The sequence below is a fragment of the Contarinia nasturtii genome, unplaced genomic scaffold, assembly GCF_009176525.2.
Source record: "Contarinia nasturtii isolate CC-2019 unplaced genomic scaffold, AAFC_CNas_1.1 Cnas_scaffold_187, whole genome shotgun sequence".
Lineage (NCBI taxonomy): Eukaryota > Metazoa > Arthropoda > Insecta > Diptera > Cecidomyiidae > Contarinia > Contarinia nasturtii.
The window spans coordinates 5,618,991-5,673,931 of NW_022197544.1; the positions used below are offsets into that span (position 1 = coordinate 5,618,991).

The 54,941-nt window shown below is 33.4% G+C and overlaps 2 protein-coding genes across 5 annotated transcripts; one reads left to right on the forward strand and one right to left on the reverse strand.

Moving 5' to 3' along the window:
• Positions 1–14,790: 14,790 nt before the first annotated feature.
• LOC116352589 (type II inositol 1,4,5-trisphosphate 5-phosphatase) lies at positions 14,791–20,317 on the reverse strand. Of its 2 annotated transcripts, XR_004202301.1 has the most exons (14): positions 19,392–20,317; positions 19,121–19,301; positions 18,700–19,021; positions 18,442–18,615; positions 18,191–18,353; positions 17,916–18,094; positions 17,646–17,855; positions 17,443–17,578; positions 17,288–17,377; positions 15,996–16,436; positions 15,725–15,926; positions 15,404–15,637; positions 15,049–15,329; positions 14,791–14,978 (listed from the first exon to the last, which is right to left on the reverse strand). XR_004202301.1 is itself a non-coding variant. In XM_031785308.1 (13 exons), exons 1-13 carry the CDS (start codon positions 19,473–19,475, stop codon positions 15,160–15,162), a joined length of 2,586 nt encoding a protein of 861 aa, XP_031641168.1. In that variant the 5' UTR covers positions 19,476–20,317; the 3' UTR covers positions 14,792–15,159. The 2 variants fall into 2 exon arrangements, 1 of the variants encoding a protein (XP_031641168.1); XM_031785308.1 differs by having other exon boundaries at positions 14,792–15,329.
• A 1,441-nt stretch (positions 20,318–21,758) lies between these two features.
• On the forward strand, positions 21,759–52,034 carry LOC116352039 (hybrid signal transduction histidine kinase E). 3 transcript variants are annotated; one of them, XM_031784247.1, is made up of 7 exons: positions 21,759–22,571; positions 22,771–23,324; positions 38,369–38,551; positions 45,183–45,493; positions 46,076–46,230; positions 46,768–47,101; positions 47,281–52,034. In XM_031784247.1, exons 3-7 carry the CDS (start codon positions 38,376–38,378, stop codon positions 48,285–48,287), a joined length of 1,983 nt encoding a protein of 660 aa, XP_031640107.1. In that variant the 5' UTR covers positions 21,759–22,571; positions 22,771–23,324; positions 38,369–38,375; the 3' UTR covers positions 48,288–52,034. The 3 variants fall into 3 exon arrangements, with proteins under 3 accessions (XP_031640107.1, XP_031640108.1, XP_031640109.1); XM_031784248.1 differs by having other exon boundaries at positions 21,759–22,111; XM_031784249.1 differs by having other exon boundaries at positions 21,759–21,947.
• Positions 52,035–54,941: the final 2,907 nt, after the last annotated feature.

Sequence of the window (54,941 nt, forward strand, 5' to 3'; positions counted from 1 at the left end):
TTAATATTTTTCAATATTGAAAACAATGAATTTCACAAAATTACAAAAAAAACTAATTTCCATTAAAAAACGTTTTAAAATTTATTTATTGTTACTTTTTTAAATTATTTTTCTGTACTTTTCAAACTTTTTAAGTAAATTTTTGTTATTGTAAATATGCGAGCGCCATCTGTTAGATGCAAAACAACACATTTGGGACAGATTAGTTCGATTTAATGCAATCAGGGAGCGCGTCAGTGTTTTCGGTAACAGATAGACCACCGCTATGGAATAAACTTTATCAAAGATTTACAACACCAATGCAATTGACCAATATTAAAAATCATATTGATTTCTCAATGGCAGAATGATTCGCCAGTCTTGCGATTGTGAGAGAATGTAAAAAAAATTGAAATTATAACAATTTTGAAGAATTCCTTTCAAATCATTATTTTTTTTCTTCGTTTGAAATATTTTTTTCAAAGTGCATTGACGCTGCACGCGCAAAATAGAGTCATTTGATATATGCTATCAGCAACGTGTCACTGATTCGTTAGAGATAATTTCCGATTCCCATATGAGTGATTGGTTTTTCCCTTCGATTCTTTTTTCAAAATTATATTAACAGGGCTATAAATATCAATAATATCATATCGTCGAAAGAAAAAAAAAACCGATCGAAAAAATATCGTTTCTGTAGTGCACGAGAATCCATTGCGATAAGAGAAATTATTGTGCAAACATTTTTACACCGACTTCATAAACTGTTGAACAATAAATGAATTATTACGAAATTTTTGATGCAAAAACGAGTACAAAATTTATTATTAAATGTAATGATTAAAGTGCGCTCAACACATCACCAAAATGATGTCAATGAAATGATATAATAAGCGTTTCTTTTTCTTCCATTAGTATTTCGTGCTTCTTTTCAAGATTGACAAAGGGACGCATCGTGAGTGTGTATTGATAGCGATTAGGCGTAAATATGTGCACATCATTGCAGGTCATCGTCAATTGTACTTTATATTGTAAACAAAACAAAATGAAAATAAAATCAATTACGTTATTGCATCGATAGATGGAAACGAAATCTGAACTTTTGTAATTCCTTATGCATTCCCTTCACTCATTCAATCTTCGAATTTCCTTGGAAATTTAATTGAGATTAAGTTTACGCGAGGGTTAAAATAAAATAATGCAACGGCATCTTGTTTCGTATCAAAAAACAACAACAAAATATGGACATTGAAACGGTGTTAATGCACATTTGGCAGTGAAACAGAATTGCGTCGACATTTTTGCCTTGTAACAGCGCATTCATCTCGCGTTTCGCATCTCATTGCGGATGTGCTGAATAAAAATCATCTATGCACCAAACACATTCAGTGTTCCATGCCAAACCATATACATGTACGTGAAACTAAAGCGAATTAATCTCAATAAAATTGAACTAATTGCAATGCAAGCTTTCAGTGGGCCAATTTGCATGTGAATGGTTACAAAATACAATAAATTTAATTATCGAATGAATGCACCCCCTTCATATATATGTATGTATAGCGTTCCCAATAGTTAGTGTTTTATCAGATTAAATACAACTTCACTTGGTCATATATACTCTATGTATGTCATACTTTCATATAGGTTTCATGATAATGTAATAGAGATAATAAAGCTTCTCTGAGCATGCCACTATTGCAAAACTTTCTTTTTCGCTAAAAATTACATATTTTCTAAAAAAGAAAAATAACAAAACGATCGAGAGATCGTAATGGTCTTGAGGCTGCGTGTTGGCGTATGCATCAAATGAAAAATACTTCGTTGCTATTTGTTTCCACTTCGTTTTCTTCACATATATTTGCAATCGAATCACAACTGTTCATTATGAATATATTGCATGCACAGCGGCACAACATTTGAACACACAGAAGAAAGGAATCCGTGTGACGCATATACTGTTCATTGTTGTGTTGTTGTTTCTTTTTTCTCAACAATCTACAATCCATACAATATCTATATAATATATATTTATAAATCGAGCCTGCCTGATTTGCTTGCCTGCCTGTGTTCGTTATACGTAGCTCGTTCCAATGTTCATTATAAACGCAATGAATACAATGCACATATGAAATGAGGAAAAGACGCGCTTATGGCAGCGGACATGGTTTCTCAGTACCGTATGCATACATATGTGAAAGACGTTGTGTGTTAATTTGTAAAGTATGACCATGAAAGCGGTCAAATACATAATATTTTTTGTTTCTTTTTCTCCTTCAATCGAATGCGATTCCTTTCTCACACATAAACTCTCTCTCTCTCCCCTCATCTCCTTCTACGTTTCTGTTTGAAAATTTTCGCTTTGTGCATGCAATCTATATACCGTGTAGAAAAAAAAATTAAAGCATTTCTGGTGTAAATAAGTGCGCCGCGTAAAATTTAAGGCGAAGAAAAGCCTTTTACATGTGACACAAAAACAAATTTAGCGATTAATTCTAGAAGCAATAGACTGTGTGAAAATTGATAGGATTTATGCAACGTATGACCAAATCGTATGGAAAAATTCGAAATTGTACATTTTTCGAGAACGAAAACAGAAAATATTATTTATTCCGAAGAATACGTTTGTTGGCTGTGTGCTGTGTGGTAGTCTTTTTTGTTGAGTCTATTTTCTGCTCATTGAAATAATTGCTCAACGCATTATGGTCACATGTTTCATTTGGCTTCCATCTAACAACCGATATCAACGTGACACGGTGTGTCATTGGTATGGAAATTCGCGATTCGATGATATTGGCATAACGAATAATTGCGATGACGTAAATGGTCTCGTGGCTTTAGCGAGAACGTGAGACTTGACGCTTGTTCAAGTAAGAGATTCATACGTGTCCAGAAACGGTATGAACTCATGAACTGAAATGAAGTCCTCCACAAACAGCCTGCGCCTTACATAAGAAAGAGAAGAAAAAATAATAATTTTGGTGATTACCTGATAACTGCATATAATTCCATTAAATTCCATGAAATGGGTGGGATTGCGTTTTGATTGGGGAGCAAAGACATGCGACAAAGGAAAAATAAGAGAAAAAAAAGTGAAAGAGATTGAAAAAGGGAAAGAGAACTGTCATGAGCAATTTTCCGCAATTTGACGCGCTGTACTTGTCGATGGGATTCCTTTGTTTTCAACTCGATTACACATCATGTTCAAGGACAAAATTGGCACAAGTTAATATGAGTTTAAATGCATGCAACGAATTGCACACTCGAAAAAAAAAGATTGAAGAACGCACATTTGAACAGCAACAGTACAGAAGTTGATTTTATGCATGCGTTCGCACAAAGAAATACATACCAGGCGTGATACGTATATGTATCACATAAACACACACAAACAGCTCGCGCAACGTAAATTGCGACGTACGCGCGGGCGCGCTCAATTTTGTGATAAAAACTGAATTTGAATGCCAATGCATATATGCGATATAACAGAGTCGGCAACCGAACGTGCCTACGACCGAACGAAATGCTCCATACGTATTCCCGTAAATAAGAAAGAAATGCGAAGACTCACACTGAACTTCAACAGCACACATATTATATGTCTGCCATGAGCGGTATTACGACACATAGTAAAATATAAAATGTGTCCTTGAACGCGAATGATGTACTTTTGGGTTGTTGATATTTTTTTGTAAGCGCTTTTTTTTTTGCGCCGGTTAAATTTGTTTCTGCTGTTTTTTTTTCTCGGATCGCTGTATGTTTGCTTTTGCTCGTTGCGTTTATTTTTTTTGTGTGTGTGTTTGTTGTATGCTTTTTGTTATTGTTATTTTCGATGTTTTTGTTGTTCATTTTATTCCATTAGAGTGTTGCATTCTGATTACTCGTTGGGCATTAAAAAAAGAACGTTTGCGATTGGAATTTTTTCTCATTCTCCGAATCTATAGATTATTGCTATGCATATATTAGTAACAAAAATTAAGCGGTAGAAGATCAATTGTCTGTCGGTCAGATATGCCGCAAGAGCTTATATTCACAATGAAAAAACTTTATATCGCATCCAGAAACTGTGCACATTGATTATGAATTGACTGATTTAGAGCACTAGCTGCTCGATAAAAAAAAAACTAGGTAACTTTATTTTACTTTCGATCAAAGAAAGCTAAGAAAACGAAATGTAGGTCTATGCGCGCATTAGATCAAAACACACACAAAAAATTTCTCTTCGAAAAACAACGCGCGGCATAAATTTCTGATTCGCAAGCCGAACAATTCTATTCGTTTCTATTTTGCAATTCATTTCGCTCAAGTATTCGCCATGAAATCCATTGTCAACAATCACATGAATTTTTTTTTCGCAGAAGACACAGCGACTATGCACAATAACAATAAGAATTAGTGTGAAAGAAGAAGTTGAAAATAAAAAAAACGTGAAATAATACAGCGAATAAAATTGGATTGTGTGAGTCGTTTTGGTTTTTGGCATATTGTGTTGGATTGTCGGACGAAATGAATAACATAAACTCTATACGGTGTAATATCGCTACGATGCAAAGCAACGGCATACAACAATATGCACCGATTAGAAGAAAGCCTTATGGAGAAAGAGGAAAGAAGTGATTGGAAAAAAGAAGAAGAAAAAAGAAATTGTGTAGAATGCCAAGAAGAAGAGAAGAAAAAAAATACCAAATCGGATCTCTCGATCTAGGTCGCGCGCCTCGATCATATATTTCGTACGTACGTTTGCGAGTGTGTCTGTTTCAATATTGAGTAATTTGTGTGTTTCATTTTTTTGCTATGCACGATGCTCTAACTGACTGTCTAAATAAGGTAACATTGTGTTATGTGTATGATATGCACATGGTAAGAGCGGCCATAAAAGTGGCTCGTTTTGGCCAATACACACAATGAAAGCATTTGCTGAGTAAAAGCAAGATAAAATTGCTTTTAAATTACGTATGCGAGCCAAGAGAGAGAAAATAGCACACATTCATCGACAGAGAACAGATTAGCCAACAACAACAATAACAACAACAACAACAACAACGATATTAACAGTAGTAGTAATAACAATAATAATACAAAACCGAGCAAACGAATGAAAGACAAGAAAATGGTGTTATGGAAATGGAAGAATAAGAAGACGAAGAGTCGGTTTGTGTGACGCTAACGATACTTAGAAATTACACACAATACATTATTTAGTGTTCCAATCATGCACTAGAAGACCGAATGAGCGCACTCGCGCGCTTGGTGAACGGTTATACAAAGCATACACAGAGATCGTACAATTTATTTTCTAAAATAGACACATTTAAATGAATCAGTTGCGGAGAAAGCGGTTTACTTAAAGAAACACTGATTGTGTGTAGAAAATGTTAAAAAGACACGAAAACCGACGCAAAGAAAAAGAAGAAGACAAAAACGACGACGACGATGACGACGATGTTAACGAAGAAAAACACAACCATATGTACATATAAAATGAAAGACGAGGAAAGCAATTGAGAGCAATTAGAATGGTAAAGCTATTTCACTTCGTAACACGTTCATTGCATATTGCATTCGTAATACGATGAATTGAGTGGTTTTGACCCAATAACACAAACTAGAAATTGCTTTTTATGTAGCTGTCTCTATCTATCTCCCTTCGGCTTACTGTCTTACAGTTTTCTCATATTTTTCATGTTTCGTGTACTACATCTAAGCACAATTAATATTGTTATGTTTTTTTTTCTCCATTCCAAATGCACCATCACTAACCGGATGTTCTGTGAAAGAAATGAAAATAAAGAAAAAATGATATAGCAAGAGAAAGAGAGAGCGAGGGATAGAGAGAGAATAGAAAAGAAAACACACTAAAATTGCATTCCCGCTTGCAATACTGATTGAGACAAACTGGTGAAAAACATTTTACTTGTGGTAGGCCATGTCGTTTAAACCATAATTTGATGCACCTTCAAGCACTTTTAAAGAGTAATCTCTTCAATGATGTATTACATTAATGCCACCGCTAAATTTAATTTTACTGAATGGAACAATTTTTCCATTCAATTTATGAATTAAAGCCACGATGGCTTTGCAATTGAAACCTTTCTTGAAGAAATTTCACAAATTCTTATAATCGGAAGATTCTCTTTTTCAATTATGTTTTTTTTTTTGAAATCTCATTGAAGAAGAAAAAAACGGTTGAAAATTTGAAAATACAATATACCATCGCATGTGCGGTCAATAAACCGTTTGCTCTGTGTTTGGTAACCATTTAAAATGGTTACATTTCATAAGATGTTGACACAATCTATGCCAAATATACAAACATTTATTTGCTTTGATTAGCTTGACACAAAAATTGATCGTGCCAAGTTGAATGGACCGGTGGATATATGGTATATGACATCAATACGTAATGGTTCAGTTAAGTTTGATTTTTAATAAAATTCTCTCGTGAATTGCCAATGTGCAATATTATCAGGATATACACATATACAAATAGCGTTTTGTTCTGATTATGGAGCAACTTTGTATCATTGCAAGAGTTATTATTTCCTCTTTTGTAACAATACTTTTGTTTTTCATTTGCAAACAATTCATGTTGATTCTTTTTTTTTTACGACGAAATTACCAAAATAAATGTCTACCACAAGATTTGTATAAATTTATTTTCACTCTAGTTTCAGAATGAACCGGTCACGTTGATAGGAATAAAAGAAAGATCGTTTTTATTATTTCTTCTGTTAAAATATATAATCATAGCCATAACAATATTACAATATTAACAAAACAGAAGTAGGCTGTTTAGCGAATTATATATTGTTGAAAAAAAAGTACACGAAAAATGAGAGAAAAGTCAATTCTCATTTCTTTGTATATGTGCTTTGGCTTCAGTGTATATGTGCATTGATGATCTTCTACTTGACTTCGATTATTTTCATTGTTTAAATTCCAACGAAAGAAAGAGAGAAATGAAAAAGAGAGCAGCGAACAGCTCACAGTTACCTCATGATCATGAATTTCTTCGGCATATTGTGCCACTGTTCTGCTGATGCCGATACCGTGCCATCCATGGCAATAGCAGCAGCAGCAGCAACAACAATACCATCGGTTTGGCCAAAATTATTGCCTGTCGGTGTGTGTGTGTGTTTGTGTGTGTGTATGTTTGCCAGCATTGTTTTATTCAGCAGCCACATTGTATAATCTTGAAATCAGTTGAGAAACTTTCTAAAGAATACATTTTACTCTATGAAACTAGCGTGCCATGTAAAATAAAATTTCGTTGAAAATAATATTTTTTCATTTCTTCAGTCTATTGTTATTTGTGTTACTTTATTGACAATCGCTGCCAATTAACGATCTTTTCGCTCAATGTGCGGTATTTCCATTCAATTTATGACCTAGAAGAGAAATTTTCCATTAGCCTATCACATTTATGTTACACATCACGTTCCGCACATGAGTATACTCTACTCATACGACAATGGCATTTAATATTTAATTTGAAGTGCTTTTTCTCTCTCTCTCTCTCTCTCTCTCTCTCTCTCTCTCTCTCTCTCTGTACTGATGAATATCCAAATAAAAATTGAATAAATACATTTATCGAGTAATAGCAAGATATTATGCGATCATTTAACCCTTCGCTCGGATTCCATATTCGCTTGTGTGTTGTTCTTTTTTCTTCGTTTTGTTCATAATCATCATCTTCATCGTTATTTTTTTGCGATCTGACGATCGAGGCGTGCGGCAAATACCCTTCTTTTTTGTTTATTTAACGTCCAAATACGAGAGAAAATCGCTCTTCATGTTTTGCACGAAGAACATATATGAGCTTTTCATTTTATATGGGTTACCGCAATTTTCGGACATATACACTTCATTTACCGTTTTCTTTCACTTGTGTGATTCTCTCCTTCTCTTTTGTTGCCGCTTTCGCTCTTGCTTTCTCCTTCTTTCAGCGCCATATATACCGTAAGATACTTAATGGTTACAAAATGTTTGACGCGCACCAGTTTACACAGATACAGTCTTTCTCTACCTCTCCCTCTCGTTCTCTTTTGGTTTGGTTGTGTATTTAGCATTGAATCAATGTCTGGAGCGTTGCACAGTCGCTTGACACACATTTTAATTTGAATAGATGTTAGAATGAAACGGCTTTTGATATTTTGAACTCAATACACAAAAGATCTAAAGAACAACGGTATACGTACGGGAAAAAATTCGACATTTTCCGAATCAATCATACTTTCTTTTATATAATTTGCATTTCGATAAAGAAGGTGCTGCTTTTTCTTAAAATTCTTTGTTTTGTTCGTTTTATGCTGTCGGAGTCTTTTTCAGCACTTTTACTGTTTTTTTTTACAAAAAAAAACTTTTCTTTCTTTTTAGGCACACACCGGTTTGGCTGTCATTCTGATTCTTAACGCATTTTTATTTTCCTTTGTTTCTCTTCATTTATCTTTTAAATTCGCTATGTTCGGTGAAATGAAATTGAGATCAGGGTTTTGGAGAGGAAACTGAACGGTTTACTACCGTATTCACTTTACATGTTGTTATCGTCATTTGAAATAATACCATTGATAATAATCATTATCGAAAAGCTTTGAATATTTAAAAAAAAATCTAAACCAAGCTAATTGCCGATTTTATGACAATGTCAAGCATATTGAATGCTGCCATTATTTCCATGTGCAAGCGAATGAATCATAAAAGCCATTTTGTATGTGAGTTGCAGTTGTGGTGCACAAATTTTGCAAAATAGTGATCAATACACAAAGCTTCTTCCCAAGACATGACTTTGTAATGCTCAATGTTACGGTGAAAAGAAAGGCAAATGCAATTTTATAATGAAAGAAAACCTCATTTTAGAAAGTTTTTTTCCGAAAAAAGATCCCGATTGCAAAGAAGAACAAAGCGAAAAAAAACAACAAGACAACAACAACAAAAAATGCACACAATTTTTCTTTCTATGTTCGTATTTGGTTGAGCCAAACGAATGCTTACGATCGTAAGATGAGAAAGCACACAGTACATTCGTCGAAGTAATAGAAAACACATGACAGCGATTGTGATTGTGTAGTGGAATCTTACGGCATAGCAAAACGTTATTTTCAACATTTTAATGTCTTGCGCTACTTTTGTTTTTGTTTTTTGTGTTGTTTTTTTTCGCTGTTCGTGGGCTTGGTGCTGACTCTGCCGTAATTTTTTGACTTTTTTCTCTGCATCTTGTGTGCGCGCGATTTTTCTCTTTGGGCATTAGCATTTCTCTTAAGATCGTTCCAAAGGCATAATCATATCGTACGAAAGCCAAACATAGAAAAGAAGTGTTTCTGATTTTCTCTCAACTTTGATAATACACAACGGTGTGTGTATGCAATCTTCATTATTTAATTTAGTACATTTTTTGTCGATGAACTACTTTTCAATGAAAACAACAGCCAAACCATAAAATCGCAATCGCAGCTTATTTCAGCGATAGCAATATAGCACTTTTCGCAGGCCGCTCGCTCGCTCATACACAAGCGGCACAAAGCTCTGAAATGAAAACGTTATTAGTAGGCATGTGGTGAGAGACTTTTCTCTCTCTCTCCCTCTATTTCTCTCACGTCTGTGTACATGCTATGTATCGTTGGCATCTGAACGAGTGAACGAATCGTGTGGATATTTATTTATTTACAGACATACACATAACACGCTGCGCTATAAACTAAACAATAAACGCTCCATAACATTGACATTGTACTTGATGTTCCAAGTTGAATGCTATTTTTATATGCAAGCGTTGGATATGCTTGCGCTTTTTTGTTCGCGTCTCTCTGTTTCAATGCTTTTCCCTCATTCTGCGGTGGGCATGTATGATTTTTTTCTCTTCTCTTCGCTGTTTTTTTCTTCTTCTTCTTCTTCTTCTTCTTCTTCTTCTTATTTCAGTTTGCTCTTTTTTCTTTGATGTTGGTTTTATTTTTGTTTCCTTTCACGTATTTCTTTTTCACTTCAATGGCACTATGCACTGTGCTGCACCAAAATATAACGTGTAATACGTTTAAATTTAGACAGCCGTAAATTATGAGCATAATGGATACGGAATGGCATCAATGCTGAATAAGTGCAACACATGTGATGCATACGACATGAAATCCAGAAGAAAAACTTTCATCGATTGCACGCCACATGCCGTTACGCGGCGGCTTTATGTTTTTAGCCTAAATTGAATATTAGAGAATGTGCATGGCTTAAAATAGCCGAGTTTTGTTCAACACATACAACAAAAACAAAAACTTGTACGGAATAACATTTTCAAATGCATAAAAATAAAAGAAAAGTAACACAGTAAGCAATCGCAGATTTTCACCGAAAGGAGAAACGAATTTAAAGAAGATGAAGAAAACAATCTGAAACAAAGTCATAGCATAAATTTCGAGCGATTGCTTTGAGATAACCGTTTTGTTGAAATTGCACAATACGATCACAGAAGAAAGGTCAAGTTGATCAAATACCGCACGTTCGAAGTCGTAACAAATTTTTTTAGAAATGATTTAAAAGCCGTCACCATGCATTTGAAAGATGTCGAGAGAAGAAGAAGAAGAAGAAAAAAAACAGACAGTTTGACTAAACGATAAACAAATGTGTCAGTATCTTTTGCTATCTTGCTATGGTCCAAACACCGCACACTCAATACAAAAATGAGCCCAAACATAAAATGAAAAAGAAGAAGAAGAAGAAAAAAGAATGAATAAAGTACCTACGCTGCAAAAGAAAGGAAACAAAGCAATTGTGGCAAAGAGAAAGGCCACAAATGTTGTATACACAATTTACTTCGGTGCAAATTTTACCCATATATTAAAAAATATCGTTGGCAACAGCAACAATATCACCGACGCTTTAAAGCTGAAGAAAGGAAAGGCGTGTACAAGAACAGAATCTAGGTTATGAGCCACACGTTGAACTAAATTCACACAAACATAGCATAAGCCAAAGCTTTCTGCACATTCTTTTTTTTTTCTCTTCATTATTTGATTTTGACGTGTATGAAATAAAAAAAAATCTCGCAGTTCACGCATTTGAACATGTCAACATATATTTCGAAAACAGTTTCTCTCTCCCTCTCTCTCATTTTATTACATCTTGTTTGAGGTTCTTACGATGAAAAAAGTTACATGTGTGTGTGTGTGTGTGTGTTTTTCATACAGAAACCGCCAAAGATTTTTTTTTCTTCTTTATTTCACTGAGAAGAAAAAGAAAACACTCAGAGGCGAAAACAATGTGGTGCTGAGTGTACTGAAATAAAAAAAACAACATTTTTGTCATACTTTCAAAAAAAAAGATCTAATTTGACCCATTTTCATTTTTACATCTAAAACGACCAATCGAATACCGGTTTATTTTGTGTTTCTTTTTCATTCCGAAAGAACTATTCTGATAACACTTTGAATGATTATACATACCAGTTAATTTGTGGCCAAATTCCAAAATACCGTAAACGAACGCGCAACACTCATTCAGACATTACGCGATCATTAAAATGAACAGAAATAGCAATGGCACACACACGCAGACACGGACGGAAAGAGGTGAGAAACAAATGTAAAAGAGGAAGAACCGTTTTCAGCACCATACAGCGATTGTTGAATTTCCTCCCATTATTAATATTTTTGGCTGTGCTAATTGAATAAGAAAGTTCATCATCATATTATAAAATCATGGCGAGCATTTATCGCACTAGAAATGACCCAATTCACAGTCACATTTGTAACTATAGTGTATACTTATTATTTCGATGAAATGTATTTGATAATTTCTTTTTACGTAAAAAAAAATCCATACACCGAGATTTCTCCAATTCAACATTTGTAATCAGAAATGGTGCTACCATTAATGTTGATTTGACCAAATGATCAAATGATTAAGAGGAGAAATAGTAACAACATCTTCATTGATCGTCGTTTGATGTTAATGTTGATAACTGTTTCATGGATACGTTATTGCCGTCGTGCACGTAATATGTGTGCCTGTGTCATACTTTGTAAAGAGCCGGAGACTTGATATTCACGCATTGATCGCTTCAATAATCTTCGATGATGGTGTATATTACTTATGAATGTGCGCTTATTTATTATTATATGGCATAGAAATATCTGTACCGTAAACACACATAAAATTCTCTTGTGTCTCGTGTGTATCGTGTGTTTGAATACAATTTACGAAACTAGTTTACATATACTTTCAGTATCTATTCCAACATGAATGATCTTGTCAAATTATTGCATCCGTTGATTATTTATTCCGATTTATTCTATATTTATTAACAATATAAACAATTTATAGCAGCGCGCACATTGAATCACATAATCAGGTCATGCTATGTTGGACATATTTTTTGGCTTGTAAAGAAAGAAGAATGAATAAACCAAATATACACATCAGACACTACAAACACCACCACCAACAACAATAACAATCAACAAAATCATCTAGAAAAGTCCCGTTAAGCCGTTAATTTAAACATCACCGTTTCTTTTAAAAACATTATACACCAAAAACAAAACAAAAAAAAATCTAGAATGTTTGTGTTGGCGATGATTTGTGCTCATGTGATCGTTTGAAGCTAAATTTGGAATGAAAATTTAAATCAGCTGATTGCCTCAAATAAATCGTAAGCATTATTCATTTCAAGCGTGCGATTTCTTCATTTGGTCACTGAAGAAAGAAGAAAGAAGAAATTAGAACACCAACGCAATTACATCATGTATATGAATATATGGAAGTTATAAAAATCATTTTCACCGAAATGTTGAATTCCAGCAATTCATCATTGCGTCGAAATTTCATTGTCGTTACAGAATCAGTTCTTTCTTCTTCTTTTTTTGTTCGCCATTCTTGAGGTATAAAATCGAAAAGGGCACACATAATTTCCTTAAATAACCATCACGTCAGCTTTCGCTCGATTTTCTCATTGTAATTTCTTTCTATTTATTTTCGTTTCTTTTTTCTGCGTTGCTTCGTTTTTACCTGTAATTTGTGTGTACTCTGTACTACAAACAATACAGTAATAATGTTAAACTGGTCAAGATATAACCTACTTATTTTTTTTTTTAAATAAAGAAGAACGCGTTTACAGCACAAGTAGCGCATAAAGATTATGTTACACACGCATTCGCAATTTTAACATTTACAAGTTTCCAATTAAATGATGCAACAATCTGTGGATTTTTATTCCATCTATTCTCTCTTTCCTTCTCTCTCTCTCTTTTCTTCATTTTATGCAAAACGGAGAAATTTCACAAAGGGACCGAACACACGAAACGAAAACAGAAGAAAAAGAAGCAAAAATAAAATGGAGAAGATGATGACGACGGTGACGATGAAAAAAAAAAAGTAAAATACCATTTCACCAAAATCGTCAACGGAAAATGTGTGTCAATCGAGAATAAATTTGAATGAGTTGAACAATGAGAGAAATGTCGGTGTGACACCATCGTTATTTTAGGTACCTCAACAAATAATCAAGAAGTATGTTAAGGCATATTATATATGCTTTATATAATAAAAAAAACGCACAACATTCAACAACAATCATTTTGTAATGTTTTTCGGTTATGGTTATGTTTATTAATCATAAATATTTATCAAGTCCATGAGCATTAGTACATTATTATGTGTGCACAACATTTGCTTGTACTTTATTATGTACAGAGGCGATAATTTAAAAAGTATTTAATGCCAATTACACTAAAAATGTTCTCAAATAAAATGCAAGAACCACAAATCCAAATATAGTTGTTCCCATTACTTCATGTGGGAGCAATGGGAAGCCTGATTTACACATGAGTTCTTTTTTCAACGTTTATTAAACTTAAATGGACCGTTTGTCACCCGTCGCGATCTTTTTCTGTTGACGGCCGAATTATTGACTTTGTTGTGTTTTGCATACGCAACATTGGACCCCCAAATATAGTCCAATTTTGATGAAATTGGAACGACTTCGAACTTTTTTTATAGTTAATTGAAGAACAGTGATTTCGACAGAACAAAATATTGATCAACATTTATCAAATTATGTGACATAAACATGAAGGCGCTCTTCTTGTCAATCAATCGAATTAAATACAAATAGTCACATTTTTGACTCACCTCAAATTGAAAGCAAGATTGAATTCCATGAGCTATGTGCTTTCGAAGTTTGAATATACTATTACCATGGTGCACCACGTCGGTGAAGTTGAAAATATCGAATATCAATTAGTTATGTATACATAAGTAATATTTACTCATTTTAGTAAATTGATCACTTGATCTCATCATCTCGTTCCGTTTTCCGATTTTGGGATATATTTCTATATTATATAATTTGAAATACCGCCGAAAAATAAGTAGTCCATTTTTCATAAGCATTCTTCGTTAAAATCATGAACAATTTCGGTTAAAGAAAAAAAAACAAAAGCTATAAGTAAAAACTTATGCTTTGTTCGATACAAAAGAGACAAGCTTGTGTCGCCATCTATTATAATTATGTTGCAGTAGCTTTTTAGTAACTATTAAAAAACGAATATTTTTTAAAAGCATCCAGACTTTCAATGAAAAGCGAATATTACCTATCAGAGAGCAAATCATTCCTTAATACACTTGCTTTGATTATGTTCAGATTAGAGGGATATACGAAAAAAGATGATTTGGTAATCGGTTGACATTTTTATTAAATAAAATTCAATGTTTAAACGTTATCAATTTTAAGAAGTGAATTTTTATTGTTTTTCTTTTCGATAATTCTGTTTGTTTATCTTTCGTTTGAATCAAATTGATTAGTTTATAATTTTCGAAATACTAAATATGAAGAAGTTTCCAAATCGAGTCCAAGTACAAGACAATATTTTCACATTGAGTAGAATAATATTGGAATTTTACAAAAGGTATTTCAAATTTTTATTGAATTTTTTTTTAGTGCCGTTAGTAATGATACCAGAAAGTGGGTATTTTTTTCGACAGACAATTCGCCAATGAAGCAAATAACAATGGATCTAATGAAGGGAACATTAATTGGGTGGTAAAATTGGATTTTGTTTTTCAATTTTAACTAGATTTATTTACATCTATTTACAAGGTTGAGGTGACTATCGTGGGTTTGACTTCTTAATCATTTTCTCTTTGAACTGGATTGTTTTATAGGTGATGGCAGATTCTATGAATAGTTATTTAGATTTATATTGGCGCTGTTAATACATCACGGGCAAAATCTTTAATATCATTGCATAAAAATTTGTGCATAAAAGCCGTTCGTCGTTCGTCGCGATCTTTTTCGGTTAACGAACGAAATATTGATTTGGATGAATTCCCATGGCCATCCAACATAACGCGACCAAATATTGTGGCTAAAAATGAAATCAATCAAATCCAAATATTATTGAAATGTTTTTGGTTAAAATGTAATCTCAATCAAATGTACCAAGTTTTATAGATTCAAGACGATTTTGTGGGGTGAACTTCAGCAATTCATTCAAGAACATACAAATGTATAAGAATGTATTTTTCTTGGGTCCGGATAATACTTTGATTATTTCACAACATTTATCAAATGATTCGGCATACAGACACTCTTCTTCCATGGGGCTGGCCAATGGTTCAGGTGGAGATTCAAGTAACATTAGTAGAGCTTCGGCGGCGGTGTATGGATTCCCGGCTATATTTTAACACATACAAAAAAAAAATAAACACATTACATTTAAATGGGCATTAATTGAGTAATAGTATAATTATAAATACGTACGAAAATCAGTTGGTGACCAAAGATTTAACCAATCTCGAATATCATTAATCAGTGGATTTGTGGCATACTTTCGTTCGACGGTGAAAAGATTTGGCGTTCTCAATCCATTTCGATTTAAATAATCGACCAATTGGTAAATTTCCCGTGGAATATTCAATACTTTGTACACAGACGATGAATAACTACTGTTTAGATCGCTTTCCTATTTCAAAATCAAATGACATTGTGAAATCAACAAATTTTTACATCATAAATTTCAATCAATACATACAATTTTGAGTAAATCCTTGAGATCTAGCTCATATACTGGTTGCGGTAATCGTGCCAATGTTTCAACGGAAAATCCAAAGCAACTGGGCCGATATTCACCCAATACTGTTATGAATATATCACGTCCGTTTTCGACATGCAACACCAATATGTCCAACGGAACCTTGGTATTGCTGGTCTTTTGTTTTCGATGCATTCGCCACGCATGATGCACATCGATAAAGATCTTGAAACGAATACTCAAACTGTCACCAGTGATGAGTTCACCATGAGTCGGTTCCACATGTAACCATGGCTCACAAATCTTTTTACCGTTTTCCTCTTTGCCGCGAAATTCAAATCGAACTGGTAAATGACAGTTATTGGCAACAGTTATATCACGCGTATATGATTCATTGAACTGCATAATATCGAAATCAATGTCGGTTTTTTCCACAGTAATCTAAATGTAAAAAACAAAAAAATGTAAAATCAATAATGGATTTCATGAGTAACGTTTGAATATATTGAGATGTTAAGTTCGAAAAAGTTGGTCATCGGTGTCGGTAATGCAGATGCAAAATTCACACTACTTTGGAGGCGATTATCGGAATAGTCGATTTTTAAAATGATGTTATTTTATATGAGGGAAATATGTTAGATACTTTTGAGTAACAAAAAGTGCAACGTAGCAATTTTATTGAGTTCATTTTTTTACAATGATTTTGTTTAAACACATTGGCATCGAGTAACGAGTAACAAAATCGAATTTACATAATATATGTACATAGTATATATGGCACAGTAAATGGTAAATGGAAATCATGCATCAAAGTGATACGAAATATTTAGCATAGTATCAAAAATGTCTTAAATGTTAAGACTTAAAACTATACAATAGCCAAATTAAATGTAATAATTTCTATGAGTTCATTTAAAGTGCGGCGGCTACATCCAATCCAAAATCAAGATTATGCGAATTCAAAGCCTCGATACTACATTCCGACTATAGTCATAGTTTGTATATGAAGATGTGCATTTTTTATTTGAACAAAAAAGTCATGAAATGAAACGAAAATAGGAAATAAAGTCGTACTAACTATGAAATGAGCGAGTCATTGCAGAAGATTTTTTTTAAATCAATCAAACTACTGAAATTTGTTATTAATCTTCAAGACAAAGAGTGTTAAAAAAAATCTACATAGAATTTGAAAGACAAACTACACAAATTTAATCGTTTCGTGTTGTTATTTACGCATGCTAATGAAATAAGTGTTGTTAATTTGTTTTTGATATTAATATAATTTCACCAACCTGTGGCTGATTATCATTTTCATATTTATCCATTCCCCTAAGAACATCTTCGTGAACCCGTTTGTACTTTTGTTCGTCTTTAGTTTTTATCTGGAAATCCAAGAAATGCAGATTGAAAATTGTGTTAAAAAAAAATACAAAAATTCCAAAATTACCCCCGTTGAGAAAATTGCGTAAACGGGCTTGTGATCACTCAAACGTAATGACATCACGCTATTATACTCCAATTGACTAATACGTTCTCCCTTCCATAAGACACGATCACACCATGCAGGCGGTCGATTTTTCTCACTATAAACGCAAAATCGGACGATAAGATTGGATTTGTCATCGAAATAATAAATAGTCAAATTCTCACCTACTATCCCATTCATCTGTCCCCGGATCATATTTATAGGTTGGCCGAAAATTGATGGCACCTTCGGTATAATTCAAAAACACACGGCGACGTTGCATTTCCTGATACAACTGATCATGTTTAATAATCTCTGAAAAATTGACATCGAACACCGAACGTGGTGGATTATCGACGAGCCGATAATTTAAATCACCAATCCAAAATATATGGCTGAAAAACAAAACCGTTGGCTCATATTGGAAAAAGAATGCAAATTCAAATGAAACTTACTTGTGTTCATCGATCGACCTGCGTGATATACCATATTCAAATTGCATGCGACGAATGATTTCATCATGATCTTCTTTTCTTCGTTCAATTTCACTTGAATGTGCGGCCAAATGGGAATTTACAAAACAAATGGATGCTTCATTTATTTGCATACTCACACCAACTCCACCTTTATTTCCCTACAATTTCGTTGTACATGAACAATTTTCCGATAAATGAGTCACAATTGCATTTGGGTCGATTAATGTGAAATGAAACAGAAAAACAAATTGTACCATAAAATTCAGTGCACCCGTTCCGACTGCTTGCGTTGAATACCGCAACACATTTTTACGTAATTCTTGACGAACGATAACCGTTAACATCATGCCCACCAAGCGTACCGACACCAGCTCTTCATAGATTGCATTTGGATTCAAACTCGACATAATTCTTCGTCTATCCAAACAAACGATTGTATTTTGCACAATATTGATAATAATGTTGTCATTGTTAGATAATAACATTTATTCCATCAGCTACTTACATCCAAATGGGATCCGGTCGATTTTCACTGAATGTAATTGCTTTTGGTGATAGGTCTAGTTCTTGAAATGCAACCGCATAAATATCGGGTGGATTTTCAGTTGCAGAGAGCCAAGGTTTTAATTCAATATCACCGCATGGTCGCCCGTTCACATTCCATGTGGCCGTATAAATGCTGTAACACATAAACAGATATCGAACACATCAATGAATGATAACAATCAATTTCGAATTTGTACACCAAACGTTATGATCATACGTGAAATCTTTATGAACAATATATTCGAATTCGCGTCGTTCGAGTTCCTCTCGAAATTTCGATTCTCGTCGTTGCAACGTAATCGTACCATCGGCGATGTTGCGATCAATGGCCGATTGATCTTCGCGTCGATATTTTTGTGTCCATTTGAAATGTTCCGGATCGTTCATCTTTGGTATGCTAGCTGAAATTGCTTTGCAATCCTCATGAAAACTGCTAAAACTTTTTGCATGCGCCGATTTGAATGGATAGTAGTAATAAACGGATTGGCCTTGTGACGAGTGTATTTTGAATTGATACTCAGTGATGTTACTCGATGAGCCTAAAAATACAACAACAAGAAACGATTATCTTATCGAACACTCTACAACCAAAACACATAGAGAGAGAGAGAAAGGGTTATAATAAATGTATAACTAACTTGTATCCAACATAAACTGTTCGTTTAGCGGGTAAACACATTCAATTGTTAGATCGGAAAAGAGTTCTGGTGGCCATTTAGATGACGCAAATGCAAAAATTGCCGATGTATCACCGTGGGCAACGAGAGCGAGTAAACGATTTTTGTATTCTCCTCCTATTATTTGATAAGTTTCACATATCTGGAATTGAATTAAAAATGCTCAAAAACTGTTCAAGAAAAATGCACAAAGATACACACGCGCACACCCGAACACAATCCATTTACTTACCGATATAACATTCTCATCATGCCGTAATTTGTCTTTAACAATGTTCAATACTAAATTTTCCGTAATTAAATTATCGAAATTCATGTTCAAGCGCAATTGCTAATAATCTAAAACTGACAAATTAAGCGTATGTTGTTTGTTGTATGTTGGCGAATCACGTTGTATTAATAATTCTCAATTGTAAATGAGTAAAGAGTTGAACTGATGCCGATTTGTGGGTACATACGTTTTGAAAAACAAAAAAAAAAACAAAAAACCGATTTCACCTATCTTGCATTCCAAGATATACGTCAATACTAAACGAACAGAACTTCTAATTAATTAATTGTTCTGATCGGTGGATAGGTAAGTTTGAAAAATGTGTACAATCATTGGAAACAAACAACCGAACAAAAAATTGCCGAAACTCATGCATACGCACACACAAAATATACAATTAAAAACACAAAATTTCCATTTCAATTTTAAAATAATATAATAAATTTTCTTTTTGTTTTTGATCCGCCTATTTCATTCACAATCGATTTTATCGGTAGTTTTGTATGGCATAGTACCCACTTGAAAACTTCAATGTTTTGTTTAACTTTGACAATTGATTTGCGCGGAAAAATCAGTTTTAATTACAATCAAATAACATTCGCATCAATGAATATGTGTACTACTTTTTGATTGCTATCGATTAAGCTCATATTTCTATGCATTTGGTTTTTTCATCTTTCAATTAAATTTTGTTATTCAGTCCGTTTTCGGGTTGTTTTCAGGGTTTGGTGTGTAATCAGAAGCAAATTCGGCCAAGAGAAATGTGTGACGACCGAACTGATACTGTTTTAATACACACACAATGTGAATGACGAACGGCGAAATTCTTTGAACAAGGGAAGAAACAGAAGAAAAAAACGATGAAAAATTCACGTCTGTCACAAGAAACAATTCAATGTCACTGTATGCACTTTGTTTGTACAACTTTTACACACGATAATGTACGATTTTTTTATGGTCTGTCATGTGAGTGTGTGCCACGGAAATGTCAATGAATATCGTTGAAACTGTCATTGCTGTCAATCTTACATTACATTCTAGCCCAGTTCAAATGGCACACACACACACATAGCGAAGCACATACATTATCTCAATGCCATTTTTCCACATTTTGGCTATCGCATAACAGAAATATGATATGTAGATATTGATTTGATGAATATTTTATGTAACAGAAGGACAAAAAAAACACGATTGTACTCACTCAATGGAATGGCATAATGAATTGCATATGGAGCATATTGTTGATAAAAGTTTTCCAACGAGATGGCGTTGGTTTGTTTGTTCTTTTTAAGCTCTTCTACAAATATTATGCATATTTTCAAAACTATTTGAATTTCAATTTGATTTAAATTAATTTTTTAAACGATTTTCAAGTTAAAATACACATATTTATGTGCGAAAAAATGTTCAAATCAGTAGATTTCTATGCTCGATACTCAACGTACTTAACGACATTATGCCATAACACAATCAGAACAGAATGTTTTTCTAAACTCAATTCGTTTTGAAAAATGTCGATGGTTTCGCTTTTTTGAAAATTGTTATCAATTATTCAGCAAAAAAATTATATGGACGCATTATTTTTTCGTGGAAATGTTCATGAATAAAAAAGATGCAATCAAATTTAAGAGTTGCGGATGCATTCAAGTGTACAATTTTAAGTAGTGTTTAGGTATTCTTAAGAAGTATTCGCTTGCTTTTTTTCTCTCTCTATCTCTTTCGCTTTCGATGCCATGCACAGTGCACGGTGCACGGTGATAGTTGTGTATGGTACTCGATGTGGATATAAATATATTTTCGGTCACAAACAATGAAAATTCAATATGGACGACATCGCTTGGAATTACAAATGGAGGATTTTACAGCAAACTCAACACAAATACAAATGAAAAAAAGAGAGAGAGAGAGAGAGAAGGAACCGATACCAAAGCACATATATTCTATGTTGGCAGCCGCTATCGTTTGAACTGCGCCTGTGTACATGAGTGCTTTTACTGGACCCATTTGTATGTAGTGTTGGTGTTAGCATCCATACCAAAATGGAAGAAATCTTTAGCATTTGATGCGATCCGTTTGCTCACCATGTTCATCGAAAACGATTGCTTTTCTTTCGAAAAATTTCCAAATTCTCAAAATATTTTCTCTCTAAAAAGTCAAGACATTGACGCATTGCAGAGGTAGAAGACTGTAATCAAGTTTTTGTTGCATAAATTCAATGGCAAACCGTAGTGCGTTCGGTGCGCTAAAGATTTTTCTTTGCATTTTTGTATTCTTTTCAGTTCACTCTCATACTTTCGTCTCGAACTGAGTTAGTTGCGAGCAATTCATTGTATCGATCGTATCGCGCGTCGCTTTTTTCTAATACAACAACAATATATAAGAACAGCCATCAGCCACAAGAAAAAAAATCATTTCTTTTCCTTCCATTATTATTATTTTTTCGTTGTTATTTTTCGTTTTCACAATTTAACGTAATTCAGAGTTAAAAACGTCGTGTTACCTATCGCAAAAATTGTATGTACGAACAAAACCAAAATCCCGACAAATCACAAAAATCGAAACAAAACGAAAATAAAATAAACAAAGCAAAATGTTAAAGTAAAAGTACTATATATGAATCGTGAAAGCGACAGAAAGAGAAAAAAAAAGAGTGTCGACTGTGAATTCGGTATTACTGAGTGAGAACAATATTATTATTTTTTTGTTCGAGTTTGTGATGTGATAGCAGTAGTAATAGTTGTAGAAATAGTAAAAAAAGGAGGAATCAAAGACTTTTGCAGTGAGACACAAATAGAAAATATTTCGGTCTAGTCGACGCGAGAAAATAGACAAAACGCAAACAAATCCGACCGAAAATTTCGCTTTGGTGTTGCCGCGACCAGTGACTGTAATTCCAATATACTGACTGGTGTGGTGTGTGGTGTTCTTATACAATTAATGATTGCGATAAATTCAAGCAGAGAAAGAAAAAGTAATCTCACCAAACAAGAATGAATTAGAAAATGTGGGAAGAGATTGCTGTCCGATACACAATTTAAACACACACACACACACACACACACACACACTCGATAAATGTCCAATTGAAGAGAAAAAAAAAACTAAAGAGAATCATCATATGCATTCGATATAGTAAATGTGTGTATATTGTGGGCACAAATGTTCTAAAGTTCTATTTGATTTTCATTTTTGTGCAAGTGTTCTTGTCTTTTATCACTGACGTTAACCTATCATCATCCTTTTGATTAGTATTTATCGACTTTCTACGGCCGATTCATCACTATTCACGGAAAATAAATACATATTGTAACTAATCTATCTTAAACATTATTCATAGCATATAACGATTCCAGCTAAAGATTTAGTTATGAAATTCATACACGATTTGTGCGAGTGCCGTGAATCGAGTAATTGAAAATTATTTATGCCAATGGCAAAACGGTGAATGAAACTCGAGTTGAGATTTTGGCCCACAATATAGCTGCAGAGTTTTCATTTCTGAAGCAACCATCATCATCCGACCACGACAAAACATAACAACAACCAATCAACCAACCATCAACGACGACAACGACAACGAAATCGTTGTGTCAGTTCAATACATCAACACTTTCAACTTTATTGCCGTTAATTCGTGCAGCTCTCTTCAATTGCATTCCTGATTTTCGTTTTTTTTTCACCTTGTTTTTGGTTTTCCATTTAAATTGAACTGAAATCTGGAGAATTTGGTGGCGACAAACATTTGCGTAATACGCATACTAACTCAACGAAACGAGATAAAATAGTGCAACGATTTTATGTTATTGTGTTTCCACTAGAGTTTAAAATAGTGAAGTGTTTTAACAAGCTGATATTGCATCGCAAATATTAATGGTTTATATGCTGCTTCATGTACGTATATCTATTCAATTTATCGATTGCTTTTCTATATTTAAATTTCACGGGTTGCCGTAAATGATTTGTGATCCAACATCACCATTCATTTCCATTCGACGCTCAATAATTTTGAGATTTGCTGTGTGCGCTTTAAATGTGTGACCGAAAAACAATATCCATTGCATTGCTTTTATGGGCTGTGGTTGATTTTGTTGTTGTTTTCTGTTCTTGTTATGAATAGAACAAAAAAGATATTTTCGTTTCTTTCTTTATTCGTCAACTGTGAATATCAAATCGAGTAAATTGCATCATAGCAACGAGATCAAATTTTTTTCAATTAATTTTCGTTAAACATTTCGGAAGTTTTGGTGTCGCTAAACGTTTTGGAATTTTTAGTTTGCGCATCTTTTGACTATTTGTCTTTGTGGCTAAAAATGTGGACAAGATGAAGCGAACATACATAAAAAAAGAAGAAAGAATACAAGCGGAGGCAACTGAAACTGGAATGTTGAAGACTTTCTGTCTCAGAAAAGTAGCATTTATTCGTTGCGAGATGAACGAGATAAAGTCTCGTATTGATGATACAAAACAACAAAGAAAACAATAATAACAACAATACAAACCTGAAAACATTACTTGATTTTGTATTTCTTCGTTTTTTTTTTTATTATTATTATTACTATCTATCTCTCAGCCACACATATACACAAACACAGAGAGAGACACCGATTCTCTTGATTTTGTGAAAGACGCACTGAAACGGCGAATGAATAACAGAATGAGATAGAGAGAAAAGTATGCATTACATTCTTCGAGGCTTTAAATCAGCGAGAGCTCCAAAGTTTCATGGCACGAAGAGAAAATGCCATATAAATGGTGCTGTTGTGCGGAGGAAGCACACACAACACTCACACAAACTCGTTATAAAGATGAAGAAAAGAATTGAGAGAAGGAATTATAAAAGAAGAAGTAAAAAAAAACGAAAAAAAGAAATATTCTACGAAGATTATGTGCATGTACATGTTTGTGGCAATGTGTGTCGTCGTTGTGTTTTGTATTCACGTTTAGTTGACTGACGAAAACAATCACTCGAATCAATACATACACAGGTCAATACGTTAAAATGCTTCATGCTGCTTGTATTGCTGCAACTCAGATATTTGCATTTATAAAAAAAAGCACACAAACTTCGGTCGGTCTTTTTTTTTGTGTGTTAAGACAGCAACAGTATTGAGGATATTGGGGAACGAGAATAGAAACTATGTAATTTTTCAGAAAAACGGCAGTCACACAGCTCCAAAGCATTTGAATTCGTGCATTTTTTTCCCTTTTCTCTCTCGCTCCATCTCCGTCGCATACACATGCTCACGCTCACTCGTTCTCGTTCACGCTATGTGTAGAAAATTCAGTGCCTTTCCTTCCTTTCGTCAAAGATCCCCCTACAAAACGCCTGCAAAATGAAGGAATGATGTATTACGCAGAGTTTTCCTGTGCTGTGTGTGCTTTCTAGCAATTTTCGATGTGTGAGTGACGACATAATAACGTGAAAAAGTACTTCAAAATCTAATCAAAAAATCGTTGCTGCTGTGTAGTGTGTGTTGTCACCGAGAGATGCGAGTACGGAGTCGAATGTATATATATAATACATACACCGAGAGATTTGTATGCATTCTATGGATGCGTGTACATTGTACAACAAATTGTCCATATTGAAGTTTATGCGTATTTGTGTTTTTTTTTCACCGCTTATATATATCGGTGCGGTGTAGCAAAGTAGATGTACAATACACTACACACAACATTCTAAGTTCGTATATTCATTATGCGTAAGCCTCTTATTCACCAGTTTTTTTTTTCTACATAAAATTTTCTTTTTTTTTTTTGTTTTTCCACCACATACGTTTCACATTTCAAACAAAATACACACAACGAGGAAAAAAATCTCGTGAGACCATTTTCTTTAATATTGGTCGTGTGCATTTACATCAAATGCTCCCGAAGTGAGAAACGCATTCATTGCGTACGTACACGTACGTCTGTTCGCCCATTGCTTCATTACACACGAAAGAGGAGCGAATCGAGAAAAAAAAAGAAAGAGCGATCGAGAAAAAGAGAACGAAAAAAAGAAGCAAGCAAACTGAACACAAAAAAATGTAGGTGTATGAGTACATAGTTGTTGGCCATTAAAGCAATAAATGCATATACGAATGCATCTGTATTCATGGGAACAACACTACACACGGACTCGAATGAATACATGCCACGAAAGTGATGTGGCTGCATGATTTACACATCTTTTTTTCTGCTTCTTCTTCGTTTCTCTTTCTCGTTCGTTCCTCTTTTTTCTCTCTCTCCCTCTCGTTGTCTCTCTCCCATTTTATTTCGAAGGAATAGTAAATTTAAAATTAAAAAAAACCAACCAGGTTTCTTCTATATCAAACCAAAGCGCATATTTTCCTTTTTGAACATCAATAGAGCTCGCATACATTTACCTACATATCGAAACACATTCTCATCCTTGTTCACACAAACAATTTTTCACCTTCTTTGCACTTCTTTTTGATTATCTTTTCTTTCATGTTTACTTTACCTTCTACTTTTACTAAATGCTTCGGCTATAGAAACGAGCCCGCTTGTTCACTGTTTTGTGCCGTTCAGCTCGGCTCAATTCATGTACGAATGAAAAAAAAACACACACACACACACACACACAAAAATAACAAGAACAACAGCAACAACAACCTCATAACCGAAAGCTGAGAAACAGATGAACTAAAAAGAAATACTAAACCACACACACACAAAACGACGAAGAAAAAAAATAAAACTTTAAGAATTAAGGGAAAGATAACAACAAGAACAATAACAACAAATACTGAAAATAAACGCCAATAAAAATATGTAATAAGACGGGCATCGATTGTGAGCTTAAATAAAATAACAGCAACACATACAGATGCTAAAAAGGCCATAAATATCACTCTTTCACCAATACCTTGCCAATAGGTCTATGTGCAATATCCAAATCTCAAACAAATTAAATGTTAAGTTTGACGGTGATCGGCACGGCAACGTCCTCAGTATTCGATAAAGTGGCACACATACACAGACAGACTGCTTTGGGAGAAAACACAAAACGATTATTAGCGAAAAGTGTATGAATCTAATAAACGAAAAATGCATTTGCTTGAATGTATGATTGTCACGAAAATGACGAATATTCTCGATCGTTGACTCCTTTTCTTTTGTCTTGATATACCTTTTTATATTTCAATGCTCTTGACGAAAAAATTCCGATAGTTTTATTTTGAACATAAGATTTGCTGCTCTTATTTTTCTCGTGTCGTCCAATTTATGAAATATAAAAAAGAAAGAACTTGAGTGTAAAAATGTTAAAATTTAAACATTATTGTTGCTTCTTTTGTTTGTTGTTGTTGTTGTAATTCTGTTTTCATTTCGTGGATAATTGTAACTGTTTTATGATGTCCAATTCCAAGAAATTATTACACGAAAAACATGTACTCATTTCATGTTTCATAGATATATATTTCGAAGTTTTCGGTCTATTTTGTTTTGAAAGGTTTTTCGTCTTTTATATTTGTCAGCACTCCGTCCAACGTTGAATCACATATGCAAAACAATTTATTTTTTGACTGGTCACATTTTTATATGCGATGAAGCTCACACATGACTCACCTTCGACGAACAATTTAATTTTGTGGTTAATTTGACTTTTGTTTGCCGGCACTCGTTTTACTTATTAGAATGCGAAGCGTCCACATCTTTTGCAATCGTTTCCATACAACTTTATTGACTAACGTATGGAATGTCTAAACACAATAAATCGCGCACAATTAAACTGTGTTGTGTGCTAAACGAAAACATTGTGGTCCGGTTTGGTGTTTTTTTTAATATATTTTGTTTCAGTTTTCTTTGTGTCGATCTTCGCGTAACCGCAATCATTCTAGATTCCGTTGAATTAAACAAAGACACATTCGAAAGTAGCGAATAATACCTAAATTAACACACTATTCATATTTAGCATATAAAAAATATGCTTGTGTCCATATTCACAAGAATTTGTGTGAATATCCACGCCTTTTCGCTCTTTTGTTTTTCAACCGAAAAGAAACTGGTATGAGAGAGAGCATGACAAAAAAGATGAAAACAGTTGTCATCGCTGTTTTGGATGTTTCATTAATTTGTATATACATTCTGTGAAATTTGACTTTAGCGAACATTCATCATATTTTCACAATTAAATGGTTCAAACATTTCAATTCACCACTATAGTTGCGTAATGCTTAATCATTTTTTTTTTTTTGGTACGTGCTTCAAATTTTTGCATTAATGAGAAAGCGCCATCAATTTCTGGCTAGAATAAAAATTTTGTTAATTGAGAGAGCTGGCAAGGGCCATTGAGAAGGGGACAGAGAGAGAGAGAGAGATGCAGCGAAAATATTGGCAAACAAGTCAAGTATTGAAAATTGATACAAGTGGTGTATACATATGTATATTTGGTATCGATAACAAAGCGAATGCTGCACATAATATGAAAATTATTCGATGTAATAGTGCGACAATCAAATTGATCATGGTTTCGATAGATTGGAATGATATGGTTGGCGGTAGCACAATGAATATCTATTGTGTGTGTGTGTATGCATGCATGCAAGTGCAATGGGTTATTGAATAAATATTTTGCCAGCAATATTGCAATTCAAATTTTTATTGTATTAATTCCAATATTCAATTTGCGTTGGCATTTTTGGTATTGTGTTTGCGTAGCGAATACACAAATTTTAACAACCACCAGATCAATGCAAATAGAATGGGCCTGGGAATCAATTGAATAAGTCAATCAAATAGGTAAATATAATTGTTTCGTGCAGCCGAACGAAAAAAAAACATACACACACACGGTGTGTAATTTTGTTTTTTTCATCTCTGGCATGAATGTGCCCCAAACATTCGATTACTGAAATATGAACGGCTATGAATGGTTCGCGGTATGTAAATACCATAATAAATGCAAGTAATAGAAACATTACGGTCGCAATTGCTGTGTGTTGTGTATTAAGCGAGAAAGAAAAACCGATCATTGTACACAAAGGCATGGTATGTGTTATGGTATTGTTGTCACGGCTTACTGGAATAACAGCATGCATAAATAGCCATATGCCAAATGTCTTTAAAGTGAAACAAATTGAAGTGGACATTGTAGGCTTTGAATGGGAGATTTTCGACGTTTCTTTTCCCGACTTACATAAAATAACGTCGAAAAATAGATCACATCAAGGTTTTCGGTGTGCATTCAAAACTTATCTCCGCAACAACAACAAAAACAATTTGCAAGTTTGCATTTAATCGATATTCGTTTGAAACTAGTTTTATAGTCAGTTTTGTTGTTGTTCATCACTATTTCGAGATTTAGTTTTTGCTTACACGTTTTTTTCTTCATCGACTCCTTCTCATATGCATTATTTGAACTTCAATTAACACGTCTCAAGCGCTCAAGACACAAGAAAAATGAAAGCGAATATGTATATATCCCGTCTCGAAACAAGCGAACTCTTTTTTTTTTCTTCTGTTCACAGTTTATAGAATGGAATTTATGTACTCTTTTATACGTGCATAATGATAGAAATTATCATATTACAAAGTGAGCGATTGACCATCGACAAATAACTGAACGAAAGACCGTTCAAAAATAGATCCGATCATTTTATATGTATACAAATAACTCATAACACTTGCATACATTTAAGATGATACTATAAAATTTATGTTTTCCAATCATTTTCACTCTGATTTATATTGTTCAATAAAGATTTATCTGCAATTGTTTTAAACAAAATTCCGTATGGAAAATGTTAAGCGCATTGAAAATGAGTTAAGCGGCTGCACTTAAGTGCAAACATTTTTTTGTGACATGTTTGTGTTGGTGAAAAGAGAGACCAAGAGAGAGATGAAGCGAGAATGATCTGAGCTTATGAAATTCATTTTTGAAATTGATTTTACTTGTTCAGTCAATCAAAATGACATTTAGTTTATAAGGGGTTTCTGGTTGAATTAGTGTTGAAATTTGCTGAAACATAAATGTGGAAATTTGATATGCAAGGGACATATAGTTTAGAAGGAAAAAAAAATGTAAAATAAAAAAGGGCAAGAGTATGTGGTGATTGCATTGAATGCACAACAGCAAAAACGTGTGGCAAGCAATAATAATGAAGAAAAAGTGGTAAATGTGCAAACAGAAGAGCGCAACAACAACGAAAAGTCCATCGAACGTATAAAGGTAATGTGTGCAATCCTGCAGCACACACACCGTTTGCAATTTGCACTCGCACTAAAATCGCTCACTAATAAGATATTGTACGCACATACATATACGCACCACAACTACCATAGTCCTTCGTGTGAGTCTTTTTTTTATTGCAAATGTTTTCGATTCTGAATAGTTGTGCCTGCGGTTGCCATAGACTTCTTGGATTTTTTTTTTTAAATCAAAGCTTGATATCTCCCTATTTTTTTAAAAGGCATAACAACTCATTATTGTTATTTCAATTTCAAACATATTTTCTCTCTCTCTCTCTCATCATTCGTCTTTCAAGTGAAATAAAAGTATGGCTCACGTGTATGTGTGTATATTTGTCTACATATAAGAGTATGAGTGTGAATGAGCATATGAGAGTCCTGAGCAGTTGCAACGCCAACGATATGAAATACTATTGAGTCACAGAAGAATAAAAAAAAAGTGTATATCCCTAACAACCATATCAGAAACGTTTAACCGAGCCTGTATGAAAGGGAGAGAAAGAGACAAATACATTATAAAAAGAGAGAATATGTATGTATACGTAGTGTATGTGAGAGATGGTGCGAGAGCGTAAGAATATACAGTGAAAAAGGCAAATGAAACAGTGAAACACAAAGGAAAGACCGTAGAACACACAAAGTGCATTTACCGCAACTACACATCGATACGAACATAAATGCTTTCGATTCAAAAAAAAACGAAGAGAAGAAAAAACGTACGTACACACACTCATGCTCGCAGATTTCGCAGAAGAAATGAAATGAAATAATAAAAAAAACCACCGTATATCAGGACATCAAGATAGTTGTGGTGTGGTAGTGGCATGGTCATAGCCATGGCAATAAAAGAGAGATGGTGCTCATGTCAATGTGTTTGTAAGGTGAATGTGTAGACGTCGCACTAAAAGCACCGAATTTATTAGTCGACTGCAGCAAACATAGACACATACACACACACACGATGATATTGTTGTGTATATATGTGGAACCAGGCGCACGCAACTGCGCACAAGCGTTACATTTTTCGTATTGCTTTTTACCATTGCCGTTATCATCACCACCATTGCCTTCCACCAGCAGTATATTGTCGATTATAAATGTGTATCAAGAGAGTGTCTTTAATGCAACGAATTTCATATGATTGATTTATATTACCACATAGCATTCTTTTTCTCTCGTTGTATTACGTTCGTATGCGTTTGTGTCTCTGTGTGTATGTATGTTTCTCTCTTTTTTGGACTAGCCGCGTCACATTTGATCTATGAATAACATAAGCTATACACCGTGCTATAGCATGGACTGTATCGCCGAAAGTCTGTAACACTAAAAATATTCTTATAGAAATGTTCGGCGTGTATCGTGTACCTCACAATTCAATGCGCTTGTAGGTGCACACCGCACACGCACAAATACATATCCAATGATTTCCATGGTTTTTCATTCATAAAAAAATAACTTTATTTCGTTCACGTAAATCTTTATAATTTAATGATGTTGAATCGCCGCGACGCCATTTTTATAATATTTACAGATATCTGACAATTTCAGCTGAAACCTAAGATAGTCTATCCTTTCGCATCAGAAATATTTATACGAACTCACATAAAACCGATTGCAAATGAATGTTGAACAGTAAAAAAATGCATTACTCTCTGAAAATTGAAAATTTGTATCTCACAAAAAAATGCATCAATTCAATAATTATAATAATATTTCATTTATGAACGTTTGAATTTTCTTGCGTCTTTTTTAAAAATATTATTCCAGTTTCGAAACCTGCAAGAATCGCACAACGTGTCTCTCGATTGACGACTGCTTGAGACGCTACTTCTAATCGACTATTAATAGATATAAATTTTATTGATAATGATTAAATCAATAGGAAAATGTAAATTAAATATATGCAAGAAAACGTGGAATGCCATAGACACGAGGCGACTATAATTTCTTTATTATGGTTTCCTTTTTTATTACAAGTATTTCTGTTTGCAATATTAATTATGCTGATTTGCATCATATCGGCATATGCTTGTATGTTTGCTGTGCATTGCAGGCCGTTACAGTGAATACATAAATAAAAGCACGAATTGAAACAGCAATTATTGATTATTTCAGAATCAACATCAGAAAAACGCTGTACATAGACAAATTCAGAATGTTTCTCGTTGTAAGGACCGCTGCTCTTTTTCATGAATTTGATTCAGTAGTAAACGCCAAAAAAAGACGAGCATAATTCAGAATGTGTACAATGAAAAATCTCACAATTTTGCTATGACACAAAAAGAGTGTGCGCACTGCGTATCATAATCACATTTTTTTTTGTTCGTGTAACATTTCAACTTATTGAATTCATCTCATATATTCTCATTCATTGGTGGTACAAATTTTTCACACCAAAATGACACATCAATTTAAACAAAAAAAATTACACAGGGAATTGGACTGAAATGCGAAAATATGTCGAAGCGTTGATTCCAACTGTATGGCAGTGGCTCGCAAATGTATTTGATATTCATATGGAATTTATTCAAATAATTTAATATAAATGCAATTCATTTTAATTTCCGATCGATTTTCGGTTGAATTTACTACACAAAATTGGAAATGTTCTGCCTTTTTTTGTGTGTATTGGTAGAACGCGAAATGTGTATTAAACAAATTATTGCTGCAATATATTTGTGGTGAGTAAAAACAAAATGGAAAGTAGCAAAATCGTCTTGCTGAAATCTTTTGAGCAGACGCACCATAAAAATATCGAACGACTTTAATGAATCAAACAATCAAATTGTACGTTCCAGTGTATGTTTCACTATAAAAGTGTTGGCAAAAATAAAGTGATCCTCTTCGTACCATGTTATTTACTTAGTTTTGTCGGTATATGCACCGGCGGGCTCAATGGTTCGTTCTTTTTTTCGTTCTCTCTCTCTCTCTCTCTCTCGTTCTCTCCACTTTTCAAGACTTTAACTGCAGTTTCAAATTCCATTTCGGTTTTCGTGCACAGCCTTGGCTCGAATTATAAAATCGCTGAGCAGAAAGTACGTGAAAAATATTATCGGAAAACAGCTTGCACACCTGGAGATGTGAGACTTCCATCATGTAAAAATGATGGCCACACATTGGCCAACAAGTGTAATGCCTAGTGCGATTCTTGTTCACCATATTCAGTGATTCAATGTGCATTTACAGTAACAGTGTAGAGAAAAAAGGGCTCAATCTCTACTCATATTGTTTTTTTAGCATCTAGTCGGTGGATTATTTTAATACTTGCCTCCTCCTTTTGAAAAATCTCAAGTATGCTAAATGTGACTTTGGATAGTTTAAAAGCTTTTTGAGAAAAAAAAATGGTTTATGGCACTTTTAACCACAAAATCAGAAGAAAGAATTGAACATTCGATGATTAGTTCACAGTGTTTGCGAAAGAAAAATACACACACTTTCAATTTTTTATAGTCAGTGCTGGTGATTTGAATGGTTTTGTGGAAGAGACTGGCAATGAAATATTCGATCACTTATTTTCCAAATCATCAATTTTTTGCACAGAAAACGGCATCATTTCTGGGTTTATTTAGTTGATCGCTTCAACCACACTATATCAAATTCCATAGATTACTCAAATATCTCACATTTTGCGAGAATATAATGATAATAGCGCCTGATCAAAAGCAAAAGGAGGGACACAAATTGAAAGAAAAAAGTATGAAAAGTTTTTATGCGAAGCAGAGAAGGGCATTGTTTCATCTCAATGCGTTTGCATCAGGGGGGCAAAAATACTGTTTGAGCTATTCAAGAATAAATTATAACAGAATTCAAAATGTATAGTTCATAATCTATAGATCTTTATTCTCTTTTTGGATTACATAAATGACCGATGAATCTTAAAATATAATTTATATAGGAAATTTTCTTGCATTCTGATTTTCAATGTGTTCAACACTTAAAGATAGTGAAATCAAGAGCCGAAATATTGATAAAATATTCAAATGCTTATTGCTGAAAATTGGAATGTGTTTTAAAGTGTTTCGCCCCCTAGGTTTGTGTTCAGTACACACATCGCAGTTATTTGCACACTTTTATATAGTCCCGTAATAATTCATACCATTTTGAGAACAATCGAAGAACACGCATTGCACGCACTGCAAGCAAACAACGCAATGACAGCAGCAACAGCAGCAGCAGCATCGAAAACAATATCATGCATTTAAATAATGTATGTTATGCATTTTGGTCTTCACTTTAACACATTTGACGACAAAACACACACATCACATCTTCTATATGGTACGCACTGCGTACATATTATTGATGGATGACTGAATGGATGAATGAACGAACGAGTCAAAGATAATAATAATTTCTCTCCCCTTTTTTGTGCCCGTAATCAACATCATCAACACCTCATGTATACTTTCACATAGGCATACGTAGAAAAGTGGCATTTATTTGCTTTGTTTGCTTTTTCCGTATGAAAAACCACCATATCCGATCTGGAGTACAATTTGTTTGTGCGTGTATATATGCGAGTGTGTGTGTGTGTGTATGATGAGTGAGAGAAGATTCGAATCGCTATTATAACGACATGGCATTTCAGAGATGAACTGATGAGGAGCACTTTTCCACAAAGCAAGCACATATGTACAAAAATAATAAATGCTTGATGTGCATTCATCTCGTCAAGTACTTTAGTATTATTCAGTAATAGATAAAAAGAAAATGTTGATTTACAGAAAAGTAAGAAAATGACAAAAGTCCTAGTTTAGCACATTTCATACTTCGAAGTCAATTTTATGTGTGAACATAACATAACATACATATTTCCAATTTCAGCGCAACATTTTTATTTCACTTCGATAAATTAATATGATTCCAATAAAACATTTTCAATTCAACTGTACGTGTCAATAATTATAAATTAGTACATAAAATTAAGTGGAACTCTTGATGAATTGAACACAATTTGCGAATATGGAGTGAATAAACAAAACTACAGAGAAATGCCAATAGAATTGGAACGGTACTTTACTATGTTTATTCAGTCGTTTCGTATTTGGTATGTTATTATCGTTTGAGAGTCGTGATAATTTATATATATAGATTCACTAAAAAGGTAAACTATTAAATTATTCGCTTGGTTTTCGAAACCGTAGGGGAGTATTATTATAGTTCATCAAATAGGTTTTTGTCTATACATTTACGGGCATCAGCTATTTCGAATGCCACAAACAAATAAATAAAAATGAGAAATAAATTTCAAAATAATTTCAAAAATTATGCGAATGTGCATCTGCACACGCACACACATACACACACAAACACATATGACATACAGAAGAAAGGCAAGGGATCTCGAAGTGAAAAATGAATAATAATAAAAAGAAAAAAAAAATTATGAAAGTGTCATCTCGACCTCACGCTTCATATACACATTCTCATTATACCAAATTATTTGCCTTTTGTTTAAACGCGTTTGAATCGAAAGCCTCTATTCTTTCTACACTCTTTTTCTCTCGCTCTCCCTTCATCTATTTTGTTGCTGATGCTGCCACTGTTGTTGTTAATATTATTATTATTATTCTTTCGAGAATCTTTTTCATTTTTTTTTTTCACACTTTGGCACTTTTTGAAAAGGACATTTACACGATCTGCTATATCATTGAATGTGAAATGGCAACGCTCAACTCTCGATCCCTTCAACATCGAAATATAATATTTTTTTTTCTCTCTTTCGTTTCGCTATTCAATGAAACTAAACTGAATGTGCGATTATATTTCTTTGATGAATAGAAAGAATTGCGATTGCGTTAGAGAAGACTCGACTACAACGGACAAATTGTATTCCGTTCATTTGTGAAATACAATAAATGCATCTCAATGACTATGATGCTTGTGTGCTCATATCATCAGCATAGAGACGTTGAAAAAAAATCGTGTGAAGAAGCACTTTTACCGCTTATGAGCTGAATCAATTCAAGCCCTGGATGTTTGTGTATGTATGTGTGTGTGTGTGTGTGTGTGTGTGTGTGTGCGAGAGAGAAAAAGTGAGATGTAGCTGAGCAATTTTCTAGCCTTTGTTAACCATTTTACGTTGTTCACATTTCGAAACCGCATTATTTCACACTAAATTTTAATTGTTCATGTCGAATTGCATTCGATATTTTACCCCATCACCCAGTTTTAATGCGATAGATTTTATAATACCAATAAATGAGTGCCACTTTCGCTCATCAAATCTGTCGAAAGAGAGGAAAAAATATATCAGTGTTGACAGAATACGATGAGCTCATAAAAAAATGTTGAGTGCAGAGACATTATTTCTTTCGTTTGGAATAGTTTTATAAAAATGCGAAATGTGCATTCAAAATTTCATTGAACAACCTTTCATTATTCAATATTTTTCAATTTATTTTTTATTTAACGTCAATATTTGAATCTGTATCTAGAAATAAGAAGGAATTTATTTTGATCATTTTTATGAAAAATATATAGAATTTTTAGTGCATTTTTTAAATTATAACTACATAAAAAAATAATAACTAGAATTTGAACAGTTATTTACACGATGATTGTTGCGCACACTATAACATTGTAAGTGGCAAAAAATGTTTGTGTCCGAAAAAAAGGCAATTATGTCCGTCATTTGGAATGGATAGATTTCCACTTCCAATGAAAATTCAGTGTTCTAAGAAATAAATTATGCATTTGTATAAAATGATTTCAACAAAAAGTTTTTTTTTTCAAAACCGCTTATATACAAATTAATATTGTATCATTCTTTCTATTTTCGTATATGTATATTTGATAGCGGAAAAAACTAGTGTCTCATTACCACCATTTATATCCAGACTGAAAATAATTGAATTGATATTAAAAAAAAAATCATTTCATATCATATATGCCTTATACCGATGCGGCCGAACAAAAATTAATATTAATTATATGTTAGCGTGCGCAAACGCCATAATAAAATTTCGCCTCGTACAATGTGTATCGGTCGGATAAAATATTCCTTCTATTTTATTTTCCATTCAAATTTTTTCTTTCTTATTCTTGTTGTTCATACTTTTCTCGTTCTATAATCACACAAGAGTGAAATTAACGTTCGTTGCTCACCTCTTGAGGTAAATCAAATTAGAAAAAGGGTCGCTTATGAGTTACTTAGTTTGGTGCGAGATCGTCGTCATAGACGCAATATAATTACGAAACCAATATAAAAGCCAAGTGTGTTCTTCTTCCTTACCACCCTTAATCAACAAACGATGTATATACATTATGTGTGTGTGTGTGCGCGTGGTTTACGAGTAAATTCAAAAGTGAGTTGCACAGCAACGCACAAAAAATCTGATTATTTTCAATCACTGTAATGTTGATGGGAAATAAAAGGAAAACTTTGTACATACGAAATATGGTTGGAAACAGTACAACCGTTGAGCGGTTGGAAAAACCACATCAGATCTGTGAAATTTGTTATAACTAAAAAATTACATACACACAAACATACAAGTCAAAGTTATACGCAAAATATATTTATATGAAATGAATGTAAAACGGAAAAGAGCAAATTGTAGTTGAAATTTAGTGTATCAAATATGTTGAGAAATAAAAATGGCTAATTTTATTATACGCTTGGTTGATAAAAATACTCTGTGATCCAAGTATGTTGAGAGTTTGTACAAACTTCCAGGGTATTTTGATTGATGTGCCTGATTACATACAATCGACCGACAACATTTCGAAATTAAGAAATTAGAGAGAATTATAGAGAGAAAACGAATTGTTATCAAAAACTTAAATCCTTTTTTCTATTTGTAAAATGTCCAAATACATTTTTTTTGTGGCGAATATTGTATAGATTACCTTCTCCCGGTAACATTTTGCCATTTGGTTTAAACAAATCAACCATAAACATGGATTACTTAAAAATCCGATTATTTGAGTGAAGCTCTTGTAATTACAATGGCTCACAGAAGAATTAAAAAAAGAACAATCCTTGACAACATAAATATAACGTTCACAGAAAATTCGGTTGTTTGAAAACATTTAAAACTTTAAATTTAAGACTATTGGAATACTTATAATCAAAGTGGAAATATATTCAAATGTGACCTTATTTGGGGTGTTGTCAACCACTTTTCTTTGTATTTAAGGCAATTTATTTCATTTAAAAAAAAAGTACGATTCGTGTTTGGCTGTGATTTTTTCTTTCTCATCCCCTTTGGGCTAATAAAATCGTTGACAATTTTTTTTTAATTCGAAAAAAAAACGAAGAAAAAGTCAGGGGCGTTACTCAAATCATCTACTATGTATGGTTGTCTTCAATTTCTTCCAAATTATAGTTTAAAGCGGAGGAAAATTGAAAAGAATTGTTTCACATCGATTGCATATTTGATGTGAATAGTTGCCAGTCTGTTGAAATTGAAAAATCATCTACAATAACAGCAATTTTTTTTTTTTTTTTCACAATGTTCAAAGAACAAAAATCTCCTACAAATTATTGAAATTGGTGACTTGATTTGTCATTCTCATTCGGTTTGGAGTGAGCAGCCTGTATGAATCGGAATATTTGTCGAATTTTGACATTCGATGTTGATATAAAATTCGTATTATTCGTATTCATTGCCTTAGTTGAAATGAACCGAATGGAATTGATTTAATATCATCAATTACTCTCTTTACAAATTATTTCTTTCAATGTTTAATAGGCCAGCTCTAATGAGTAGTTTCCTCTTTTTACTTTCTTATTGCAGATGGTAAATGGCTAAAACAAACATGAAAACGACAAGGAAACAACGTTTGATCGGGCTACCTGGACTGAAGGCGACATCGTGTTTAACGGTTGTTCTACTCATTTTCCTAGAAACTGTATTGCTCTCAACCGTTTCGAATTGTGCCAAAACGTTTTTTATGCATTGGAATACATCGAATAGCATGTAAGTAAATTTACCATTAAAAAAAACAGTTATACATTTATCGAAAAACCAAAAACGAAACTAAACGAAAAACATACACACACACACAAATGAAATATTCGAAACTAAATCGACCATCATCAGTTACCGAAGCATTCTCATTTCAAATGTAGAAACTTAGACAAAACAGCAAACCATTAGCATATAAATATAAATTCAATCAATAATAACATTTCACACCCAACACTTCTTAAAAGAAGTTTAATGAAGATGATCGTCTCAATGTGTTTTCGTTGTTAAATCAAAATACATAACAATCTCCATCAACGGAATTGCCATCACTTTTACGCTCACATTTATAAACATGATATACATATATGATTGTAATCCCGTCGAATCGATGGCTTAGTTAAGCCATTCATATGAAATACATTTCAGAAAATGAATATAAAATGCGAAAATCACAGCAAAGAATTAAATTTCAACTGTTGCACAGATACCAGAGGGAAAAAAATTTGTTCAACGATTGCATCCCGGAAGCTAAAGAACATTTTGGCGAAAAAGAAACATTAAAATGAACAGAAAAAAACACAGAAACAACAACAATCAAACCACAACTTAACAAATAAATCCGAGTAAAGAAAAAATGCCGAATTTTTTTCTTTTCGAAACGATCAAAGAGTTAAAACAGCCCGATTTTAAGATGTATATATATATGTATATCGTGCGCTACATTTATAGTTCAAGAGGCGAAAGGGAATAAAACATAAAACTAAAATATCACATAATGAACAAATATTTCTCATTTATCATGAGATTTTAAATGCATTTTGTTTCATTTTTTTGTTGTTGTTGTTGTCTGTTTGGGTTCATTGTTGGTCTGATCGTTCTCGCCATGTGTCGTTTTCATTGTCGACAATGTTTGTCAGCCGAGCGGCTTTCATGTAGCATTTTAAGCGATAACACAGCAAAACCATTATTTGAATCAATTTAAAGCAGTCAACGATTCTATGCAGTTTTTTTTCATGAAAAAAAAATCGATCTTAACTCGCTTACATTTTTGGATGATGGGAAAAAAGGCCGTCGATTTTTCAAATCCAATTTTTACCAAACACTCAAGAAAAACACATTGAAAACAAAAAAATGACAAGCTCTTTTTCTCAATTACTTCTACTAAATAGTTATATTTCTTGTATGAAAAAATAGTGGCCGCTTTGGTTTTCTTCACAGCTTCACACACATATTTTACTCATATGCCATGGATATTAAATCTCCTGCATTTTTCGGCAATTCGTATCGAAGCAACAAAAGCAAATACAATTGAATATCGAATCGAACCAACAAAAAAAACGTAAAAAGCAATGAAAGATAGAAGCGATAGATGGAAGTTTAAAGTAAAGACAACAACAATGTTGAAGCGAAAAGATCTCTGCGCGAGAGTCAGAAAAGAAAAAGAGCACGAAAAATTCCGAAAGGAATGGACAAAAGCAATACGAACAAAAATGGAGAGAATGAACACGAAATAAGAAAGAAAGAAGAAGAAGAAGAAGAAAAAAATTTAAGAAAAACTGCACACGACTGCAAACAATATCAGTACTCGTACCTGAATCTATACACACATATACGTATGAAAACATGAAATGGTATAAAAGCAGCGTTATACAATATGCTATAAGTATGATGTTATGTGAATGTGAAATTTCTTTATATTTGAATCATGAATATCATACGAACGATGATGTGGTTTGGCTTTAGCTTTGGCTTGTTTCGCTGTCGCCTCTTTCATCTTTGCCTCGATGATGTTTCTTGTTGATTTTTTTGTTAGCTTGTTTAATGTTCATTCTTAAGCGATGCGACGAGGACTTTTTATATATGTACGTATTTTATTTGTATGTATGAAATACGTGTTGTTAAACAGCACCAGACTGCCTGAAAAGTGGATGCGACTCAAAAGAGATAGCCACTCGAATAATATAATGCAATGGTTTTTCATGTGGCGTATGCGTATCTCTTATATAGATACGGGGCATGTGTGTGTATGTGTGTCTGCCACACGCATTTTGACACTTCGAAACTGTAAATTATTACTTGTGATGTATTTACTGCACATGTTATTATTTCGTTAACTGCGGAAGAAACGGTCAAATTAAAAGACACGCACACGCACTTATCTGCAGCAACAGTGGTAATGCCAGAGAGCTTAAGCCAACGCCAAAGCCAAAGCCAAAGAGTCAAAACTAAAAGCCGAATCATCGATGCGAAAGAGGTTGAACACCGAAAAGAAAGAAGAAAAAAAAATAACATGAAATACAAGAAATGTATGTGGAAATATTCGAGAGAACACAGAAAATTAGTCATACAATACGGCAAGAATGAGTGAGTGATTGTGTGTGAGTGAGCGAAAGAGAGATAGAGAGCAAGAACGATAAAGAAAAGTGAGAAATGTACGAGAGAGAGAAGGAAAAAAAAGAGAAATATTCAAAGCAGGTCAAGCAGGCAAAGATATCAAACAGCCGTAAAAACGACACAACGAAATGAAGAAGAATATGTAGAAGAAACCAAAGTAAACGACGACAACGACGAAGAAGAAAGAAATGAACAGATCGAATGCGCCCAAAAAGAATAACAAGACGAAAAAGAAGTCGAAAACAAAATGGGCAACGACAGATAAATGAAGAAGTTCAAACGAGAGCAACAACAATCCAAAGCGATCAAGCAAAATACCAACGAAAAATGAGCGACGAGAATCTAGAAACGGCGAAAACAAGAATACCAGAACACAAACTATAATGAAAAGAAGTGCTTGTATGCGTACATGAATGCTGAACGCTGAACTGACCGCTATATTTCATAAAGAGGTGTTTTAGTGCGCTTTCTTTCTTTTTCATACCTTTCTCTCTCTCTCTCTCTCTCTCTCTCTCTCTCTCTCTCTCTCATTGTGGCATCTCAAGCCCATGCAATCGGACACACGAACCACATACTAAGCATACCATTATATTTTGAACGCTCCTATTTAAAAGAAAAATTCAACTTTATTCGGCTCAATCTGCACCATCCATCTATTTGCGTCCGCTCGAATTTGTTTTCATCGTCGTTTTCTTCATTATCGCAACACCAAGCCAAGTCTCTATCTTCTTTCATTTCTTTTTCTCTGTCGACTCTTCGCCCCATAGAATGCGGTCTAGACAATACGCTTCTAATGACACGATTGTTTCTTACACCAACACCAACATCATCATCATGATCGTGGTGATCATCGCTTTTGTTTATTTTCAGATTACTAACAAATGTATTCATAATTGTCCGAATGTCAATCGAGCACGGTGTCATTCATCGTCCATTACGAAATAACAATCCTCAATTCTAAACAATATCTGCCTTCTATTCGATGAAAAGTGTCTTAATTTCGATGTGATTTTTCACATTTTACAACATATATTACCGTCGATCATCAATACATTGTGCGGGGCATGCGTTTTTCTTTTTTCACATCTTGAGAACGAAAAGAGTAAAAAAAAGAAACAAGACCAAAAGAATGCGATGGATGTCTAGAGATGGAAAATGAAAAAAAAATGTTCTCAATTTGTTCGTTTAATTCGTTAGAGCTGCAAATGACAAAGTACAAATCAGTAAACAACTTCAAATGTTGCAAAAGCAACACACATTCACTTCAATTGAAATTCACGGCACCGCTGACCTAACATGAAAAAGAGAAAGAAATACGGAAAATTATCGGCTGAAGATGCGATTCCAAAGAGTTTAGTTGCTGTCAATGTTGGAATTTACGAATCGCCTTTGAAATGATTCGTGCGGGTGCAATGTTCTGCCGTGTGCATTGTTCCATCTTTTTCTATTCCTATACGTCAAAGCAAAACTAACCAATCGTTTGTTCATACCGTTCGATCGATGCATTCTTTATCACAACGAACTTGCACGAGTATATTGTATGTGTATTGCATATTCGAATTGGTTAGCACAGGAAATACGTGTGTTCTTTTTCCAAATAGCCGTATATTCAAAATTGATAGATGCAGTGGTCATTATTCCAGATAAAGCCAAACGAACATACACGATATACAAATTTCTTCTTTTTTTGCAAACACTGGTGTTGGTGTTGTTGCTTTTTTGTGCATGTTTAAGTCAAATAATAGCCATTGCAATGCAATCGTCTACATTTTGTATTGGTTAAAAAAAAAAATCTTTAGTGCTGATTGATTCATGATAAGCATGTCAAAAATTCGAAGCCCTAAATTGTTACTTTCATTGTGGACAAAAGCAGCAGCAGCAGCAGCGGTAACAACAACAACAGCAAAAACAAGAAAGAAGAAAATACCGAACGAGGCAGAAAATTCATTCGTTTGATCGGCCATATTGCTTTGCTTTTTATACCTCGATTGCATGTCGGTGTATGTATACGGAATTATTTTTCTTCTTTTTTTTCTTTCGTGTTTTCATACTCTCTCATTCTCAATCAGCCTCTTTAATATCGATGCCCTTCTTTGTACTTTTGTTGTTGGTATGATTCATTCTCGGTCTCACAAAATATTCGACTTGAATCGACCGAGTGTTTCTCCATTCCTTTAATTCAAAATGGATTGCTCTCATGGAGAAGAACAAAGCAAACAAATATATACATATTTTCTATTTTTCTCTCTCTCTCTCTCTCTCTCATTCTCTGGAAAAATCAAAATCGACATCTATGGTTACTATTTGGATCGCAAGATATTCCCGATAGACGAAAATTGTATGAGAAAATTAATATGAAACGAACGTTTATATCTATCTTCACGTCAGTCTATTTTCAGTTTTTGCCTATGAAAACAGTAAAAATCCAAAAAGAGGCAGCGAGAGAAAGAAAAAAAAAGATACGAAATTAAGAACATTCTCTCATTGCATATGTTCAACGAATGTATCCTACGACATGGACAAAATTGGATTTTTTTTTGTTCGCGTTTCTGTATCTGTTTCTGTTATTGCTGGCTGGCTGACTGGCTGCTGCTGCTGTTCATTCCTTCTTCTTCTTTTTCGTTTTTCATTTTCATCGTTATTCTTTTATGAATTATGTGCCCGTATATACATATATTGTATAAAAGTATGTTTGTGTGCATATATGTGTGTGTGCGCGCACATGAGATAGAAAGAAAAAGAGACTTCATTTGGTGAATGTGAATGTACCTATACTTGCATGTTGCTATTGACGGCGCTTTGTTGCGCTATGTGTTGTACTTCTATCGTTTTGGATTAGTTGCTTATAACATTTTATAAGCCATGTTTTTTTTGGTATTGCAGATAAAATGATTGAAGAAATACACCTATTTTCTCTTCGTATATTCCATTTTGCACACACACACTGAATACATATCCAACAAAGCACACTGCACAGCCAAACCGAGCAGGCTACAACATGAATCTATATAAAAAAAAAAACGAAAAGTAAAACATAAAAATCAAATAGTTGTTTTATTGAATTTTTACACGTCTTTTTCTATTCAAATGCAATTGGCTGGTTTGTTGCTTCGAAGGCAATCTTTGAAGTCAGTGAATTGAAAGTGTTGGTTAAGATTTGGAGTTTATGCGTAGACAATTTGAATTGTTTATCGATTTCGTTTCAAATGAATACAGAATATATGCGAGCAATCGATTGTTACTCTGGGTCCTAAAACGACTGAATTTTCAAATCAAAAAAATAAAACCATACACCAAAGCTATAGCCATTATTGTCTTATTCAAATATCGAATACGAAACGAAGTAGCTCTCATTCAAATGTCGAACAAACACGACAAATCTCCAAAATCATTTCGAATTTGGTTTTATTTAGTTGTTTCGGAGGGTTCACGTTTTTTTTCTCTCCTCATTCGGACGTATATGGTTGCTGTGCACGCTATATAATCTTCATGTTAATCCGAATATATTTCCATTGGCATTGTTGTTCATTATGGTATATGGAACAATCAAAGCTCGACGAGCTTAAAGAGATTTTTTTTAGAATAAAATGAACAAAAAAAAGCGCCATACGAATGCCAACTACTAAAAGCTAAAAAGAAATTGCTAACAAAGCTATCATATTGTTTATGACATTTTTTTTGTACACTCCCGCATAATAACGATGTCGCTTGCATAAAGATCGCCACCAGAATCATCCGTTTGAAGTGGCCTGATTTACATTTACGCCACGAAATATGGCAGATAATTAGAAAAACACCTGCGTAAATAACACTGTTAATCTGGATTAAAACCACACCAAAATATTTCATGCCATCATCAAAATTCCGTATAAAATCGCAAAGTAATATTTTCATCAATTTAAAAGGAATCCATTTGCTTATGGAACGAAAAAAAAAATTGGATGGAAAATGAAATGATTACACTCTAGAAACATATCCACTTTGGCTATCTTGTTTGAACAAGCCAATGTATATGCTAAGGTTTTGGAATTCTTTCAAGATTAAATTTTGCACTTTTTTTCTCTCTTCATACATGATGATTGAATTGGAAAAAAAAAAGTAGCACAATATCGTATATGAAATAAAACTTATGGTGGTAGAATTTAAATGAAAATATTTTGTAGAATAAAAATAACCGAAGACATTTGCATTCTGTTCAAAAAATATTGACTAAACGCCCTTATTCTCTTCTTTTTTTTCATTACAGATTCCGAATAGACAACACTGATCACATCATAGACGTGAATAAAGGAAATTTAGCCTTTGAGTACGATCAAGTGCACATAATATGTCCGGTATACGAACAGGGCACCTTCGATAATGAGACCGAAAAGTATATCATTTATAATGTATCAAAGGTTGAATATGAAACGTGTCGCATTACAAATGCGAATCCTCGTATTATAGCCATATGCGATAAACCGCAAAAATTAATGTATTTTACAATAACATTTCGGCCATTTACACCACAACCAGGTGGTTTGGAGTTCCTACCAGGAAATGATTACTATTTCATTTGTAAGTAGCATTACATTTAAACCGAACCATTGATTTGTTTTTGTGCACATGCACGACATAATTTCTCATTTTACAAGTATTTATATTATTATTGGCCGGCCTGTATATATATATGTGTTTGTGCAGAGTCTATCCATTGAATGCAATGTAAAATAATGCCTTATTGTGCATACTCGAACACTCACTACGTCGCTCGGCTCAGGTCAGTCTGGGCGGTGGTGCTGGTGCATTTGGTTAAATTGAATCGATTCCACTTCAATTTTCTCTAAAGGTTTCTTTCCTTTTTGCAATTTTACACGCGATTCGGATGACCATTTGAACGAAAACAACTAAACACACACTGGATGAAATCGTTCTTTATATGTCGAATATACATATAAAAAGTGCTAAGAAACCCTTTTTTCCAACAATTACCTCAATCATTTGTTTAGCTTCTATTCGATTGCATTCAATTGTTTCTGTTCACATTACATTTTCTCTTCTCTTCTCAATACGAAGGATATAACAACTATACGCCAATTTACTAAGTTTTAATCATTTTTTATTTGTTTCATTTATACCCGGCTTGGATACATACAACAGCAACATCTTCGAAAGATGATCTGCATAGGCGAATAGGTGGAAGGTGTTCCACAAATAATATGAAAGTCGTTTTTAAAGTCTGCTGTGCACCAGAAACTGAAACACAAAACGCTACCCAGACATCGTTGGATATTGCACCCAAGACCAATTCCACGGTGAGTACCATAGACGCATTTACCACAAAGTCTGCTTAAGACTTTTTTTTGAAACTTCAACTTTTTTCTTCCATCCATTTATGTAAGAGCAGTTGAACTTTTTTTTTCTTTCGATACCACTTGAATCGCTTTTTTTTCTCATGCGAAAAGAAACTTTGACTTTAAAATCGTTAATACAATATATGTATTGTTTCGCTAAAATGGAATGTTATTATTATAGCTCCATGGAGCTGCAGCATTACAATACAATCATTTTTATTTTCAACCAAACTTTTTTCTTTATTCAAACAAAATCCATAACGAATGTATGTAAAATACTTTCAAATTTGATTCTAACGCAAATTGAATCGAATTTTTTTGATTGAAATTTCTTCATAGACGTATGCCAAAAGTTTGAACATCTGAAAAATGTCATTGAAAAAAAGCGCATTTCAATCAAAAAAATGTCTCTGCCAAATATATTAACAAACATCAATTCAATAAAGAAATCACCTACCTTTCAAAATCGCCTTTTTAAACGCATTTATAAATTTGCAGACAACAATAATGGGCAATGCTACGGGAGAACGCACTCCATCCCTAACAATAAACACAAGCAATGCTGTCAAGAGCACAATGACTTGGCTACCGCGTGAAAACGATGGCAATAGTGGATATCGTCACAGCAATCCAATCACATCCACAATATCAGTGCAACAATACCATCCACATCCGACTTCGTCTAGACCTTCATCCATCAACAGTGCGATCAACAATAGCAAATTTAAAAATAATAATAATAACAACAACAACAACAACAACAAAAACTTCAACAATAACAATTTTAATCATAGTAACAATGCGCCGTCCCATAAACCAACTAAGAAAACAAGTAAGTGTGCTTCGGAACAACATCTGTCGGAAAATTTCCGTTTGTATGTGATTGTGGCACTTGTTGACTTTGTCACTGCACATTCTGTTCTTTTTCATTAAATTTCACGTGTCTGATTCTAATTTCAATGTTCTTTTTTCTCTTTCTCTTTTTCGAAATGGTTTTCGAAAAATGTTCAGGCGAGTACGATAAGCATCCGAATGAGGTCGTTAAGAATGAAGAGCTCACCTATAACAATAATGCTGGATCCAGTTTGATGAGAGCAAATCGGCGATCCGCAGACAATTATACATCGTTCCTATTCAGCTGGATGCCACAGCAATTGTCATTCATTGTGTTGACTCTGTCGCTAGTGTTTTTTCTAAATTATACGTTTGTAATTCAATCGATGTTTGTGCCGAATTTAATCCACATTGTTCGGTGCAAGGTTCCTGCTGGTGCTAATAATATTACTACTGATGAATCAGATGCTACAGCTGATGATACAGTAGATGCTGATAATAGTACCAAAATGTCGTCCAAAATGTGTCAATTAGCATCAAGCCAGTGCCAATTGACGAATGTGCCTCGGGCCGATGTTGATGACAGCAACGTCACAACGAAAACATCGTGGAACGAAAAAATATCAAACACGGAAGATTCACAATTAGCGCATGCATCAACAATGTTAATACAACAACAATGTTGCCTAGCTTCAAGGACAACTGCAACTGCATCTGTGAAATTAATCGATAAGGCAATGCCTCCTCAACTAATACCGCAACAGCGGTCAATCGTTACTACTAATTTTAATGATAATACTACAACAACACCCTCACCTAATAACATTTTGAACAATACGAATACTGTTTTAAACTATTCTAAATCAACATTTGTACATAGTCACCTTTATCGAACTTACGACGAAGCAAAAGGCACTATCAATTTGACAAAAAATGCATTCATTGCTCTTTATACAACAAATAGTGATAATATTAAATTAAATATTAGTAGTGATAAGTTTAGTTTAAATAATGACAGTTGTATTAGGCATAATTCAATTGAATGTAGCGGCTATTTGCAGCAGCATCAGCAGCAACACCATCACCAACAACGGCAACATAGCCAGCACAGCCAGCACAAGCAGCATTACTATAACTTAAACAGTATATCTAGCGGAGATAGATTGGTTCAATGCTTTCGGTGAAAAAATCTTTCTTCATTGAAAATCTCTCACTGAAATGAAGAAGCAAAAAAAAAATTTTAAGAAAAAGTAGAAGAAGAAAAATCACACAAACACACAAAACAGAAAACAGTGTATTCTCTCGTATATGCACGATTTTATCGTACTTATTTAATTACATTATTTAATGAACAGAAGAATATGGATTTAAACAAAAGGCAGCTTACAAATTGGAATCGATCGTTGAATTGAGCCCAGACACAATTGTAAACAGTTAACGCGAAATACGCATTGACAAAAAAAAAACCGAAGCATTCTCATCACTTTTTCATAAAAATGCGTTTGAACAATGCATGACAAGTCGATGTCAATTTTGATATCAAACACATTTCCAACACAAACTTGGTTCGATTTTTGATGAAAAGCTGGATTTTTCATTACAAAATTCATATTAACAAGCAGAATATGTGATTTATCACATGCACACATATTCATTTTAATCATTCTAATCCAAGAATACTTGGACATGAAACTCTTGGCCCAATTCAAATTTATTCATTGCACTTACGCAAATTTATTCCATTCAATAAATAAATTACAGCAACATGCATCTTGTAATTTTGTAAATAATTCTAAAAATTGACAGAAAACCATGTGTCTACAGTGTGTGTATCGCGTATTCGGTTCGCTCGAATAATATATATATATATATATATGTATTGTTATGTGATGAAATTCGATAGTATTATATGATTGTTCCAAATGAACATATGAAAAAGACTAGAGAAAAAAACGAACGGAACAAATCCGATTGGTAATTTCAAAGTGTTCATCTGAATATTGAATCTAAAATAAGGCTCTTCGCGAACAAAAAAAGTACTGTCCAAATTGATTTTTTTTTGTTCAATTTTATTTTATTGGAAGTTTCTCTGTGGATCCATCATTTTTTGTTTGATCTTCTAATGCTCAGCAACGAGAGAATATCACATTAAAAAATGGTATTAAATCGTTCGTTGTTTATTCTCTTGAATTTATATTTAAATATTATCAGTTTTTTTTATCATCATTTTTTATTTTTCAAATTGGGAGAGACATTTGCAGTTAATAAAGTTAATGAAATTTCACAGAAATGTCAATAGTTTTCAGTTAATAATAAAGTATCTGTGAAACCGCACAAATACAAACATTACAAAACAAAAGAGGAATTTCTGGATAAGATGTTGAAATAAAAAAAAAAAACAAAACGGTCAGGTTATTGTACATTTTATTCGAACAGATTTTAGATTATTCGAGTTTTATAATGAGATTTATGAACTACATCACTAAAAATGCCATTTAAGAAAAGAGAGAAAGAGAGAAATCACGGTGAAATAAGGAGATATTCAAACGAATTATAGAAATTATTTTTCTTTCCATCATAAGGCATATTTTGTAAAATGTATTTTTTTTTAATTTCGAACGTTCTTTTCTTCTCAAGATTATCACGCATATAACAATCTATCCATTCACATTGAATTGCCATAGTCCAATACAATTTTACTTTAAGACAACCGAATTGCTAATCGTCGTAACATCGCATTTCCTATGATTTGCACGCTTCGTTTTTCTTACAATAAATTTATTTAAGTTAGACATTTACAAAGTCCATGACCATAATTGAATTCTTTTTTGTTCAATAATCCATTCAATACAAAAAAATACACAAATATGCATCGTAATATCGATAAAGAAAGTGAAAACAATATAAATTAGATAACTAGCAAGGAAAGCGACATAGTTTTACTGAAATAGGTTTAAAAGGCAATCAACAATGAAAAAACCGGCAGCAATAAATTTATCAATTGAAAAGCATTTGATATGATTATAATCTATGCAACATCATTTATAACACTCAGACACAGTCTCTCTATCTCTCACCCACATTCAAACACACTATTCCCAAATTCATTATGTTTCAAATCATCATTTCCTTATTGTTTTTTTTTTTATTTAAATTAAAAGTGTGTTAGTTTCGCGCAATGTGGATTCGAACGAATTTCTTCAAATGATATATTTCACCAGTTTTATCATTAGAAAACATGCAATGGTTAAAAATTGAATTCATTATTTAATTAAAACCGAAAATTAACGACTGAAAAATAATCTGTATTTCAAAATAGTTTTAGTAAAGTTTTTTTTTGGCAATGAAAAAATGTTTTAAATAAATAATGAGCATAAACGATTTGGTCTTACCATGCGCTGTGCATAGGAATAGAATCGAACATATATATCGAAACCAATCGAAATTACCCAATCGATCGAAAGAAAAAGAGAGAAAAAAAACATAACCATTTCAAGCTGCAACAAATATGTGAAGAAAAAACAATCGTTGAAAGGAATTTCGCACGAATTTAAAATGATTTAGTGTCCTGGTGAAAATATTATAAATATGTTAGAGAATGTTACAAAAAACATGTCATTTTTTATGCGTTTGAAATTCACATTTAAAATTCTATAATCCCAATATGTTAGCCATTGAAAATAACTTATTTGTGAAAAAAATAACCAATAACGGAATTAATTGTCAGTTTTCCATTTGATTAAAAAGACTATGTGTTTGATCTGAGTAGTTACTTTGAAATTTGTGCCACATTATTTCTCTATATCATGAGCAAAACAATTTTCCATTTATGGTATATTTTGAAAAGTGATATAGATTTGAATGATAAGACGTGATGAAATTTTTTTTGAAGACTTAAACAGAAAAAAATCGATTCGATTGCATGAGGGAAGTAAAATAAAATGAAACCATCAAAATTGAAAGGCTATATTCCCGAAATATTGTTCAAAGCAAATCTAAAATTCAAAAAAAATAAGGGAAACACAAAAATATGTATGTAACGTCCTACCTATACATTAAATTTCTATTTCTATTGTGTCTAATTTTCGTTTTCCTCGATTGTTGTGGCTCGATTTTTGTTTGAAATACAGATTAGTTTGTTTTGTCTATAATTAGAACATGAACATTGAACACATACTCATAATTACTATCACAAAATGTATTCGACAAAACATAACCTCCCCTCCCCCCCAATTTTTACTGATTTTATTGGAGAAACAATGTAGATTGTAAGAGATAAGTAAGTTTCCCCCCATGAATCATAAAAAGGATGTGGTAAACATGATAAAATGATGAAGGGCGGTTGGAAAATCAAGTTCTAGGATAACAAAAGAAAAGAAATGAAAAAATTGATGATGATGACTAAAATGGTGGAAAAGCTACGTATAGGAATATACTGTAATACTGTAAATTATGAAAAGTGAGAGAACACTAAATGAAAATGCATTATATTTGAAACACAAGTAATTTAAACATAACCATATGTAGAATTATTGAAACAAAAAAAAAAACAAGCAGAAAGAAAAAAAACATGCTAAAACTAAATAATCCGTGACGATGGGTGAAAATTGTATGAAATTTTAAATGGCAAATATTAAAATTTACAGAATGAAAGAAAAATCTATTCCCTGTTGAACGGATGATCAAAAAGTCGGTATGTTCTGATTTCCTGATATAAACTGCCACACATATTTTTTTTTTTTTTTTGTTAACACTCACCCTTTATCACATTCTTTTTATTTTAAATTTTAGTCGGTAATTATGTAAATCATTTATAATTAAGTTTTCTAATAGTAATCATAATATGACAGGAGAATGATGAACGAATTATTAAAAAAAAACACACACACACACCATACTGCATTATGCATTAACTAAATTATAAAAACCTAGAAAACTACGACGGTCTACACATACTACGAATAAATTCTTTAAAAAAAACTTACTAAGATTAAACAAATGACCTTAAGCATTGTGGTGTTATAATAATAGAGACAAAAACAATAAACGAACTGAACAACTGAAGAAAAAAAAACATGAAAAGAAATTAAAATTAATTATAAATGATGATAAAAAAAGTATACAAGCCGGATTGGATTGCTTTTGAATATTTTGTGTGCTTGGCAATTGATTCAATCACAATAACTTTTGCTGCGCGCCTCCGAATTTTCTTTTTTTTAGATTTTTCCTATATAAACTAAATGAAAATAGTATCATTGGGATGATCTCTGCTCATAGTACATGGCGACAGATCTTATTATCAAATGCACATAATATGCACAAGCTATTCAATTCCCATATACGCATATATCCCGATATAAATATTATATGAATATATTTTATTCAGTGTCTAAAAACAAACTAGAGTTTAATGATATTATTTACGAGAAATATGTATAAAGACGAGAATGAATAAAATTTTAAATATAAAAATTACAACGTTGTATTAATTTCACTTTTAACACATTTCAGAATGGGAAAATCTTGCATTTTCAGCTGCAAAGACTCTTGTAGATATGACGGCCTAAGAAGAAAACAATAACATACAGAATATTCTGCAAAAAGACGAATACAAATTTATGTGTTTTACTTTTGCGCTGTCTGTTTGTATATTTGGTTTTTGCTCACATAAATTTGTATTCGTCTTTTTGCAGAATATTCTGTATGCTATTGTTTTCTTCTTAGGCCGTCATATATTTTGGTTTTACTGAAACCTTAGAATTAAACATAGACAAAATACAGACAATATGAAAAAAAAAGAGAAAAATGTCTTCTGCAGATAATTTGCATCACAGCGGACGGCAGTTCGCGCGAGTGACGAAACCACATTAGTGTGTTGAAAAGTCGAACTCGCTATATATACACGTAATATACGAAATACAGACCTAGAACGTTATTGGCCCCGGTTGATGTATGGTTGGAAAGCCCTTGGGCTATAGATCAAGAAAAAATATAAAAGTTTGAAAATCGGTCCACCTGTCTTCAAAATATGGTCCTTTCAAGAGAAGGGTCAAAATTCAGTTTCATGACCATAGATGGCACTAAATGAGGTCATTGACCCCTGAAACATCGATATTCGAATTCTAAAGCTCAATACCTTTCCAACGATAACTCAAACGTCGAAATCGGTTAATCCGTTCGAAAAATTTATTATTTTAAAAATTTCATATTAATTTCTATGAAATATCAAAATGTCTATCTGTGTGTCTGTGCACTTTTTTCGCGTACCTCTTTGAAACTTTCTGGGATTAAAGTACATAAAAAACTGAGACTTTTTTGGTCCGGCACTTTTCGATTTGGCCGCCATGCTGGCCATGGCCGGCCTCTAAAAGTCACTTTTCTTCCTATGGTCACCGAAGCGCCATGACTTGACACCCCCCGGACATATGCATATCAGTGGAAAGGTCTTGAAGTGAGCTATCGAATGAAGTCATTTGCGGTCCAAAAATTTCAATTTGGGGTGGCCAAATTGGCCAAAAACCAAAAAGTTACCAGTTGGCCGGACACATAATGGTCATTAGCTCGAAAACTAGCCTTTCTTGGTCACATGAAAATTTCATCGAATTTTAGGCTCAAGTCTAAGCTATAAAATGCCGCATAGCTCATATCTCAGAAAATTCTTGTATTCGAGATATGGCCTTTGATAGTGCGAATATGACCAAAAATGGCCAAAAATGACAAAAAATGTTACTTTTAACATTTGAAGTATTTTATGGGCCAAAATGTACTCAAATGACTCTGTAAATATGCTCTGTGACTAGCCAAACAAAATTGAACAAAATATCGACCGTTTTGGATGGCTATTCCACCAAAAATCGGCCAAATGTACCAAAATTTGAATTTTCACAAAAATGTCTAGATGTATGAAATATGAAATTTTTACAACAAATAACTACATAATTTATAGTTTCCTCGCATAAGATCCATAAAATACCGAATTTTATGTCCCCTCCCACCAGGCCAGAAGGTGGACTATCATCGGGAGAGGTGCATGCGGTTAGTCACAAATGAAATTAAAAGAAATCTACAAAAATGCCCAAATGGTTAAATAGCGGACTTACACGGAGTATGAGCGGAGCTGTGCGGAGATAGACGAAAACAGCATACAACGGATGAGAGTAAATCGGATGAAAGTAAATTAGTGTGCGCGCAATGGTTACTATGCGTACGCATATTCTTAATACAATTCTCGTCTATCTCCGCACAGCTCCGTTCATACTCCGTGTAAGTCCGCAATTCAACCATTTGGGTGTTAGTATAAATGGAAAACTATGCAAAAGGTCATGCAAAAATGGCCATTATTTCATACGGTCACTGAGGGACCTAGACTTGACATAACCAGGACATATGCATATTCGTTGGAAAGGTCTTAAAGTAAGCTCTCGAGTGGTGCCAATTGCGACTTAAAAATTTTATGTGGGGGTGGCCCAAAACCAAAAATTGACCGTTGGCCGCACACATAACGGGCATTTTTTCGAAAAAGACTGCATATGTTCTCTTGAAAATTTCATCAATTTAAGCCCAAAGTTGAAGATAAAAAAATATGCATATCGCACACCACAGAAAAAAACACTTTTCCCCATTATGAACCACAATTTATATGATTTTGATCCAAAAATAACCAAAAAATCCATATTTTCATTGTATTTGAAAAAGATTCAAATTCATGTTTCTTGAATCTTTAACATTGAAAATAGCGCTTACAAAACTATCGATATCAAATTAAAAACCTCTATCGAGGTGAAGAACGATTGACGAAACCAAAATTTGAAACACAAAATTTCTGATATCAATTTTGT

What these genes read in the sequence shown, in the direction of transcription:
- LOC116352589 (XM_031785308.1), bottom strand. Translation starts at nt 19,475, where the DNA reads ATGAATTTCGATAATTTAATTACGGAAAATTTAGTATTGAACATTGTT. An exon ending in ATTGTTCATAAAGATTTCAC is followed by an intron (nt 18,616 to 18,699) that starts GTATGATCATAA and finishes TATGTGTTACAG; the next exon opens with CATTTATACGGCCACATGGA. An exon ending in TCAAGGATTTACTCAAAATT is followed by an intron (nt 15,927 to 15,995) that starts GTATGTATTGAT and finishes ATTTTGAAATAG; the next exon opens with GAAAGCGATCTAAACAGTAG.
- LOC116352039 (XM_031784247.1), top strand. Translation starts at nt 38,376, where the DNA reads ATGGCTAAAACAAACATGAAAACGACAAGGAAACAACGTTTGATCGGG. An exon ending in AAATGATTACTATTTCATTT is followed by an intron (nt 45,494 to 46,075) that starts GTAAGTAGCATT and finishes TACATACAACAG; the next exon opens with CAACATCTTCGAAAGATGAT. An exon ending in TAAACCAACTAAGAAAACAA is followed by an intron (nt 47,102 to 47,280) that starts GTAAGTGTGCTT and finishes AAAAATGTTCAG; the next exon opens with GCGAGTACGATAAGCATCCG.